General features: G+C 42.1%; 1 protein-coding gene across 2 annotated transcripts; it reads left to right on the forward strand.

Annotated features, from left to right (window-relative positions):
- Positions 1-4,278: 4,278 nt before the first annotated feature.
- On the forward strand, positions 4,279-35,383 carry LOC147457882 (transcription factor EMB1444-like). Of its 2 annotated transcripts, XM_086512661.1 has the most exons (7): positions 4,284-5,241; positions 5,514-5,567; positions 5,752-5,901; positions 5,998-6,109; positions 34,034-34,075; positions 34,163-34,219; positions 34,394-35,383. In XM_086512661.1, the coding sequence occupies exons 1-7, from the start codon at positions 5,087-5,089 to the stop codon at positions 34,997-34,999; spliced, it is 1,176 nt and encodes a 391-aa protein (XP_086368787.1). In that variant the 5' UTR covers positions 4,284-5,086; the 3' UTR covers positions 35,000-35,383. The 2 variants fall into 2 exon arrangements, with proteins under 2 accessions (XP_086368788.1, XP_086368787.1); XM_086512662.1 differs by lacking the exon at positions 5,752-5,901 and having other exon boundaries at positions 4,279-5,241.
- Positions 35,384-72,089: the final 36,706 nt, after the last annotated feature.

Here is a 72,089-nt window from a genome sequence, read left to right on the forward strand (position 1 = left end):
TTTATTCCTTATATAATGCAAGTTCGGCAAGAAGCCTAGGCAAAGGAGTTCTTGCAGGATCTAAATAACTAGAGGCCTATCAAATGTATGGCTTCAATATACAAGAGCTTTGCTCTATCTCTAGCTAGGAGACTTTGCCCTGTTATGGACTCCATCATCCTCAAGAAGAAAAACGGTTTTATGAAGGGATTTTTTTATTATCTTGGATGCAATTTTACTTTGTGGGGGGGAATGGAGCATGCATAAAATAGTGGCCAATAATACATCTTTTTTAAGATAAATTTTGACTAATTTTGACAATACGCATATGTACAAAATAGAATGGGGTTTCATTTTCCACTCCTTACATGATTCTAGCTTTGGAACAAAACTTATCAGATATGTTCATGCCTTGTTTGAAAATGCTAAAGCTATAGTTGCAACAAATGGTAACCTATCCAATGATATTCCTTTGAGAAGACCAACAAGACAGGATTTCCTCTGGCACCTCTACTTTTTTCCATTGCTTACAATGCCCTTGGGTGGCTTGTGCAATACAGTATGGATAAAGGTGTGTGAAAAGGCATTTCCATCCTCGGTGCTACTAAAGAGCCTTTGCTTGCAACAATTTGAAAATGGTATTCCTTTGAGAAGACCAACAAGACAAGATTTCCTCTGGCACCTCTACTTTTTCCCATTGCTGATAATGCCCTTGGGTGGCTTGTGCAATACAGTATGGATAAAGGTGTATTAAAAGGCATTTACATCCTTGGTGCTACTAAAGACCTTTGCTTGCAATAGTTTGAAAATGTTACCATGTTAGCCATGATCGATGATGACGACTCAATTAATACATTATGGGACTGTCTCAAGGACTTTTGACAGGCTAGTGGCTCAAGCATCACTCATTAGAAAAAGGGTTATAGAGCTGCCTCTTGGCTATTCCCACGCAAGTTGTTGGAGCTAGTTGTCAAGTTATGCGAAATGGACAAATAACCAGACTGTTGGGCATGCCAATTGGCTTTCAAGTGATGAACAAGAGAAGATGGGAATGGATACAAGCCAAATTTATTAGTAAGGTCTCTAAATGGCAGGGGATGCAATCAACACTCTCCTCGAGGATTCTTGTACCTAACCAGTATCTTCTACTAGTTTTAATCTTTTACTTATCTTCTTGGTGTCCAATCTGGTATCTTTTTGTGGGAATGTACAAAGAAACTCAAGAAGGGGCCTAAAGGTGCTTACCATTTGTGTGTCCTATCCAAGGAACATGGTGTCCTGAGAGTGCTTGACATAGAGCACATTGCCAACAAAATATCAACCAGATGGATATTTGGAGAAACATAATAAGATGATTTCAATGGCTCTTACTCAAGAAAGACCTTTTTAATTTCTCATTTGTAGGATGCAAGGCTTGGAGGGGATTCAAATTCAGGGACAATTTACTCTCAAGAAGTTCCTTCAAACCTACAGGCACTTATCTTGTTTATAGATTTTATTCTTCATGGATGAGGATCAAGGAAACCGTAGGCCCGAGGCCTCCACTATTAGAAAATGCATGTGCATTCAAGCAACATTTAAATAACCCCTCTTCAAATACATATTTTCATGAGTGGAATGACCCTCGTCCTTTAAAAGCTATAGATTTTTTCCCAAAAGTGATTTTTAAAACCCCCTTTGTCAATGTAAACCTGGTACTTTCTTGAAACTAAAAAACCCTCTTGATGAATTCACATGCTGCAGTTGGACCCCTAAACCCCATAAATATTGTAAGCTTTGATGAAGACTTTATTTTTGCAGATTTCACTTAATATAGATTGCCAACATTACAGTCTCGCTCATAAGTTGTTCAAGAATGGTTTTCATTGTTGTTGAAATGACTTGAGGCAAACTGGGACATGGATCCTTCTAAATATTCTTGGAACTATGCATGGAATCTATGTTAGAGCAATACAACTTCTAATTCAAAGGATGGAGGTCTTCAAATAGGAGCTCCCTCATTAATTCCTTAAAAGAGCTCATCCTATAACAACCAACCTAGCTTCTACAATGTACTACGAGGCATTTGGCAAAGAGAATGATGTTCCTATACTTAGACAAGTGGAACTTTCTCTTTATTAGAAACTATAGAGGGAACTTTAACTTGAAGAAGTTCCAGTGGAGGTAGAGGTTTAAAAGCATATGGGCCTTCTCTCCCACCAACAAGAAGGTTGTCCTTCTTTGAAGAGTGCTTCATAAAGCTATTTAGACTGCTATTAAGGCTAGAAAGTTTGGAATTTGTAAGGTATTTTTTGCAAAGGTAACTTGCATGAAGAGGCTATTACCCACCTACTTTTTCAATGCCCTAAGAATAGAGAAATGATATAATTTTTTCAGACTATCTTCTTGCAGTTTCACCCTCAATCATTCACCTGGAGAGAGGTTTGATTTGGGGAATGTCATGGGCTAGATGTGGTCTTTTGGCACATAGCTAGAGCCCATCTGATATGGACCATATGGTGTCACAAAAATGGAAAGATTCTTGGATCAACTTAGATCAATATGGTAAACTTCTTCATATGTAGCTTTTCTACTTCCATCTATCAACAACTAGGAAGTATAGCCCATCATGAATTTGGTTTAAAGATTTGTAAGTTTACCATTTTGGAGCTACAAAAGTTTGTCAAGTGGCAAAAGTGGAGTGTTTTGTAGGCTAGGAAACAATGCCATATGAGAGAACACCTATTGTGTTCAAATAAACCCTAAGTAAGAAACACATGGGAGATCCCATTTATTCTTTCTTATTTCAACTCAAGAGTCCCTATCCTATCTTTGATCCTAATTTTTATGTGTTTATTACAGTATGCCAATTAAAGGCATCTTTTGCAACCTTTTAGATGGGACTACCTCTCACCCGCCTAGCCACGGCACTAAGGGGCATAGGTAGAAAGAGATGGGATCGGCGGCGCAGGTCGAGAGGGGGAATCTCGAGGGGGATTGAGGGTGGCAAAAAATGGGCACCCATGGAGGGCATGGAGACTCGAACCCTCGTCACAACCATGAGAGCCCAATGCACTAGCCGTTACGCCCGCGACGGGGAAGTTGACATATGGGCAAACCGGCAAATGATAAATAAACGTGGACAGTCCCCCCTGCTTGTCCAAGTTTTCCTTTTGGTGTCCTAGTTTACCCAGGCATCCTACGGCTGCGCGCGTCTTGATCTCTGCGTTCGAACTTCGCTGCCGTGGATCCCACCGCTTGGGCTTCAATAAATCTCCCGTGCCCTTTAGTGATGAGGCCCGCCTAGAGAGGATCTTGTCCTTTTTTCTTTTGGCTAATTAATTCAATCATTGTCCAAAAATTAAAATAAAATTCTTCTAGTTTTAAAGTCAAAATATGAAGCATTTGTTGATAGTTTGTCGATTTTCCTCAAGGTAAGCTCAAAATTTAGCAAGGATTTTGCTAATTAAAGATACACTAAACCCTCATTTTTTACGAACATCGATAGCAGTCTGCGAGGATTTGACGCCCATCTTCCCTTCTTAAGCCATTTTTTTCAAGTGAAGGTCAAAATTTTCATGTGTCTTGGCCTTGTTCTTTAAGCAAAGGGGATGTACCTCCATTGAAAGGGGAGTGCATTATTTAATGTCCATCTAATTTAGACAACAAAGACATTTTGCACCAATTAAATGGGAAAATACTATATAAAATAGTATCTTCTAGCATCCGTGTATTGCCAAAACTCTAAGGAAGATGTACAAAGACTTGTCTTTGCAAATAGTAATCTATACTATATATTAACCAGATAGACATTCAGGGGACCACGTGGCGCAGTTTATCTCATCCGGTAGTGTGGCTCTGTAGCTAATCCGGTAACGTTGAGGACAGTGCACGCTATAGAGAGAGATACGGCCGAAGGCTGCCGGTCACACTAGTTCTTCCAATGTAGTTCAACAACATCTCGTCCAAGACTCCAAGTTATTAAAATTGACTAGAGGAGGTATGTGGCATAGGCTTCATTGAAGTCTCAAGAGAGCATGTGGTAGAGTCTAGACTATTGCCCCTAGTAGTTCAGTCCTAAAGGTAAAGCTAGGGCGGTTGTGAGTCATGATATTTAGACCAACAAATGAACGGTTATATGTTGGTGTGCAGCTGTAAACTGACGGTGCCAAGAAGGTTAAAGGGCTCTAAAAGGAATCCTATAAAGAGGCAGGGTAACTTCAATGGGTTGGAACTTGGGGGTAAAGGGCCAAAAGCTGTGTGTGAGTGAGAGTGTGAGAGAGAGAGAGAGAGAGAGAGAGAGATGTTGCTCCCCGTTTGCTAGACTTGCCGACTAGATCCTTGAACAGACTCTTAAGTTCTCGTGTGCACACTGCATGCTTACGTTATTTTACACTCTAATAATAAAGCACTGCTTGCACGGCGACTTTCGTTTTTTTAACGTGCAGTGTCTCAAGAGTCAAGAGAGAAGATTGCGTTGCGCGTTGCTCGCTCTTGCTCTCCCTGCACTGCATTGCCTGCAATGCGACTGCGTAGTAGACTGTAGCTGTCAATGCTAGCTGCTGCTAATAAATACGACACAAAGCACTAGTGGTGGATCACTCACTCACACTCACAAAGCTAGGGGACAAACAACACCCACAACTCCTCCGCTCACTTTCTAACTCCCTTTCTACACAGGCGCAGCAGGGGCTGTCGTTCCATCATCCATCCCTTCTCTCTCCCTGTCTCTCCGTCTTTTATTTTGTAGCACACCTCTCTCTCTCTCTCTCTCTCTCTCTCTCTCTCTCACATACACACACACACACACACATTGTCATGAACAGTGTCATCCCTAAACTCAATCGGGCCTATTAGCACAAAGAAAGACCCATCTGCTCTTCTCTCTCTCTCTCTCTCTCTCTCTCTCTCTCTCTCTCACACACACACACACACACACACACACACACACACACACACACACACACACACACAGATAGAGGTAGGAGAAAGAGCCAAGCCCTTGTCCCCGATTGGTTAGACACCAAATCCACCTTTATTGGCGCAGGCGAGGAGGTGAAGAGATAGATAGAAAGAGAGAGAGAGAGAGAGAGAGAGTCGAAGAGAGCAGTAGAGGGAGAGAAGAGAGATGAGGAGGGCCGTAGCAGGAGACGCAGGGGGCCTGCCCCTGGTGAACCACTTGCTGCAGCACACGCTGCGCAGCCTCTGTAGTCAGCAGCAGCAGCACTTCTGGGTCTACTCCATCTTCTGGCGCATCCTCCCCCGCAATTACCCTCCCCCCAAGTAATTAATTACCCTCATTCGATTCCATCATCATTTGCATTTGCACTATTCTCGTTTTCTCACACTCTCTTCTCGCTCTCTGAACTTAGCACCCCAATGCAGCTTCTGCTTTTTTTTCCCTGCTTTTAATGCTCTTCTATCTCTTCTCTTTGATAGTCAGTCATTCTACCTCTCGAGTCTCTAGCCCCCAATGTACCTTAATTTTCTTCATTTTGGTGCTTTTGACACTTTCAAAGGATCTCTTTACCTAATTAAGCTGCTCTTGGATGCAGATGGGATAGTGAAGAAGGGCCCTTTGACAGAAGTAAAGGAAATAAGAGGAATTGGTAATTATCCTTTTTTATTAAGTGTTTTTTAAAAAAAAGCAGAGAATACCGCATAGGCACTCCGATTTGCTGGTCTTTTCAGTAAAGCAGAAGATGTTTTCAGAAATAAATTATAGCCAAATGTTGCTTAAACACAGTAATCATCTAGTTTTTTTTTTTTTGTTTTTTTTTTAAAGTGGAGCAGGATTCTGGTATGGGAGGATGGGTATTGTGACTTTGTTGCATGTAGCAAAGAGTGCAAAGAAGAAAGGCAAAAGGATGATAGCTTTAGTGAGCCCTTACAACCTGAGCTCTTTTTCAAAATGTCTCATGATGTGTATAATTATGGAGAGGGGTAATTTTTTATTTTGGTGTTTTTTACAAAGAAATGTATTTGATTTAAATTTGCAATGAATGAAAAGCATTGTTATGTTAATTGGGAATGTGGCAGGCTGATGGGCAAAATTGCAGCAGAAAGGAGCCACAAGTGGATTTTCAGAGACCCATCACCAGAGCAAGAAAATGTGCCCATACTTTCCTCATGGCAAGCCTCTGCAGACTCTGTAAGAGCTCTCTCTCTCTCTCTCTCTCTCTCTCTCTCTCTCTCTCTCTCTTGCATGCAAGTTGGGCAATGGGCATCTCTCTCTCTCTCTCGCCCTCAATGGTACATTCTTCATGAAGAATTGGTTGTTTGAGTGATGAGAATCAAACATTTCGGCCTTGAGTTGTACATGCCACCTGGACAATTAGTTAGAGTGAGAATCAAACATGTCAAAAGGCACACACACACACACACACTCTCTCTCTCTCTATAAAGTTGGTCTCTTTGGATTGTTGCTATGATGTGAAAAGTTTCTCTGCTCATCTCTCTCTTTCTCTCTTTACGCATACTTTAAGGCTGAAAAAGTAGGCATAAAGATATGCGGACAATGCTCATTCATTTGAAAATTAGGCAATCTAGTAGGCATGTGTCACACCCTTCCCTTTAGACATTGGGAGGCTGACTTGTCAAGAAGTTAGTAAGCCTTGTGTCTGCCCCAATTCAGCCAATAAGTTCCATGAACTTGCTCCAAGAGGCTTCAACCTCTATAATCTTACCACTTTTAGCCTGCTCCTTTTCACTTGAAGCTAAATGTTTGTCACACCAAAATGGACCAACTTTCTATAAATAAGCTTGAAATCTTGTCGTGTTACTTTGAAATGAAAACAACTTGAAGGCTCATTTTGGCATTTTAAAACAAGGCGACGAATGGCACTGCCGGAGGGGGAGGGAGAGAGAGAGAGAGAGAGAGAGAGAGAGAGAGAGTACCCGCGGTGTCAGTTACACCTTGGATTGTAACAGAAAAGACCTCCCTGTCTCTTGTACTCTCTATCACATGACCACACAAACGTGGAAAGATTGGAGCTCCTCCTGATAGAAAAATTATTCAAGGCCACTTTTTCTAAGTAAAACATCAAAATGATGCATTAGCAATTGCCTCCGACAGCGCCAACAAAGGTTTTTTTTTTTTTTTCTAAAGGAGATGAGGCCCTTCAACGAAGGAACCATGTACGAACGAAAGAAAAGCTTTGACAACAAAAAGTTCTAAAGAAAGCTATGAGACCCTGAAATGAAGGGACCCCTTTGCAAACCAAAATAGTGCATTCAAGAATTTGTTCTCTTAAGATCGACAAAAGATTGGTGTGTGGATAACTCCATTGGCAGCCTTTGGAGACCTCTTGTTGGAACAAATCTTGCATCCCACGTTTGATAGAGTGAGGCTGATTTTTTTTGGACTACATAAGGAGTCCTTAGTGAATGGTATAATTTTGGGTGCAAATCTCGACCATTGAAAAAAGCTTGTCAATTAATGCCACATGACAAGCTAATGATAATTTTAAATTATTTTTTTTAGGTCCTTGTGAGAGGGTCTTGACCTTTGTGTGCCAATGTCTTTAGAGAGGGGCGTCGAGTTTAATGTCAAATATTATTTTTTATGCCTTTGGAATATATTGTAATGTAAATAGTTCATTGTTACACTTTTTTTCAAAAAAACATAATATTGTATTGTGACTTGCATGCTTGAAAAGAATAGTGTCACTTTCTATTTTTCTCAAAGAAGTTTTTTATTAGAAAATTCTTGTCAATAGCCTTATGTAGGCCATAGTGAATTTTAACCTTGTTGTTAACAGTTTTTCACCTCTGTAGTAGAGCTGCTAGTGGCCTAGCATCTCCTAGGGGCTACTCATACCAAGTGAGGGCTGTTTTGTGGCTACACACTACTTATGTGAGGTAGTTTTCTCATTTTTGGCATGCTTCTGCCGTTGTTTTGCCCACCTTATACTGCCGGAAGTGTCCTATCATTTGCTCCTTGGTGGCCCCAGGTCTAGCATTTATCCTAGATACCCAAGTCTTTTGTTTTCAATTTATCCCCTATGTTTTTGGGTCATGGGATTTTTGCAAAGGTTGAGCAATCTGGTTTACTCTTTGCCTAGGCAATGCCAGGCCAAGGGCAGGGCCAAGGGCCAGGACGGACATGCGGTCAAGGGACGCTATCTTTAGAGGCTAGGAGTCTATAAATAGCACGGTTGGGTGGAGAGTTGCATGGTCCAATCCCCCGCGGTCTCACATTGGTATCAGAGCTCAGGGAGGAGCGGGCTATGGAGGAGGGGGGAAATGCTTTGCAGGGCTTGGCATGTTCTCTCTCTCTCTATCTCTCTCTCCGTTCATGGACACTCAACCTAGGGTTCTCTCGATCTTGCTCTCGAAGCGAGTTTGCATGTCGCATGCAACACACAAGCAAGGCAAAACCGTGTGCTGTAGTCCCAAGTCAGGGAGGAAGGATAGGCCAAAGCTTGGAGGCCGTGGGTAGCCACTCTAAGCCGGGAAGGTTTAGAATTTCGAGCACCACCAAATCGGGTAAGGCCCGGTTCATTGGCAGCGCATAGGCTTTCTGAGGAGCTTTCATTTCTATTGCGACCCCAAAGGCGGCCCATAACGCTCTCAGGCTTCTTCTTCCCCATCTCGCAGGCAGCGGCCTCCTGTGCAGGTATTTCTTTCATTAATTTTTTTATTAAAAAATCTTTTTTAGTGCCCTAAGTTGGGCCACACACCCCACCTAGGGGTGTTGCCCCACGGGCCAGGGGAATCGGCAGTTTGTGGGACGAGCCCCACAGCCGGATGGACATTCATGGTCGCATCCATTGGCTCATGTTACGAATTTATGCACCTGTCATGAGCAACAATTTACAAGTTGAAGGTGTACAAAATCCCCATGTTTGTCACAAAACATCTCTTGGAATCTCTCGAACTCTATCCAGGGCGGGATTGAAACGGGACTCCAAGACATGCATGGACGCAGACACAGATGTGTGATAAGGGATGAAAAGTGTAAGCCATGATTCTACAGAAGCAAGGCTTCTCGTCGCTAAGACATGGATTGGAAATCTAATGCAAGGCATCACTAGGGGACGCCGATCGATTTTGCAAGGCATCCGACGACTCTCAGTCAATGGTTACAAGCAAGGTTGTTTGGCAACCATGGCAAGCCGGGTAGGGCCTATGAACTATCCGATTACGGTATTAGGCAAGGCCGGCTAGTAATTACAATTTCAAGCAACTGTCTACCATAACATACATTCAGGAGCAAGGCTCCCTATAACGACACTCTAATAAACCAACTTGTGTCTTACGTTGGCTGTTAATTTTTATCTCTCCTCGTTGTGCTCTCTCGAGGCGGATGAAAGAAGATTTATGGGAGCATGGCTCCATGCATTGGATGCATAACATGTCCAAGCCATTGCAGCTTGCTAGGGAGCAGGCAATCTGGCTATATAAAGCAGCGTGGAAAAAACATTGACATCCACAACTAGGAGTTGAATGCAATGTTGACCAGCAATATGGCTATATAAAGCAGCGTGGAAAAAACATTGACATCCACAACTAGGAGTTGAATGCAATGTTGACCACCATATGAATTTTCACAATGCCAACTTGTCAAGCAAAGGTTGCTTTGATCAAGTAGTATTGGACAATCGTTGACATTTGATAGTTCAGTTGGAGATGATATCTCTCTCACTATCGGGCAATTTTATGACTCTCAATCAGTAGTAAAATTTGGCAAGGCCGTTTCCCTATGAAATTTTGACAAGGACGATCTTTTCCTGCTCGAACATATGTGTGTCACCAAGAGCATCTGTTAGCTATGAGCACTTATGTTACATTCTTGTCTCATCCATTTGATGAACTTACGTGAAGCAAGGCTTCTATTTATGCATCTTGCATTGAAACTCCCCACGTTCGGCATATGCTATGAGCATACAAACTTGGGAAGCATTTGGCAATATGCTTGCATAACAGCTCCCACCCGTCTAGCAGATATGGCTATGAGCCATTTTTACGCAAGTTTTTGTTTCTTCCACGGAATCTCGGGCCAATTGGTTACAGCAATGACTAGGTTTTCTGTTCTTTTTATTCTTCCATGTTTACACCTTTGATTGGAAACTACTGGTTTTGTGCCAAGCAAAGTGCTTTGATGATTTTACATGAAGCAAGGCTTCTCCCTTGTGCCAAGGAATTGCCCAATGACTTGTCATCAAGGGCCGTGGCACACAAGTTTGAAAAAACTGGTAAAATAAGGAATATCACCTCATAGAATTCCTACCAGTTTAGATTGTGCAAGGCACTTATGGTTTGGGCTCTCACGTTTGAGGCCATCACTTTTGCCAAGGGCTTAAGATTATGTATGCACGACATGCTAGCTAAGTGGAATCAATTCTACCACCTCAGGAAACACGCTTCCGCTATAACACCAGACCTTTTGTCAAGGACAAAATACGTTCTGGATTGTTTTTGGGTTGCTGTCAAACACAACAACACTTAAAAGAACCTAAAACTTGGACTTAATTCAAAGGCAAAGTGCTCTCATTAAGTCACACTGGTGTAGTCACAACCACATACATGGTAGGTGGATCAGTCTGTGACTTGTTTGTGTTTTTTCTGTTACCTCCCTCGATAAGAGCGACGTAGCAGAAACCTGTTGCATGTTTATAGGATAAGTTGCACGTTAGGCATAAGATGCACAAGAGCATGGCAATCAACTATACAAGTCATAGTCGTTTAAGAAAAGTTCCTCAGCCCAGCATGCTCTTCTTCTCTCGTTCTCTCTTTCTCTCTCTTTAAGGGAATAATGAAAATCTTCTAAGAAGCTTTTCATACATCTTTTGCTCGTAACTTAGCTTGAGCCAAGGTGCTCTAACTCTCAGTTAGCATGTGGCTAAGATGCTACTTACATTAGTCTTCATCGGTCCGTCCACTGAACACTAATTTGCATACGGGCTATGAGTCACAAAGGCTAAGAGCCATTGTTAGGCCAAGGGTACGACCCGGCTATTGGCATTCTTTAGGTGATTGTTTTCACAATCAAACAGATCTACCCAAGGAAGTACACATCAACGTTAATGGGCAAGCAAGACTCTTGTCATTACGGATGTTTAGGGTGTCATTTTTGCACTACATGTTTTTAGTGCGACACTCAAGTTCAGTTTTTGATAATCTTCAACTCACATCCGCTGATCTCTACAAGGAAGTATAGATGCAGCAATCAGTTGTGACAGCATGGCTGTCCACCAGAGCTAGGCAGTCCACTTGTGTGGATTCCATGTTCTCTCTATAGCACCACGGAGTGTCTATGGACATATTGTTTTGGGGTACGACCGGGCGGGTGACTGCTACATCACCCCATAAGCTTTGAGGATCATAGTTGATCTGCATTAAGGATCACAGTTGATCTGCATTGAAGATCACAGTTTGATCTCTCTTAGTTAGACTTTCCAGGAAAGAATTCCGCAATCTACCACGCGATAGCGGACAAACTCAACTTTTCAAGTTGATTCCAATCATTATGTACACGGTTAACTATGTTGGTTGCCGTTACTTGTTAGTTGAGCAGTTTCTACAAAGGGTCTTACCAAGGGGTTTGACTACGTCGATTTTAACCACAAGGGTTGAATTGCAAAGGCAACACCCACGGTTCCCAGTGCAATGCTGTTTGTTTTTCAGGTAGGAGATGTGCTCCTCTCCGTTTGAATACTGGTATGTGAACATTACGTTCAAACCTCCAGGTACGCATCTATTAATTTGGTGTTATTCCATTTTTTGTATGCTTTGCTTGTTTTTTTTTTCCAAGACGTATAAGTATGCTTGAATGTTATAGAGCCATGCCAAGGGCATGTCGGCACAAAGTATTTTGGGCCAAGTGTCCAATCTACCTTTTTGCCTTATGCTGTTACGAATCTACTTGTAGGGTTCGATTTGGCACATGTTGTCACATGGGATACAACATGGTCTAGGAACTCAAGGAGTTTGGTTTAGCCAGTGTGGAGCATGATAATGAGGGTCCCTCTCACTCGCGTCGCAGAGTGTTTGTAGTTACCTCCACACACAAGTACAGCTCGTACTTGATGGATGTCACTTTTCCTGGCATCCTTACTTGAGACATATTCCACATGTGGAGAATATGAGTCTCTGGGACTGACACTGGCGTCCAATTCGAAATGATGTGTCGCGACGAAGTCCCTAGGTGCTGGTCGCATCCGTTCATTAGACCAATTGACGCACACAGTATCAGGAACAATTTCAGTGGCCAAAAATTGTCGGGTACTAAGTACAGACTTGTTGTGATTACAAGTGCTGTGACTTGTTGTGATTACAAGTGGCCAAAAATTGTCGGGTACTAAGTACAGACTTGTTGTGAGTACAGACTTGTTGTGAAACCACCTTAACGGAGGGTCGTTTCTACATATAGCAAAGTATGCTACGTTCATGAGAATGTCTCATGGTTGGTTCCTAGGTGTGACCGGGTTGTCACATTCTATTATGGTCCAACTTTTGCTGCAAAGTATGCTACGTTCATGAGAAGGACTCATGGTTGGTTCCTAGGTGTGACCGGGTTGTCACATTCTATTATGGTCCAACTTTGTTGCAAGATTTTCACGTAAGTATCGTGGAAAGTCTCGTCATGAAATTGCGGTTTGGATATGTTTGTGTTAAATGCATGCACACTAGGTGTTATGGGCCCTAGTGTTTAACACAAATTTATTTGGAGCGGCATGCAAATCCATGGACTTCATTCTTTTTGCACCCTTTTGCACTGCTAGTGCAATCTCTCTTGCAGATTTAGTATGAGTTTACACCCTGCCATACAAGGTGATGGCTGAGTATGGATGTTAGTGATTGGTTGCTGGAACCTCCAATCTACCTTCAACCTAGTTGGTTGTCTCCATTCCATATCGAGTATATGGCTGGATACTCAATGGTTGAGTCATAGTTTGTCGTCAGTCGTGGAAGACTGTCTGTAAGTGGTTGGGGAAAGTACCTCACTCTTACTGCTGTTATTCATCCCACGTTGGATGGGCAGCTTACAAGTATTCTATTTAGTACTAAAGGATATGCTAAGCGCATACGTTAGTAAACCGTGCTAAAGGATCTGCTAAGAGCATACGTTAGCACAATGCATTCTGAATAGGTGATTCTCTCCTTATTCTAGAATTTGCTTAGGTTCGGATCAACTTTGAACACCTGTTGTGGTGGGGTTGGATACCGATAGTTTCATAAGTGAAGGACTTAGTAGGTGTGCTGACAGAGTATGTTGGCATGTAACCTTTGTTAGGGGTGAGCATGTGGTTCTGTGTGTTCAAAATGTTCAGAAGTATGACATGAGGACACTCCCTATTCTATCTTTCAGTAGCTATGAGCTTTTCAAGATACTCACATGAGTTATCATGAGTTACCATTAAAATACGGGTGGTTGCAAAAGGACAACAATGTTGAAAATCAAGATGTTGCTCTTGGTTTCATTGAACCTCCTCACTGCACCAGGTATCGGTCATATGGACAATTGGCCCGTGTAGAGGATGCCAATAAGGAAAACATCAGTGTTCTTACGAAGATACTACCACTTATGTTTTCGAGGATGAAAACGCTTCTCCAAGGGGGGAGTAATGTCAGGCCAAGGGCCAGGACGGACATGCCGTCAAGGGGCGCTATCTTTAGAGGCTAGGAGTCTATAAATAGCACGGTTGGGCGGAGAGTTGCATGGTCCAATCCCCCGCGGTCTCACAGGCAAGGTGCCATCTGAGTTGTATGATTTTTGCACCAGCAGAGTTAGCCAGTGTTTTGGGTCTCTCACTCTCTCCAACGTTTTCTCTCTCTAGTGTTTAACCTAGATCACCCTCCCTCTCACTGCATCTCTTGAGTTTTTGCATATCCTCTGCTCTCCTGTCCTAGGAGACTCTTCAATTGTGCCATTATTGCAATCCTAGGAGATCACCATGGCAGGATTGCTCCTAGAGGTTCCACATTCGGAGGTTTCTATTGGTCACCATCGAATACGACAGGTTGTGCACGTGTTACGACTGCTCTAAACCCTATCTGTCCATCTTCCAATGCCACTTCTGACATGGTATTAGAGCTCCAAGGCTAGATCCAACCTTTGAGTGTTTTTGTGGCGAGTTTTGGTGCTTTGTTGGAGAGGAGTTAACTTGTCATTTTTCATATTCATATCTAGTATCAAATTTGGGGTGTGAGTTTTTGAGGATCTTGTGTGAGCTTTGCAAGTACATACTATAGAGAGCTTGTTAATTGGATGTAGTATAGACCCGGATTTGGAGGTGGAGAAGTGGTCCAAAGGAGAGATGGTTGGTTGGCCATCCATTTGTGTCTCTTATTTGGTGTGGAGTTGGAGTTGAGGGGCTGATTGGAGTGGTCTCTTCCGATGTATCGAAGCCTAGCCTCTTCACACGACATTACACTTCTTGTCAACATGTTCGAAGGTGACTCAAATGCAGGTGGTGCTACATCATCGTTAGGTAGGAAGATACCAACCCTTCTAACTTTTTCGGCTAATCTCAGCTAGATAGTACCAATTATAATACATGGAGATGATGTCAGATGACGATGATGATGGGAGTATTAAACTCGTATGATCTCAGGATCTGTTTGTGACCGAGAAGGTGGAGAAGCCATCCTCAACGAGAAGGGTGTACTTTGCAATTGTGTCAATGTTCACATGCAGTCCTTTATTATCTTGAATTGTAACCCACAAATATTGCAGAATGTGAAGGCTTTGAGGAGTGCCATGTACGTTTGGGATCATTTGGAGTCTACCCATAAGCTTGTTATCCATATGGAGCGTGTTGCTTTGCAAGTGCAGTCGACATCCCAATTAAAGTTGTTGTACTTGGTTTTCTATTCTAAATACTATTATGTGGGAGGAGTTAGTGCTGATGATTTTGGACCAGGTGGAGCAATTCAAATCCTTAGTTAGATCTAGATTTTTTAATTCAACCAAGGTTTGGCTAGACATTACATACAAAAAGGGAATATTGGATAGACTGAGCATGTTCTTCAAAGACCAATGCAAAGCAAGAAGTTTCGAAAGCCCAACGATGTTGCAACAATTGTGGAGAGAGTACTGGAGGAAATATCCTTTACAGAGAGTGGAGTCTTCATAAGCGACTGTAGAAAATTACCCTTTTTACTCAAATGGACATCCCTCAAGATCAGATACCCAAGGAGTAGGAGGAAAATTTTACTTCCCTCAATTGTCAAGGTTGGATCATTGATAGCGTTATTGTTAGGCACATGACTTCTTCTCATGATTTGATGTACGATCTGAGGCCATATGAAGGTGCATTTATATTCAGAGACAGATTAGTGGCTCCAGTACACAATGGGGGGGCTATGAAGTTTATTCCATATGGCAAAGGTGGAATATATATCTCATATACTCTATCTATGCCTAGTCTTGGCTACCTCATCTTCTCAATGTATGATCTTTGCAAACTTGGAATGGTACCTGGTTGTATTTAACGATCTGGTGATGTCGATTTGAGACAAGTCTCCAGCTTAGAATTTACAAGGGTTAGAGTGGTGAGTGGGTTGTATCAACTAGATCCTCCTCCTTCAGATGCGGACTCGCACACCCAGAAAGATTAATCTCAGGCAACCAGATGTTACATAATGTGCCACATGAGAGTGGTTACATTTTTGGGGAGCAACAGTGTGCTCGAGTTGATACAGCATTGATGGTGGAGATACCCGAGTGGATATTGGTTATTCTCCAGGATACAAGGGAATTGGATTTACTACCAAATGGGCGAGCTAGTGTCAACACTTGTTCGCAGATTCAAGTTATAGATACATAGTAGAGTTTCTAATGGAGAGAAAATGGGGTGTGCCTTGCCTTGTTGTCTTCTTGGGCCCGGATCGATGAGCTTCTTCATCAAATGTCACTTAGCAGCTAGCTTCACAGTTCAGTCTCACGAGGAGTTGAGAGGGGGTGTTAAGAGTTTGTCACCTAAGCTGCTAGTGTGTCCCAAGGGCTAATCATAGGGAGTGATTCTTGTTTTGTGGATGTACTTGGGCTATGTGAGGTAGTTTTCTCATTTTTAATCTATTTCCACCATTGTTTTGCCCACCTTGTAATGTTGGCGGTGTCTTATAGTTTGCCTCTTGGTGGCTCCAGGTCTAGGGTATACTTCCCAAATACCATGTGACACTCCTTTCCACCTATGAGCAAGGTTTTTATTTTTTCTCAATTTATCATATTTTTATGGGTCATGAGGTTTTTGGGGAGGTTGGGCAATCTTGTTTAATCTACTAACATAATATGGCGGAAGGGAGAGCCCTTTACACGTGTCGCAATCTGCGACGTGAAGGCTAAAGTCCAAAACTAAAAAAAGCCCCTTTGAACGTGATAAAGAGGGAGAGAGAGGGGGAGAGAGAGGCCACTGAAGGCGGCCGGCCGTACTAGTCTCTACATAGGGAGGAGGTGGGGTGCCCACCCACTTGTATCATTCTTGTCTATCAACATAGTTAGTGAGTGTGTTGGATCTCTCTCTCGCCAATGTTTTCTCTCTCTACTAGCATTTTCTCTCTCTCCCTCCCTCCCTCCCTCCCTCAACATTCCTTGCGATTTTGCAGATCCCTCTTCTTCTGTGCTCTCTCCTTGGGCTTGGGCAACTCTCCAATTGCGACATTATTGAAGATCTAGGAGATCACCGCAACGGGGTTGCTCTTGGAGGTTGTTGATGTCCCCCATCTCATATGAGAAGTTGTGCACCTATTATCGTTGTTCTCAGCCATATCGATCTGTCCATCTTTGCTGCCACTTCCGACAGTTTTTGTGACTATGCACAACTTATGTGAGACAGTTTCTCACCTAGGTGTAGCACAAAGACCTTAGGCCATGATGCGATCATATGTTTAAACAAGATGTTCTCATGGCACATTGGGATCTCCTAGGGGCGGGTTTTAAGGAGTGAGGGTTGTTTTTGTGGCTATGCACGAAACAATTTCTCTTCATCCGGTCACCTGTGCCATGTTTCGCGCTGCCTCGATTTTCTTGTACCAGTGCTTGCCAGATTTTTTTTGGTGTAGACCTGATTTGGTCATGGTGGTATTCGTGATTTTCCATGTTTTATCAGGATAGCTAGTCAACCAGTCTACCCCCTATATAGTCGACCCAATCTGGTATTCGTGATTTTCCATGTTTTATCAGGATAGCTAGTCAACCAGCCTACCCCCTATATATTTCTAGACGTCTCTCCCTCAACATTTTCTCGCCCCGTCTCTTTGCATTTTGTGTAGGTGCATCTTGAGATCTTCTCCCGTGTTGCGTACTATCACAGCTCAGTGCCGGCTCTTAGATTCTCTTCCGCAGCCACTTTTAATATGGTATCAGAGCTCCGGTGTTTTGATTTGACTTGGATCAGATCCTGGCCTTTTTGATGGTGATTGGGGAGGCCTGCTTCCGACGAGATAGACGAGCTTCTCCTTCAACTATCACCTAGCAGCTCCACAAACTAGTGACAAGAGCATCTGCCTTCGGTTTGGGGGTGCATAGTCTTCGTCGTTCTTCTTGTATACTTTTTTTGGCGTATGAGGGGAGCGGCCGGGCGTGCCCTACCCGACTCCGAAAACAAAACAAAAAAGCTCCACAAACTCTAAGTTTCATCTAGAAGCTAAGAGGGTGTGCTAGGGGTGGATTTTAGGGAGTAACTGCCTTTTTGTGGTTGAACTAGCCTATGTGAGGCACTCTCTCTCCATTAGTTTACTGCAAAAAATGGCCATATTCAGTCATGGAGACAATTTGGGGATGGTTCCTTACACTTGGACACAATCTCCCATGCTTTTTCACGCCGATCAACCCTTGGTCAACGTTGGTCAAAGATGTTGTAAAATAATCAAATTTTCTCCTTCACTTCTCTCATTCTCAGCTATGGTATACACATCATCAATATTTACTTTTCTGTAGAAATCGCTTGGTTCTTCTATGGTTTGATGTTGTTATCTTCATATGTAGGGTCAGCTGTCACAAAGGGATGACGTGGCAATACTACCTGGACACACACACAGCACATGACGAAAATGCTGACATGGTAGACTGTACGGACACTCCCATAATTCATACTGACAACTGTATGGATTTTCGCTTTTTGCACTGATGCTTTTTTCTAGCAGCTTTTTGAATTAGTTGCTTTAAGAACCAATTGCTTTTGAGTTTAAGCTTTTGGGGCTTTGCTTTTGGCAACCCTTGTAAGAATATAAGGACTCTATGGGCCTCACTTCTGAGAGCATTTGGACGCAGAGTCAGAGAGCAAAGGACCCCTACCCGAGTTGTACTTTGCTCAAGATCTAAAATAAAAAGGAAATACCGAAAGAGGTGCAAGGTTTTGGGGCCAATACCTCTAGGCACGGAATTACACCGGGCCGTGTCGTCTCGAATTGAATTGAAAATTAAAATTGTGAAGTATTTTCAATGAATCTCTCTCTCGTGTCACGACACATTCTAGATTGGGGTGCCCAAGTTTGTTACAGTGGTATCAGAGCATCACGCGTGCTCTTTTCTCAAAGCATACCGGTCCTATCAAAGAGCGGACAGGGCACTTGGCCACTTTGAAATTTGATATTAAAGAATCTTTGGGTCTTGACCTCGGGCTTATTAGTGACTTTCACCCTTACTTCATTGTGCATCGAACGCGCTTCCGTCTTCATCACTCTATCTTACAAGGCATAAGCCATAAAGAATCCCACATTACACATGGGTTCAAACGACGAATCCCGCAAGAATTAGACGAACCCCCCTCATACGTCTAAAACGGGAGGCAGTATTGAAGTCTGAAAATTCGAATGGATTTAGTTGATCATGAATATGGGCCACCTCGGCCTATGCAGCGTCAGCTAATGGAGATGCAACGTCAACAGTAAGTTGATGAATGTGCAAAGCAGATGCTCAAATTTGCAAAGGATCCTCATTATGCCAAATTTTTTATGTCGTGTTGATGACTTGGTTGGGCTGTTTTGGACACCATACTTGGTGTTTTTGTTGTTCCTTATCATGTCTATGGAATTTGATGTTTCCTTTGGGTTTTTGCCATTGAAATCCAGACCAAGGTTGATTTTTTTGTGTCTGGCATAAATCTTTGGCTATCCATACTTGCTTTGTTGATTTGGTTGGTCGATGATTTGGTTGGTGGGTTTATTTGGCCTTGTAGAGGGATTCAACTTGCTACTCTTTGAAATCGAAATAAACACCTATGTTTTTTGAGCTTGAACCAACTTCTTTGGTACCCATATTTTTGTGATGGATGCATAAGTGTTCCATATGGGTATGTGAGATGATACTGAAGTTTTTGCCGGCTTTTGGGTTTTGAGTGATTCTTTTCATCTTTCCTAACCCAAACTTGTCTTGTTTTGAGTTGTTGCTTTGAAGCCATCTCTCTCTTTTGTTTACTGTTTGTTTTGTTGGATTTTTTATTGGTGATGGTGTGGATGGGGCTGATGCCATCTTGAGTTGGTGTGTTGGCTTTTGTGAAGATTTTTTGGGAATCCATTGCATGATTCTTGTAGGCAAGGGTTTTTTACCCTTGTCAGTAGTCGTTTCGATGGCTGGCCTTCGTTCTGTGACTTGGTCAATGGAACCGTTTGCCTCAATGTTTAATTTTAAATTTGTACCAGATTCGACTTCCAATCTATTTGAACATTGTACATCCTTTTCCATGGCTGTTCTAGCAATAGTTTGTGTTGGTTTTGATGGTCTTCTACCACATAAAATTTGTGTGGGTAGACATATTGATTGATTTCAACATATAAGGTCACCAACCCTAATGCTTTGATTTGGTGGTCAGTATAGCTTTGCATCTCGTATGATGTCATTTAAAGCTCTACATCTTGACTAATCTATTGATACAAGCTGAGGAAAATGATATTTCCTTGGGCTCTTGTGTCAAGTAGAGCGGTAGTTTCAACTTGATTGTTGCCAATCTTGACCTTAATCACTGGTTCCACTCTATCTTCTTCAAATTTGTTTATGGAAATAACATTGATCTGCAATGGTCTCCCATGTTGTTGTTGTCGTCGTCGTCGTCGTCGTAGAAGCCTTTGCTTATCTATTTGTTCCTTAGCTTCTGTTTGCGCTTCTTCAAAACTCTGTTGCTTTTCTTTTGTTCATTGTTTTTCATTATGGATTTGATGTACCATTTCCTAGGTTAGTGGTGGATGATACTTCGTGACTCTGCATCCACTAATCCAGTTAGCCATTTCTTCTCCATCTAATGTCCTAAGCTTGATAGCACCACGCATACTCATTGGCAGAAAGCCATCGATTCCCCAATCAAGTTAACCCTCAAGCAACCTCCTGTTCCACGGATGTTTACCGAAGATGAACTCGAGGACGTTGTTGAAAAACGAGTCAACCAACTATTGGGGTCAAGAGAAAAGCAACTGAAGAGAAACGTAACAAGGGAATTGATTTCCCCAATTACTTGGGCCAAAAATCCTCTTTTGAAAACGCCAGAAAACAGAAGAAGTGTATACGCTTTGAAGGATTGCCCAATTCGCCCTCATCTTCTTCTGACAGCTCGGACAACTCATCTTCTTGTGACTCTAGTGATGAGGACAGAAAGGGCGGAAATGACGGAAAGATCATATGTTTTTGCCAAAAGGAAGCGCCCAATCAGTATGATTTCCTCGACGACAAGGACAAAAAGGCCAAAGAAGTTTAAAACCTTTCAGGGTTTCGAGATGCTCCTAAGGCTTTAGCCTTTATCCAACACTTTGATATAGCATTTTTTGAAGATCGATATACCGACCACTTCAAGATCAGACCGGTAGCATCCGTTTTAAAAGGCAATGCACAGACATGGTGGTCCACTCTTTTGTTACAAAAAGAAGCACCGACAGAATGGTTGAAATTCAAGAAACTCTTTATTTCTTCATGGTTCACTCCAAAGTATGGACGAGATGTGAGAATCGAATGGAATCACCTTTGGATGATAACAGGTGACACTTTGGATGATTATTGTGAAAGATTTTGGGAGACTTTCCTGTGACCTATCAGTTTTAAGGAGCAAATTGGAGGTTTTGTTGTGGACTTCCCAAAGAAAATTGAGACTACTGTCTTGAGAAGAAGTCAGAGTCCATTTAACAATTGATGGGACATACTAAGCGGGGATTCGCTATGCATTCAGGTAACTTGACTCACTCACGAGATGAACCTTCGACAAGTCTGAACAGAAACAAACGATAGACAGATACACGAACTCGACTGACAAAAAAACAGAAAGATACACAATCTCGACTGGCAGAAGACCATATAGATGAATATTTCAAAGCAGGAAAGTGTTTTGAATGTGAAGAACAAGGACGTATCGCTCATTCCAGAACAGATTCTAAATAGAACATTATAGATGATTTAGCATTATTTTGCTATATGAATTTATAAAATAAGACTTTTCGGAAGAGGAATTTGAATTTTTGAATAAAACCAATGTTGTATGGAAGAACCTATTATTTGTGAACATATAACACGATTATGAATGAGATGATGATGATGGCTTTGAAGTGGTGATAGCTCCCGGATGAACATGAATTGAAAAAGAGCGAGAAGATACTCGTTCAAGAATAGATACTAGCTTTCCAAGAAAGGAAAGAGAAAGGTAAAGTGAACGGTGGTTCTTAGTTGAGAACCATCCGACATTAAATATGAATTGAATGGAGGAGGAGGACCTAGCAGATACTCCTCAAATTTTGAACTTTACCTCGACGCTTTTGGTCTAGTTGTGGCTATTCCAAGAGTTTTCACAGATCAGCAGGTTGAATTCGGTGCAGGCGGGACTGCACAAGAGGGGAGTTACTCCACTCCTTTGTCACAGATTATCTGGATGGAATAAAGTCATTGATTTCCCTTTGGGTTTCAGGGATACTGCTGTGCTGACTGTATTCTGTTGAATGACTTTATGAGAGAAGTACTTCGGCATGGGATCCTCGTAAAAGATTACTCGCACACGATAATGCTTGAATGGAATGGTTGACCAAACGACTGCAGCATTTCGGTCTCAAAATCCATGGAAGTGATCGCGATATGGGATTTTAGTTAATTGACATCAGTGAGGTCCGGTGCGGATCTAGATGCGACTGCTAAATACGTCGCCAAGAATCACGGTTCTCGATACTATGTGATATAATCTGACTGTGATGTGATGTGACTGTCGTCTTTGTACAAGTGCTGGATTTGGGTCGTTTAGTGCATCAATACTTAGAGTCAGTGTCTATTGAATTGGCTTATGGCTTTTGTCTATTTTTGCAAGCATATCGAGGGCGACTACAATTCTTTCAAGAGGGAGGTATGTCACAAAAGGATGACGTGGCAATACTACCCGGACACACACACAACAAATGACAGAAATGCTGACGTGGCAGCTACAGACGGAAACGTCGCGGGCCCTGCAAAATAGCAAAAACAATATACTACAAGCCGTGAAACGAACAAATCTGCATACCTCGAATCACATAACGCATAATCCAAGTTGTACACGAGCAGAGAGAGAAAGAGAGCGTGATAGAACGAGAGAGCACGTGCAAGCGCACCTCCTAGAGCGGAGTGCTACGCCGGCACGGCGAGAGAGAAGAGGGGAGAGGAGAGAAGAAGTACACAGACATTGGATGCAATCTCCCCCCGTGTAAGAGTGACCATTTCCCTCTTGCACGTATTTCATTTATAGATTTCTCGAATGGTCAAATTGAGTACAAACTGGCCGGCCGGTCATAAGTGGCCGAAGCTCATAAAGAGCACTTGAATAATACATGAAATATATTTCCGTACGCATAGGCCTATCTCAGTCAAGCCTTTTCCACTTGTCACAGCTGCAGTAAATAATAAAATATCAATTCCATAACATACCTCTCCGTTGGAAAGCAACTGTCCTCAGTTGCAAAGATAAAAATCTGCAAACAGTACTTGTCAAAAACAATGATTAGAAATCTGTATCAAGTAAAAAAAATCCATAAAACTAGACACAATTGCTTATGCCTGCCGTCATCCACATACTACCTATTCTAGTGTCCCATACCACTAGAATAAGCAGTATATGTCATACCCTGATGAATCAGGATATCATTGGTCATGCTCATCATCAATCTCATAATGTCAAGTCTCATCACATAAACACTGCTAAATAATCACCAGATACCAAATCCCAATCCAATTCCACAATATAAGTTCAAATCCAAATCACTTTCATTATTTACCCGGGTAACAAAATCACACCAGTTACAGTGGTGGCCAGCCACTGTAGCATGAATTTGTGATTGGTGTTGCCTCATCCGGCAAGTCTACACCAATAAAGTGTGCTGCCTAAATCGGCGAATCTACACTAATGCTGCCTAAATCGGTGAATCTGCATTTGGTATTGTTTAAAAAATCATGAATCTATAATTTTCAATGTGCTGCCTAAATCGGCGAATCTGCACCAAGATGAGTAATTACACACTGCCTAAATCGGCGAATCTGTGTGTCCGTGACCAATGGACTAGATAAGACATAAAAGGGAAAAGTTTTTACTATGTGTGTGACACCATTTTGGAGTATAGCAAGGTGCTTACAAAGTGTTGGTCACTATCCAGAGCACCGTAGCTCGCATGAGTAGCTGCATAGCTTATTCACAAATTATCTGAATAAAGAATTCTTTCAATACAATCAGAAGCCATGTCCTTAGTAGTGTTGTTTGAGTATTCAGCGTAGAACACAATGGAGAGAAATGAGATAAGAAAAGAGGAATGACGTATTTGATGTACATACCAGGAGGGTAAACTGTATTTGAATATATAGACCATTGTTGGTATATGGATGAGGTACAAGTGCTGTGTGCTTTCTGTAAACCATTTGACCTTGGCTGATGTACTACATCTGAATATATGTACTAGTTTGTGGGTGGGGAGAGAGATACAAGTAGGATAGAACTGTAATTAGCAGAAGTCATTTACAATGATGAGTCTCGGATTAATTCGAAAGTGAGATGGAATCAATATATTGTAGATTGTTTTTGTTTGAATAAATGGAGTAGTCCCCTTGATATCGCAAATTGTTGTCTCTAAAGTGCTTTTGTTGTAAAATTTATTATTTATAATTGTTAAAGGGCATTGACTAATCTTTAATTATGATATCACGAGCATACTAGCGTCTAGTCATGATATCATGAGCATACATCATGTAAAGGCCATACTATAAAGAGTAGATTGGTCCAACAAAGAAAGAAAACAATGCAAAATTAATTTGACCTTAGAGATATTGCCAGTCAGACGTCAAACTATGTATAGAATATGCATCAAGAAAATGCCTGGCAAGACCAAAAACTTAAGCTTCTCTTTTAAACTTGTACTAGATATTGTAGTATGAGAGTTTGCAGCTTATACAAAGTACCTATAAGATCAAATTAATACAATCCTTATGGATCTAATCTAGTGCCTAGGTATTAAAATGAAGTGTAGTGAAAGACTGAAGTAGTCAGTTTAAATACATCATGATCACTGCCAGTGCATGTGGATGCCTAAAAGCGAGTGTTGTTTGAGAAAGTATTGCATTGGTCATCGAAGAAATATGTTGATGTTCGATGCTTCCATGACATCGACCATTGACCAAAAGGAAAGGGGAAGTGGGGGGGGGGGGGAAAGAGAGAGAGAGAGAGAGAGAGAGAGAGAGAGAGAGAGAGAGAGAGAGAGAGAGAGAGAGAGAGAGAGAGAGAGAGAGAGAGATGAAATGAAATGTTAGATTAGACTTTGTCCAATGGTCTAGGGGACGAAATTGACTAAAACTAAAAGTCTGAAAGGCGTGATTACAATCATCATCACGATCATGGTATGTTGAAGGATACGCGGCAAATGGCATCATGCGAGAAAGTGTTTCACTAGGCGCGGAAAAGTTGCGTGAACGTTTGCCTCTGTAGGGAGTCATAGGGGGAAAGGGAGAGAGAGATAAATGAAATGAAATGCTATATTAACAATGCACATATGATGCCAAATTGATACAATTCGTGTGAATCTGATCCAACGCATGGGTACAAATTAAAATGAAGCAAAGTTAAAAAATACAAAATTCATCATCAGCATTGTTAATGTTCTGACGGCGTCTGAGAAAATATTGCAACAGTCGTTGTAGAGCATCGCCCATGTCCGCTATTGTAAGCAATCGACGTCTTGGGGGAGAGAGAGAGAGAGAGAGAGAGAGAGAGAGAGAGAGAGAGAGAGAGAGAGAGAGAGAGAGAGAGAGAGAGAGAGAGAGAGAGAGAGAGAGAGAGAGAGAGAGAGAGAGAGAGAGAGAGAGAGAGAGAGAGAGAGAGAGAGAGAGAAAGGGTCTGCTTGCATGACACGGAAAGGTGGGCTAGTGCAGTAGAAGGTGGAGACTGCAACTTCTACTAGCGTCATCATTTGCAAGTGCCTGCCTACCTCAAAAATGCATCACCCTACGTGGCACTAGGTATAAGGCTGGGAGGTGATCACGGCATGCAAGCATGCAGGTAGCTGTGAGGAGTGACGAGATTGAGAAAGAAAAACTTTGATAGCTGCTCTTAGCTTTAGTGATGGCGCATGTGAGCCAGCTCGAGGAGGCCGCCAGACGGCTTGGCCAAAATAGCTGGGTTGGTGATGATTCAAGGAAAGTGAACTGCGGCCACCGGTGCACTTTTGAACAGTTTTTTTTTTGTTTACTGTGCTGGCTATTGGTGTTCCCAAAAAAAAAAAACTACCGTGGGATGGCCAGTGTTCTCCTAACGTTGCTATTGCTGCCGTTGCGGCTGCCACTGCTGCTGCTATCCTCAACTTTAACACATTCCGTTCTCTTTTTATGAACCAGCTCCACTATGCCCCCTCTTGTCGTCTTACCACCTGTGTAACTACTCGCATCTTCACTAGTCCGATAATCGCTTGTGCGACACAACTGTTGTCCTTCGACATCGGCATCACCCCCAATACTCATTTTCATTTGAGGCTTTGTGTTAATTAGGATCCCCCCATAATTTATTGAGCATCTTCATTTAATTTCCATAATTAATTCCATATACAGTAAGAGCATGGAAAGATTTTCCTCCATGCACAGATGCTTGCTGGAAGTATGATTATAACTCTCAATTTATATATTAAGATGGATAAAACTTGATGACCCTATTCCATAACATCCCATTGGGGTTAACAGATCTCATAAACTTGCTATGTAATTAAACTTCAAATCTTTACTTAGCTTTGCATGCATAGTATCCTACGGGTTGCGTGTCTACTCGTCATGTCGCATGTCTCCTTGTCGTCATGCCCAACAAGGCTTCTCTTCTTCATGTTAGTCACGACGTTCGTGATTAACACTATCATAATCATAATTGAGAGTGTTTTAATATGGTTACTTGCGAATTAATCACAATTAGTCAAGCTAATTGTAAATGATAATGATGCATAGAATACACTTATCTTTGTGTATGTAAACTTCTCGGTGTGAGGTTGATTGGAGCGTATCCAAGGCTCTGAGACCACTGCTACAGACGAAAACGTCGCGGGCCCTGCAAAATAGCAAAAACAATATACTACAAGCCGTGAAACGAACAAATCTGCATACCTCGAATCACATAACGCATAATCCAAGCTGTACACGAGCAGAGAGAGAAAGAGAGCGTGATAGAACGAGAGAGCACGTGCAAGCGCACCTCCTAGAGCGGAGTGCTACGCCAGCACGGCGAGAGAGAAGAGGGGAGAGGAGAGAAGAAGTACACAGACATTGGGTGCAATCTCCCCCCGTGCAAGAGTGACCATTTCCCTCTTGCACGGATTTCATTTATAGATTTCTTGAATGGTCAAATTGAGTACAAACTGGCCGGCCGGTCATAAGTGGCCGAAGCTCATAAAGAGCACTTGAATAATACATGAAATATATTTTCGTACGCATAGGCCTATCTCAGTCAAGCCTTTTCCACCTGTCACAGCTGCAGTAAATAATAAAATATCAATTCCATAACAGTGGCAGACTGTACAGACAGTCCCGTAATTCGCGCTGAGTCTTTTGTGAAAGGAGACTGTGTTGCTGATGTTGATGTAGAATGGGCTTTTAGTACAGAGTGCACTTACAATCCCGTTGTCCATGATGCATGCATGTTAGTTGTTGAAGATTCATATGTGTGGTATTTTGACAGTGGTGCTACAAAGCACATTCCCTCACATCGTGAATTGTTCACCTCTCTAGAATCTGTCCCTCATGGGAATTCAGTCACTTGTGCCAACAATGCCTCTTATCTGGTTTAGGAAGTTGGAAAGATTGTGCTTATCGCTGCAAATGGCAGTTCCTTCACACTTGTTGATGCACTTTATGCACTTTTGTCTGTATCTGCACTTGCTAGACTTGGACTTGTCGTCAAATTTGTGGATGACAGATGTACAGTTCATGATCTTAGTTTGGGTGATGAAATTGTTGCATCTGGCCTTTTGTTTTTCTTGGCAGCTTTTGGAATTAGGAACCAATTGCTATTGAGTTTAAGCTTTTGGGGCTCTGCTTTTGGCAACCCTTGTAAGAATATAAGGACCCTAGGGGCCTCACTTCTCAGAGCATCTGGACGCACAGTCTGAAAGTAGAGGACCCCTATGGAAGTTGTACTTTGCTCAAGATCTAATATAATAAAAAAATATCGAAAGAAACGCCAGGTTTTGGCACCAATACCTCTGGGCAATAACTACGCCGGGCCATGTCATTTGGAATTGAAACGCAAATTAAAGAATCTCTCTCTCTCTCTCTCGTATCGCGACAGATTCTAGACTTGGGGTACCCAAGTTTATTACATCAGCATGGGTTGGCCAGTAACCATCGTGGACATCCATGTTTGCATATCCAGAGCATCCATCCGGCTTGCACACCAATCGAGTTGAGGCAGCAAAGGTTATTGTTTGCCAATAACCAACAAGGGCATCGTTGATCCAAGAGGCAGTCCATTGTTTGCGAGTAGATGCATCATCACCATCCTTGTATTTTGGACATTTCCACATCACTCGGGGGATCCTCTCTCTCAAAAGTCGCCATGGAGAACATCATCTAGAAGGAACTTCATCCCAAACCATCTTATGGCGTGCATGGAGTTCGGTACCAGTACTCCCCCTTAAGCAGGAGGGGATGTCACATGCACATGGCTCTATGCGCCAAATGGACTTGCTTCATCAACTTCTAGAGCCAAAACTAGAAGTGTTTTCTACAAGCGTTTTGACAGATGTAATGACTCTACGGTGGGCATCTAGCATGACGTGCATATAGTCCATCATTGCCGTCCTCGAGATCTGTGTTTTCAGCCCTTCATTCCTTACACATCGGGAGTGCAAATCAGCCCCAAATCTTTCCCTTGGTAGCCATCAGCAATCCCACATCGAGAAAGATCCAAAGGTGCATCAAACCAGCCTTGGAGGTGCCTCGTCTTAAGGAGTTACCACAGCGACATTGACCATTCGAGTCGGTAGAGTCTGCACTTGAGGCATTGCATGTGTGCACCGTGTACATTCCATTTACGCAATCTAAAGCAAATACCACATCGGCAACGGTGTGGGGGGGCCTTGAGAGGGTTGGTTGCAACCCCATCGCGTCTCTCTCTCTCTCTCTCTCTCTCTCTCTCTCTCTCTCTCTCTCTCTCTCTCTCTCTCTCTCTCTCTCTCTCTCTCTCTCTCTCTCTCTCTCTCTCCACAGGGCCGCCCTAGCCTCGTTTCTGCTCGTCGAAGCTCACCGAAATTCTATGTGTCCCCCTGGGCGAGGGCGGCCTGTGGAGGGCGTTAGCACACAAGCCATGCCCCCATGCCCAGCCGGACTCTGCTGCAACCTTCGACCTGCTACGACTGTGCGACATGCTACGACTGCTGCGATTTTGCTGCAACCTCCTGCTGCCTGCTCGTCAGCACACAAAGGGCTCTAGTTCAAGAGACTTTCTCTCTCCCCATCTCTCTCAGCTCGTCGAAAAGCTCCCTTCTCTGCTATCCCGCCTACATAGAGCTTGGATTAATGCTTCTATTTCAAAAAATTAAACCCAAGTAAGCCCTCGATCTCACACAGTTTCAAACAGAAATCCCCTTTTGTAGCTCGATGTCGTCCTTTGGTACCCCTATTGCACGCAAGAGATTTCTTACGGTGGCAATGGCACCAAGGAAGGACCCCGCCGCCCACCAGGAAGCACGAGTCACAGCCCTTGAGGCTCATATTCAAGAACTCGTCGAGGAGAATGAGAGACCTAAAGAATCATTACAGAAGCTTGAACATGCGAAGGAAGTAGAGAGCCAAGCTCTTCTTGAAAAAGCACACGCATTCGAAGCCTCACTCGTCGAAACTGTCATGGCAGTGCAGAAAGAATCACATGAAGCAACACATAAGAAGATTGACACCAAGATACAGGCGGCCCTACTAGAATGCCGGCTACAAGAATCTCTTGGCCTCAAGGTCAGGATTGGGGGGGCTACACTCACCGTGTACCATGAAGGACACCCTTGAGAAAGCAATCACCCAACCTGTCTACATCAAGCCCGAAACTGTTGCTTGGATCAACGATACACATAGACATGTGCAACCCGAGCATTGCATACTCACTTTCAAGGACACAGATAAGCATATGAAGCTAAGCATATGAAGCTAAGCATATGAAGCTGTTATGTCAATCTCGACTTCTCAAGAGAAAAAAGCTTTGGATTGCTGAAGAACTGACCATGAATCAACTCAAGAGTAAAGCGAGCGAGCTCAAGAAGATGCATGAAGCACGTAAGCAAGGCAAATGGGGAGTCTACCAAGGTGGCAAAGCGATCATCCAGGAGTTTCGAAATCCCAAACCGACCTTAGGTTCTTGTTCTCCCTTTTCCCCTACTCTACCCTCTTGATGGACCCTCAGTCCCTAACTGATATGTATCATCCCGCACTGAGAAGGAATTGTTGTAATGTTGTGCTTTTTGGTCCCATGGGTCATATAGGACCTCCGTGGACTCTCTCTCTCTCTCTCTCTCTCACACACACACACACACACACACACACACACACACACACACACACACACACACACACACACACACACACACACACACACACACACACACATTCATTTCCTCTCATCAAGGAAACAATAAAAGGAATCACCATTCAAGCTAAAGGGAATCACTAACGTAAGGAAAGAAAGAAATGGATTCGTGGAACTGTAAAACCTAAATCTTTACCATTTCAATTCCACACAGACACCAACTCTATTGGAAAAACGTTGGTTCAAGGAAGCTTTTCGTGATGATAACGCAGCCATCGCAATCAGCGTTCTCCAATGTTTCGGATCCACTACGCATCATCAGGCCTAGGCTCTCATACCATGTCAAAGTGGAGTGGAAAATTTGGTGACAAGGGAACGAGAGAGAGAGAGAGAGAGAGAGAGAGAGAGAGAGAGAGAGAGAGAGAGAGAGAGAGAGAGAGAGAGAGAGAGAGAGAGAGAGAGAGCTTTGTAAATTGACTTTTCGATGGGTGAATGAGTGTGTGTATATAGGTGGGTGCATGGGTGTGGATGAAGTTTGATTGTAGAGAATGATTTTTCGTTGGATTTCGTTGGTTTCTTTATTGTTTGTCTTCTTGATTTTGTTCCTTGTCTTTCTGGATTTCTTGTGTTCTACATAGTGGGTTGTTTGGGTTTGTTGTTGACTTGGTGCTCCGCTCTCTGCTGGCTCTACTAGATTTGTTCATTAGAGCTTCCTCCACTACCTTTTTGGAGTTCCCTCCTCAGCCCTAGTCCTCAAGAGCCACCTTCGACAAGTGCACTTGTTTCTAGTTTGACCTAGTGGGTTGTCTTCGCATTGGGTTTGTTGTTGTTGACTTGCTGCTCTACTCTCTATTGGCTCTACTAGATTTCTTCATTAGGTGCCCAAAAGGTTGTTCAAAGCCTCCTCAACTTGGAGTTCCCTCTCCAGCCCCAGGTTCAACAAGTGGACTGGTTTCTATCTTGGTTGATAGCTTCTTGTTAGCTGGAGTGAAGTGCTTTGTTTCTCATCTTGTGGCATCCTCCTACAGTTTCTTGGCGTCGTCATCAACTGCTCTCTCCCTCCATTGCCTTCCGCTCCCAAATCTTCCCAGTTGGTGGGCAACGTTAGAACTCTTGCAGATGGTCCTTGTCCTTTTCATCGCTAGTGGCTTTTGGTGGTTCATTTTTTTGGTATACAGTAGTGTAGTAGGCTTTTCGTCAAAGTGCCTATCTTTCAGGGATTGTTGTCATTCTCTCTCCATTTAGCTTGCCAAGTCACTTTCGGCTCTCTTTAGGAGAGGTTTTTACCTTGGCTTTGAATTTTCTATATGTGGCTAGTTGTAACCAGTTTTTACAGTTTCCAAATTGGCGCATTTGGGCCTACTTCGTAATTAGGGATGTACTTGCCCTCTGAATCGGCACCATTTGGGCAATATGAGGAAATTTTCAGGTAGAAATCAGCCTCTTTCTTTGCACAAAAAAAAAATTAAAAATTATATATATATATATATATTAAAGAGAGAGAGAGAGAGAGAGAGAGAGAGAGAGAGAGAGAGAGAGAGAGAGAGAGAGAGAGAGAGATCCTAGAGAGAGAGACCATATAGAAATCAAATGGTTGCAGCATGTTCCTAAAATCTCCCCCGATCAGAATAGAGGACTTTGTAGGTTGTCGAAAAAAGACCCTTTGTGATTTTTGGTGTCGGAGGAGGAGGAACAATCTGAGGCAATAGAGGCAGCAACGTGTAGTTCAAAAACTGTTGAAAGTTGTGCAAAATCGGGAGGTTCCATTGAGGATGCCTCAACGAGAGTATGTCACGGAGTTCGTCTTGAGGAGGAACTAAAGGTACTTTGTAGAATCGAGATGCCATCTTACTCTTCTTTGTTCTTGAGGGATCGGTGTGCTTTCAAAAAACAGACGCCTGAAACTCAACAAGAGGGCACCACGCGCCAATTGAAAAAGAACATGCTTTTAGCACTTCAAAACAACTGAACAAAAAGAGGGAGAGATAGAATGCACATGAGAGACACGTAGTGGTGTTCCACTCCTAGAGTGCAGTGGCTCCAAAACCCTGTCGCCCCTTATCGGTATGCCTTTATATTGCTTCAACTAGTTACAAGTTCGGGGACGACAACTCTGCTTCTTGCACCTTGGAATGCCAGAGAGTGACCCCCCTTGTATCCACATTAGCATACAAACCAATCTCTCTCAAATCTTGAAAGATAGCAAATAAATGTGGTTCATGGTTTTGTAGATTTTTGCTTTGAACAAGCACATCATCAGTAAAATAAAAAATAAAATGACCCAGGAATGGTCTTAAAACGTCATTCATTAACATTGTAAAAATTGTTGGAGCATTGAGGAACCTAAAGGCATTACTAAATACTCATAATGATCAAACCTTGTCCTGAAAGTTTCTTTGAAGATCATTTATTCTTGGCAATAAGTTGGCATAGGATATTTGTACTTTATTGTGAGTTTTTTAAAGGCTCTATAATCGAGATTCTACACATGTTCCAAAAGAGACTCTTTCTTCTTTATGAGCAAAACTAGAGAAGCCAAGGGTGAAAAACTGGGTCGGATCAAGCCCTTGTCTAAATATTTTTCGATCACTATCTTTCTTGAGTTCATTCTCCTCTTTCAGACTCATCCTAAAAGGAGGCCTATTGACTGAAGATGCTTTTGGTAAAAGCTCTATCTTGCACTCCACTTTCCTGTGCAGAGGTAAAGCAGAAGACAATTCAGATTCAGAAACATCAGAAAACTTTGCTCCCACCTATCCAAAAAGAGCTTGAGCAGATGAAACTTTACTTCACCTTTGGAGATGCACCAATAGCAATAAAACAAAGGCAAATGTACTTACATTCTAGCTTTAGAAGCTTTGTGGCCTTGAGTAGATTCGTTTGTGGAAAATCCGGCTCTCCATGAATCAAAACTTGCTTGCTTTCATTATCAAACTGATAGCCGAATAGTTGATAAGCTGCTTGTTTCCTCTTTGCCACTGCTTGCTAAACACTAAATCAAACCGAGCTACAAAATAATGTTAAAATCTAGCATATCATCAGAGGATTGGATCTTGAGAGGAAGATCAAATACTTGGCAATTAGCTACCAGTTGATATTGTGCTAATTCTTTCTATCTTTTGTGGTGCGTATGCCCCTATCAACTACCTCATTTTTGTCGTAATTTTTCCGATTTAATGCTTCTTCTAATGTTGGGCTTCATTATGGCTGAGTATGCCCTTGATCTCTGGAGTCATGACAGAAACTCAGTACGCTGAACTTTGTGTTGATGTATGCTCATGTATGTGTGTGTGTGTGTGGTATGTTTTGTGTTGGGGAGCGTATGTTAGTATTTAGTTCTACACCCACTATTGGGCACTGACGACTTTAGTGGGTATGTCGTGGTATTTAGTCAATACTATGCATGGTGGAGCTGATGGTTATATTGTCATGTGGGTGACTACCATGGGTCTATACCTTGCACTTTCCTTCGAGGGTGAATCTAGGCTTATCTTGGATTCATCCAGGTATACTTGGCAATTAGCTACCTCACAATATATTTATATTCAGATTGTTGCATCTGGGGCTTTAACGTAATAATAAGCTTGCATGTGGGTAAAAAATTTACCTTGTTTTTCTTCCTCAAACTCATTCATAAAAATGAGTTCAGTATCTGGAACTAATATTCCTTCTATGCACCCAGAGATAACTAAACATCTGACAAACTTGGCAATTTCTTAGTGACCGAGGGAACAAAATGGCAAGCAAAAGTGGACACCACCTAGGCACACGACCCTGTAACAGTGTAGCCAGTCTGCTCCATGAGCTCATTACATGAACTCTGTACTCGTCCCTGGTGACCGACTTCTGTTAGGATCCCATGTGATCTACTTGTGAAGCTTGATTGGATTGGATGAAAGGGAAACAGCACATTGCTTGTCAAAGACAGTCCTTGTGAAATGACATATGATGGCATACCAAAAGCCAAGTACTGCAAAAACACAGTCCCTTGTTGTCTCAGTTCCATGAAATGGTGCTGCAAGTGGAGACACACGAAGTCTCTTGTTGTTGTTGTTGTTGTGTGTGTGTGTGTGTGAGAGAGAGAGAGAGAGAGAGAGAGGGAGAGAGAGAGTAGTGTATCTACCTATCCTTGAGAATTCAATGCGCTCTAATCTTTTGTTTAGTACCCGCGGACCTGGGAAGCTCAATTCAAAGCTGGAATTCAGGTTGGCACCTCTTTTTTTGCTGTCAAAATTTGAGCATTTATTGTCAGGCAATTGGCTAATATGCTACTCTTTTTCTTAATCAAGCAGACCATAGCCATAATAGCAGTTGGAGAAGGCCTTCTTCAGCTAGGCTCCACAAAGAAGGTAGAATGAGCTTATAAGGATCAAAGTCGTGCTTTTCCGTTTTCTTTGTGCCTTGATCTGCTGCTGTTGTGAGTGCATGTGTAAATGAATTGGTTCAGATAGGAGCTTCTTGTTGATGCATATGTGTGCACCTTTGATTAAACCCATGTATTGAGTGGGCGGATATGATGGCAGGTGCTTCAAGATGTGGACTTTGTGCTCATGCTACAGCGTAAATTCAATTACTTGCAAAGCATACCAGGGGTGTTTGCACAGACCAAAATGACGAGAGCTGCGAGCGCCAACAACATGAGCACCCACCAAAACATGCATGCGATGAGCCCTAATCTAAAACTTAAGCCCTTGACGGGTCTGAAGCGGGCAGCCCAGCCAGACAACAATGAGGATGATGAGGCATGCAGCACTTTTCCAATGCTCCCACGAAATTTGGCAGCACCGCTAAACTTAGTAGTACCTCCAAATGTGGCTGCAGATGTGCCATCCATGTACAACAGCTTGCAGGTGCTGCTCTCAAAATTACCAGCAGTGACACCCAATGTAGGAATGGGGATGGTAGCAACAGCAATGAATGCATCAGGCAAGGTGATGTCTCCGACGAGAAATCCGTTGGCAATTGGGTGTTCTGGTGTTAGCAGTCTGCCGTTGCCGTCAAGCAACTTCTGGCCAGAATCCCACCAATCTCTCCTCCTTCCGCCAGCTTACCCGCCGCCCTCGACCAACCCTAGTCCCTCGGATGAATTTGAGTCTTACCACTGCCTCTTTGGCCAGCCTATAAGCTAACTAGAGCAGTTGCCTTCTCTTGTAAGTACCTGGCTATGCATGTGTTAATATATAGTCAGTATATAGTGTAGAGATGTCTATCATTGTACGAATAGGACACCACGGTATATTTACTTACTATGTCACTATTATAACAGCACTGGCCAAAATTTATCACTAATGACCATTCCAGTGAGTAAACCCTACATCTTCACATAAGCTGAGATTTGTAAAAGGAAGGGTAAAAGTTGCCTTTCTAGCACAATAAAACTCTGGCACTGTCTCAAGGTCTACTCAAGTCCAATGCTTCATACCCTTCCATATGAGAAGTTTGTGTCCCCGCCCCGTCCTTGAACTTCATAACTCTTTTCGTCCAACTATAACGTGGTATCCCCTTTTTTTCCCCATTTGCCCCCCCCCCCCCCCCCCCCCCCCCTCTTCCATTCATATGAAGTTAAATGTGGTAAGCTTCTTCAGTTAGTTTTCTATCTCCATAAATATGGTGAAATTCTCTTAGATGGCAAATAATTAACACAAATACGACCATTCTAATTTAAAATAACAAACCCAGCAGAGAAGCAGTAGAAGAGGTTTGCTGAAATTTGTCATGTTATGGTGCAAGGCATTGCCCTCATCTGCCCACTCTTTGTGAGATTTACATTGTTCTCAATTCACAGCTCTTCAACAAATTTGACATGGGGACCCTGGCAGTAGGGAGAGTTCGCAGTCCTGACATCTCTGGATGAAGTTCGTTCGAGAGAATCCTGGAAGGCCATGGTCCACATAATCGGTTCAAAACTCCATGATTTGAGAGGTGAAGCAGAACATTTTGATATTCCATGTTGCATAAACAAATTCACTCTCACTCCTTGCGAAATTCTTGACATCGGTCAATAGCCCAACATGAGCTTCTAGCATCAGTTGCTTTCCTAGGCTCTAGAGAGAGCACGCAAAAATGGTGTACTATCCACATCAGAAAAAAATTCTTTCTAGGGTGGAGGGGGTTCAGATATTATCAAACTTGTAGTTCCATTGTCTTCTATTTAGTCTCTTGTTAAGGCAATATGCTAAGGAAGCGACGAAGGTAGAATGGGAGAGAGGATAAAGTTCAGCAGGAATCCTCCTTTCCAAATGATCCCTCTAATGTTGATGGTGCCTGCAGAGGAGAGGATCCAAGGAATCTCAGAGGGAAAGGCAGCTATGTGGGTGTGAAGGATATTATAAACTCCAAGGTCTCAAATTAGTCTAAGTAGCCTTATGTTTAGGCATATCCATCTCCCAGTAGGTCTTAAGTTCAATACTTGTCGGATAGATATTCTAGGTCTCTGGTGATTGATGCTACAAATCAGCAAATACCCCTCTAGGGCTACATGTTCTTCTCGTTTTTGGACGATGTGATCAGCTTGGATCATGATAAGAGTCTCTAAGTCTCTATTCTAGCCCAACAAGGATAAAAGGATACGGAGGATCCTTTATGGTGGCCTTTCCTCCCAATTCCTGGCAGAATGATATTGTGTTGTCTAGGCCACACAAGGTGGGACAATAAAGAGCTACCACTATCAATCTGCAAGCCTGTTTGTTCACCATATCTAAGATACCCAGACCACCTTTGAGAGCAGATTGTGCCTTGGTGCTATGATCCACTGAGATTCAGCACGTCGTTGTGATGATTTCCCCCTTCCACATTTCACGGTGGGGTACACCCCCACCCCCACCCCCACCCCCACCCCCCACAACTTTGGCTTTTTTTTTTTGGTTCAGATCATCGAACAAGAGAGAATTGAGGGAATTTTCTATATCTCAGATACATCAAAAGCAAGATGGTCATCTCCAACAAGAATGATAATAGATGATCTATGGGAAGAGGAAGTGGTCAATCATCATCACACTTCCCTGCTGTCGATTCCTTGCCAAAAAGCTTAGCTTGTTTCGATTCTATTACAAACCCATAAATAACTATGTCTACTCAACGTTCACAGAAAACCTGTAAATAGAGGCAGGCCCTTGCTGCATTGCATTGTATATTTTGCTTGTCCAATGAAAGTCTACATTTCAAGAAATTTGTGTACCACCCAGTCTAGATCTCCATGGGGCTTGGTCCTGACAAAGTTTTCCTAGACATGGTGCTCAAAATTCGATTCTTTCTACAACAATAGGCCCTAGGGAACTCCTGAAACATTAAGAGCAATTGTCCACCATTTTTTTAGATTAAGATGGGTTGATTAGTGGCACATGCCACATAGCAAAGTTGATTAAGGTAAATATTGTTTAGATTAAGCTAGTTAGCTAGTGCCACATGGAAAAGTTAGCTATAGAAAATAATTTTTCTCTCGTATTTATGATGCACATTTTAAGAGCCAGGTCTCATAGGGGAATTTTTTGCAAGATTAATAACATTAATGTGTGAAGTAGTCATAAAGATTAGTAGCATCAATAATTGAAGTAGTCACACCAAAAAGAATAGCAAGGAAAGTGTGAAGTGTTAAGTATGGAGCCTAATTTATAGTGTTAAGTATGAAGCCTGATTTACCCTTTGTAATTTTTCGTAGTTAAAGCGCACATTTATAAGGCCCTCCATCATGTGTAAGAAAAATCACTCACTGGAATATTCCCTTTCGCCAGAATATTCTGGCCGAATGGCGACCGAAAAGTGGTTGGAAAACGGCCGATCGGTTGGCCGGTTGGATGATAGCCAGTGGTCAATGGGGTGGGCGAAAGTCAATGGTCGGTGGGGCTGGTGGACGAATTCAATGGCTAGTGGCCGATTTCTAAGAGGACTTGTCTTCTCAAGGGCGGCCTCACATAGGCGCATCGGAGAGTCCTACTTGGACTTGTCTACTTAAGAGCGGCTAGACACAGTTGCCTCTCATGAGAGAGGGCAGCTCTTTTGGCCTATAAAAGGAGGCCTTTTCTACACACATTTTGTATTCTGAATTTGATGAAACAAGGTGTATGTGAGGTGGTGAGAGTGAAGCAAGGCGGGAGGTACATTAAGGGTATAATCCCTTTGTAACCTACTTCTAGTTTGAAGGAAAACAAATTTTGAGTGGCTACTTTCCCGTGGATGTAGCCCACATTGGGTGAAACACGTATCTCTCTCTCTCTCTCTCTCTCTCTCTCTCTCTCTCTCTCTCTCTCTCTCTCTCTCTCTCTCTCTCTCCATTAAGTAGACTACTATAATATCTAAGTAGTTACGCCCTATTTCCTAACATACAGCCTTGTCTTATCCCCACCCCCCATAACTTTGGCTTTGTTTTCAGTTCAAATCATTGAACGAGAGAGAATTAAGGAATTTTTTGATACTTTAACTGTTTTGGAATCCAAATAAACTCCTGACCTCTTTGGGATTGAATCATCTTGTTTAAAACCTAAATCTAATTTGCAAAAGCTTGTGAATTTGTGATTTTCTTAGCCGTTCTTGCATGCTTCGACTATTTTCCTTCTAGCGTTAGATCTTGTGATTTTTCATCAGAGATCTTCATCTTCTTGATCTATACCTGCTTTTGGCCGAGTTGGCTCTTTGGTATCCAGATTTATCGAACTTTTTGGTTTTTATTTGTTCTTTTCTTTTGGCTTTCTTTGGTTGTTATTGAAGCTGCTAGTGATAGTGATGACCTAAGTTTTCGGTTCGGGATGTCATAAGAATCATCACTGTCACTACTATCTTCAACAAGGTTGCATTCTAGCACTTTCCCTTTGTGGTTTGGCTGGTTATGGAAAGTTACTATCTATTTGCTCTTGGATTGTTGTTTCTGAGAGGACTTTTCTAGCCAATTGATTAGCGTGTTGTTAGCACGTTGACATCGCTATCTTTTTCTTGGCTGAGTCTTCTTGTCATGTACAAGAGCCACATATGAGGATGCTTGTTGCAGACGTGTTTTCATTGGAGATTTTGGAATTCACTTTTGATGCACTTTATGCGTATAGCGGTGACATTGGTTCCTGGGTTTTCGATCTCGGCAATCAAAAAATTGTGCATTAGTTAAAGTGTCGTCCGTGTCACCTATTGGGCTGTCTAGATTTCCATTGTCAGTATCTTCTTGAAGCTCCAAATGTTCTACAGAGTCATAGAACTCATCTTCTTGATCGTCTTTATTTCCTGGAATTCACTTTTGATGCACTTTATGCGTATAGCGGTGACATTGGTTCCTGGGTTTTCGATCTGGGCAATCAAAAAATTGTGCATTAGTTAAAGTGTCGTCCGTGTCACCTACTGGGTTGTCTAGATTTCCATTTTCAGTATCTTCTTGAAGCTCCAAATGTTCTACAGAGTCATAGAACTCATCTTCTTGATCGTCTTTGTTTCCTGGATCACACTCACTACAAAGTAAGGAACGACATCATAGCCATCTTTATCACAAAACTTCGTTGTTGGACCGTCTTGAATAGCACAAAGATCGAGAGTAGCCAAGATATGTTCCCATTCAAGTGGCTCTAAAGCTTCCTCAGGAAAGGGTTCTAGTATATTATCTTTATCTTCGATTGCCCTTGCAGTTTCATCCTGGTAGCCCTCAATGTTGGTTTTCCTCATTTTTTCCAGATCTCTTTTGTTGTGATGGAAACACCATCTCCATTGTCTAGGATTTTCATGGTTTTCACACCTTGGAATTGCATAGGAAGAGTGGTGTTCCCATCTTCTCCCTCATAGTACTCGCCTACCTTGTTTAATGGCAATGGCCTAGTGTTTAGCTGAGGCATTTCAAGATCTTTGATCCCTAATTAGTAAAGGTAATTAATTTTGATTGTATCAGCTCATAGCTCGATATAATGTGTTCTTAGCAAGCGATTTTCTCTAAGGTACATTTTTTCTCTTGCTAGCTCAGCGTGAAACGCCATGGATTTGGATATCAATATGCAACATACGTTTGATTTTGAAAATTCTCCATCAGTTCCACCTACTACTACCCCATGGTTGGATACTCTCACAGAGGGTACCCACGTGGAAATGGAGTTGAATGAGCTATGAGTTGCTTAATATCCAAGAATTTAGAGCACTACAAATACGCATGACTGTTTTAGAATCTAGTTTTGCACAATTGAATGTGAATGTCACCAAGATGTCCAATATTCTTGTGCAATTCATGCAACGGTCGGCCAAGGGCCAAGTTAATGAGAAAACTCAGGTTTCTGCAACCCCATATCTGGCAGAAGCACACCTGGTCTACATGAGCAAGGCTCCAATATGGAGGGGTTGCACCTTCTCTCTCAAAAAGAGGTGGATGACTTATTAAAGAATACCACCATTGATTTTTAGAGGAGAGGAAACGGATGCAGCAAAGATACTGGGAATATATTCTTGAGAAAATGAAATGGGATACGCAATCTTAGACACACTCCAGATGCAATCAAGGCACTACAAATGGGACCGACACTAGAAAGCAAGGCCTACAAAATGGTGGATGTCGCTCAAGGAGAAGGGCATCATACCATATACTTGGACAGCCTTCAAGAATGTTTTTAAAAAGAATTTTTCCCCACAAATGAAGCATAGAAAAATTGTTATGCATGGGATAAGTATTATATGCATCATCGTTAGACACTATTGGAGTATATTTCACACTATCGTGATGTAATTCTCAAGCTGGAGGGTTTAGATACCTTTCAGCAAGTGCGTGGTTTATTTGTGGGTTGACACCAAAGCTTAAGAAGCATGTCAAAACCCAAGACCCCAAGACACTTGAGGAGGCTATAGTACAAGCACATTTTTACAACGATCCTGATGAGAAAGCATTGCATAACACTCACATGTCTGACACTGCACATGAAAATGCACACACATAGCATGGGCTTAATAAGAGAAAACTTATAGTAGCTACAGCTGATGCATCCAAGAAGCCCAAGGGGCCATCTGTCTAGTGAAGAGTTTGAGAAGGCTAAGAAGGAAAAGTTATGTTTTACATGTTTAGGGAGTGGACACGGCAAATAGAATTGTCCCAAGGGAAAATTTGTTGCCCAAGGTAAGGAAAAAGCTATGCATATGGTACAATTTGTTGCCCAAGGTAAGGAGAAAGCTATGCATATGGTACAATTGTTGCCTCTCAAGTCCTCCTCTCATTTCTCCAATGTGGAAGTAACACACACCGAAGTAGTGCACACGTGCTATATCGCGGCCTCAATGTGGCAGCCGACCTTTGGTCCACATGAGTTGGTGCATATGCATGGGTCTATCCAAGGTCACAAGGTGAGAACCTTGTGGACAATGGTGCTTTGCAAAATTTCATTAACTATAAGTTACAGAAACGGCTCAAGTTACCCCAAACTCTGAGTTCCCGCTGTTGTAAGGTAGAGATGATTAACAACTATGACGCCAAGGTGTGGGACACTCAAGTCAAAGATGTACAACTGGAGATTCAAGGGTATCATATATCCTTAAATTTTCAAGTCATGAATATGTATCAAAAAGATGTGGTCCTTAGTTGAAAGTGGTTTTATAGTTTAGGATCATCATTAAAATGTAGCTATGAGCACAGTATTTTGATGCTCGAGTCTAATGACGTGCTGCTATTGGAGGAGAAGTATGTTCCTTCCTTGCCACTTATTTGTACAACCAAACTTATGAAGCTCTCTTTGTTAGGAAATAAGACGTAGCTAAATAGATAATTGAGTAGATTACTTAATGGAGAGAGATAGATTTATATACACGAGATTATAGAGTAGAGAGAGAGAGAGAGAGAGAGAGAGAGAGAGAGAGAGAGAGAGAGAGAGAGAGAGAGAGTACACACGATATACGTGGTTCACCCAATGTGGGCTACGTCCATGGGAAAGCAGCCACTCAATGGCTTTAGTACTTCAAAACAAGAAGTAGTTCACAAAGGGATTATATCCTTAATGGAGATCCCGCCTTGCTTCACTCTCACCACCTCACACTCACCTTGTTGCATCAACTTCACACTATGAAATGTGTGTAAAAATGGCCTCCTTTTATAGGCCAAAAGGGTTGCCCTCTCTTATGAGAGACAGCCATGTGTAGCCGCCCTTGTGCGAATAAGTCCAAATCGGACCCTCCAATCCGCCCATGTGTGGCCGCCCTTGAGAAGACAAGTCCGCTTTTGAATTCGGCCACCGGCCATTGAATTCGGCCATCGGCCACCGGCCATTGACTTCCGACCACCGGCCACCGGTCATTGACTTCCGACCACCGGCCATCGGCCATTGACTACCGGCCACCGGCCAACCGACCGGTTGTTTTCCGACCACTTTCCGGCCGCCGTCCGGCCATAATATTCCGGCGAAAAAAAAAGTCTCGGGGGCCTCCGCCCCCGAGGCCTTTAAAGTTGCCGCTGATTCTTGTCCGTGAAAATTTTGGTTTCCGGTGAGTGATTTTCCTTCACGCACGATGGCTTCTTCTCATAATGGGGGCCTTACAAATGTGCGCTTTTACCACAGAAAATTACAAGGGTAAATCAGGCTCCATACTTAACACTCTTTTCAAGATGAAATAGAAATCTCTTTTCTTGTTACTCAATGTACCATTTTTGGTCAAATGTTGGTAATGTTTTGAATGACAATTCCTCAATGCCGTATGCTTCTCTCTCTTCTCTTCTAACTTTGGCTACTTCTCTCTCTCCATAACAAGCAAATTTTCTAATAAGCTAAAAGAACTATTAATGGAATACAAAGATATATTCCCAAATGATTTGCCGCAAGGGTTACTGCCGACACATGATGTACAACATGGCATACACGTGGTTGCAGGTAGTAAGCCCGTAAGTAAAACACCTACAAAATGAGCCATTCTGGGGCTACTAAGGTGGAATGTCATCTTGTTGACCATCTTATTAGAGGTTTATACAACCTAGTTGTTCAACATGGGCCTCTCCCATCTTGTTGGTGAAGAAAAAAGATGGTAGTATGTACAAATGTGTATATTACCGTGGACTGAATGCGGTTATCATTAAGAACAAGTCTTCATTGTTGAGAGTGGATGAGTTATTCGATAAGCTCACCCATGCTTGTATCTTCATGAAGATAGACTTGCAGTCAGGGTATCACCACAGGTACGTATTAGTCTTGCTGATATACCTAAAACTACATTCCAAGCAAGATTTGGATAAAATGAGTTTTTGGTTATGCCCTTTGGGCTGACCAATGCACCTGCAACTTTCATGACACTTAGTAATAGTGTCTTGAAACCATGTTCTAGCAAGTTTGTCATCGTTTTCCTTGATGAAATTCTTGTGTATAGTGCCTCTAAGGAAGAGCACTAACAACATCTCAAGCAGGTATTTAAATTGTTACAAAAAAATAAGTTATATGCCAAGAAATCAAAGTGCAATTTTCTCAAGGAGGAAATTCACTATTTAGAGCATGTGATTTCAACTAATGGGGTACATATAGATAAATCCAAAGTGGATGCCATTAGGAGGTAGCCTTCTCCAAAAAAACTAGAGGAGTTACATATGTTATTGGGATTTGCAGAGTTTTATCAAAGGTTCGTTAAAACCTATTCTTATATTGTTGTTTCGATGATGGACCAACTAAAAGCCAACAGGTGAACTTTTCAGTGGGGAGAAGCTCAACGTCCAATTTTTATGCTATCAAGGATGCATTAGCTACAACTCCTATTTTAGCTATTGTGGATCCTTTAAAATGGTTTGTATTAGAAACAGATGCTAGCAAATGTGCTATTGAAGCAGGCCTTCTATAGAAGGGAAGGACAATTGCATTTGAAAGCAAATATCTTGATTCTGCATGCAAAATTGCTCTTATTACGAAGGAGAACTCTATGCAATAGTGTTCGCTTTGAAGACGTGGCAACATTATTTGTATGTATAAGTATAAAATGGTTTACACAATAAACAGATTTGAAGGTTCAAAAGACCAAGTGGGCTGAGATTCTTCATGAGTATGATGCAAAGCTTCAGTATCCTAAAGGATGATACAACGTGGTAGTTAATGGTCTTAGTTGTATGCCTAAGGTTAACTCTCTTCCTTTCACTAAACTTTGAAATGAGTTTTTGAAATCTCTCAAGGGCATACTCCAAAGTGTGGATCCATGTGAAAATGAGGGATCTTTCTCACTCCAATGTTGGTAGTATATCTTTAGTCTCCACACCCAAGTCTCATCTTTTGAGTGATGAGTTGCAGGGATGGAAGAATTTTTCCATAGATGATGGGTACCTACTCCACAAGGGGAGAGTTTATGTATTGACAAATGTGGACATTCAATGAAAAATTGTTTATGAATGTCATGATAGGCACCCATGCATAGAAAAGGCTTATACAGTCATACAATGAAAGTTTTACTAGCCAAGTTTCCATCGCTATGCTCAAGACTATGCCTTGCATTGCCAAAAATGTCAAGTAAATAAAGTTGAGCAGCTGAAAGCATGAGATCTATTTGAAAGGAATGGAGCAATGAAGTGTGCTAGTCTCCACCCAACCATGCTATCTTATAGCCTCCCCCTAGCGTTCACACTATCTGGCCGTGCTGGTGGCCTTGCCCGTAGGACATGTGTCCTTACATTACCCCCTCCTTGGAGAATTTTTTTTGTCCTCAAAAACAAATCTAAAAACATGTTTCTTAAGTACGAAGATATTTTCCTATGTAGAACCTTCTTCAGGTCTATCTTACCATTTTACCAACACCTGTCGTCTGACATGATGTTTTGTGTGAATCTCATGAGAATCCAAAATCTTTTTGGGTTCATGAGGGATGCTTGGCGGTTGTATAGTGTCAACTAACACACCTGTGTCAATGACATTATCATTCTGTCCTAGCTATTTTTGTAAACGGCTAACATGAAAAACAGGATGAACTTGTGAGTGCTCGGGAAGAGCTAACTTATATGCCACTTAACCTATATGTTTGAGAATGGTAAACGTTCCACAATATTGTAGTGAAAGTTTATCAACTTTTTTCGGCTTTAGACTTTCTAGATGCTCCGGAACCTTGAGGAAAACTTTGTCTCCTTCTTAGAAAGTAGCAAGACGGCGATGCTCATCTGCATACTTCTTATATCGATCTTGAGCTTGCTTAACATTCTGTTGAGCAACTCAAAGCATATCAAAATGTTCTTGGAGAAAATCCTTCACTGTTTGTATCTTCTCTGTAGACAACCCCATCGTAATGGGTGATCTAGCATGAAAACCATATAAAAACATACATGGACTTTATAAACCTTGTAGTCGCATGCTTTGAACTACTATAATCAAATTCCAATATAGGCAAGTAGTCTTTCCAATTGGTTTGCCTCTTGCTAATGTACACTCGTAGCATATCCTCTAGCACTTGATTAATCCTTTCGGTTTGACAATATGTTTGTGGATGATCAGTTGTACTAAGATTAAGTGTAGTTTTCGAATTTTGAAACACAACTCTCCAGAAGTGATTATCAAACTTTCGATCTCTGTCACTAATGGTACTAGGTGGAAGACCATAAAGTCTATATATATGCTCTATAAATAGCCGTGCTAATTTCGGTGTCTTAATAGTAGTCTTAATGGGAATGAACATATGGCATCATGGCCACAATTTGTATTAGGTAGTCCTACAACAAAATCCATAGAGATACTCTCCCACTTACCTTGTGGAATCTCTAAAGGATGTAAAAGGCCACCTACCTTGAGGCTCTCTCTGCCTTATTAACTTGGCATTGTTGGCAGTTTAGTGCGTACTCTTGAACATCATGATTTAAGCCTGGCCAATAAAATTTCCGTCGAGCTAAGACATGCGTCTTACAAATAGCTGGATGACTAGCACTCAGACTATGGTGACACTCAAATAATATTTGGTGTGTAGTCCCTGAGTCCTTTGGCACACATACTCTACCCTTGTGGAGTAAGTAGCCATCATCAATGGAAAAATTCCTCCATCACTTAAGCCGTCCTGAGTAGTGGTGGAGCTCTATGTGCTGGAGTTTTTATCTGCGCGTGCAAAAACATGTTGATCTAGTCATGCAAAGACATGTGAGTGTGAGGGATTCCTTCTTAAGACAGCACTCCACACTTTAGCACATGATTGATCTTGTGCACACTTACCACGTAATGACTCCAAAAATTCACTCTTTATTTTCATGAAAGCAAGTGAATTAATCTAAGGCATACGACTTAGTGCATCCGCTACTACATTATATCGTCCCTTGTGATATCGTAGCTTACAATTATAATCTTGAAGGATCTCTGCCCATCTAGCTTTACGACGCTTCAAGTCTGTTTGAGTACCAAACCATTTTATACTCTCATAATAAAAAATCAATTCAAATTCAACACCATATAAATAGTATCGCCACTTTCATAAATCATGAACTATATGGCATAGAGCTCCCTCTCATCGACATATTAATTTTGTTGAGCTCTATCCAACTTTTTACTTTCAAAGGCTATAGGTCTTCCCTAGAGAATACCGCACCAATTGCGTTATCACTAGCATCAGTCTCTACCACAAACGTCTTAAGTGGTTCAACGATTGCTAGGATGGGAGCAGTGGCTAGAGCTACCTTGAGTTGTTCAAAACCGCGTTGTTGGGCTTCTTCCCAAGAAAAGGTCTTACCTTTTGCTTTAAGTTGATCCCTCATAGGAACAAAGATTTTGGTATAATCACGGATATATTGTCAATAAAATCCAATCATGCCTAAGAAGATTTGAAGCTCCTTAATCGTGTTGGGATGTGGCCATTGAAGAATGGCAGCGACCTTGTCAGTGTCCATCTTGATGCCAAAATAAGAGATCACATGACCGAGGTAATGTATCGTTGTTTTAAAGAAATTGCAGTTGCTTGGCTTAGCATACATGGAGTGAGTTCGTAGCTGTTTGAACACTAATCGTAAGTGTTCTATGTGTTTATCTTCAGTCTTACCGTAAATAAGAATGTCATCAAGAGAAACCACATCAAATTTTCCAAGATAGGGACATAAGACACCATCCACGAGTGTCATAAAAGTAGCTGGAGCATTGGTTAGACCAAAATGCATAATCAAAATCTCATAATGCCAGAATCATGTTCTAAAGGTAGTCTTAGAGATATCTTTCAAAAGGATACGCACCTAGTGGTATCCTGAACAAAGATCTATCTTTGTATAGTATCTTAACCCATGGAGTTGATCAAACAACTCATCCACTCTAGGCAAAGGATACTTGTTCTTGATGGTTATGGCATTTAATCTGCGATAATCTACGCACATGCGCATAGTACCATCTTTCTTTTTTACCAATATAATTGTGATGCCCAAGGCGAAGTGCTAGGTCTAATGAAACCACGGGCGAGGTAGTCAACCAGCTCATGCTCAATCTCCTTGGCCTCACTAGCACTCATACAATAAGGTGGTTTACTCATTGGTTTAGTGTCCAACAGGACATCTATGCCATGATGCACATCACGTGTAGGGGTTAAACCCGGCGGTAAATCACTTGTAGGGGTTAAACTCGACGGTAAATCACTTGAGAATACATCACTATACTCCGTGAGTAAGTGAGTCAGCTTTTGTTGTGCAAAAGGAGAAAGTAAACTAGAGTTATGTTGGGATGGAGAATCTTGTTTTTCCTTTAATGTTTATTTTACAACAATTGCACGTTGCTCAACCTAATTAGAATTAAGAGCACTTTGCTCTTTAGAATTTTTAGTACTTTTCTTTTCATTAAAATTCATTGCACTTTGCATACCATAACTAGAATCCACAGCACTTTTCTCTTGAGAATTCACAAGACTTGGAGACAAGCAATAACACAAAAAGCCTTCATCTATTAAATCTGATTTCTATAAAATAGAAAGCTCAGTTGTTCATACAAGAGGTGCATATGGTATATTTTTCTCACCAAGTAAGAGCACATGTTTACCATTGGCCATGAAGGATAAGGAGTTGTGTTTGTAACTAGTGTGCAATGTGTTTCCTAAACCATGCAACCACTCTTGTCCTAAAACTACATCAGTATGGTCCATGTTCATAACTTGAAAGTCAAGGGTGATCGTACGATCTTGAACAATAAGTTCAACCCCTTGAACTACCGTGTCCCATACTTCTTTATCATTTCCAGACACTTGTTCTACCACATATTTGTGGGAGCAGGGAGTCTGTGTAAGCTTCAATTTCTTGACTAGCTTATAGTTCAAGAAGTTATGAGTTGCACCATCATTATTAAAATACGAACACGTTGTCCGTTAATAATGCCATGCATGCGAATCAAGCCATGAGGGCCAAAGGTGGGCTGCCACATTGAAGCGGGCAAACAATACTTGTGCTTTTCTTCCATATGAAGAACCTCTATAGCATAATATTTAGGAGATGAATCTAATGTGAGGTGTTGCACCGTGTGCATGGCCTTTTCTTTGCCTTGGAAAAGAGGACAATACTTCTTGTTATGTTGGTCCAAAAGACATTTGAAACATTAGTTGTGTTTCTTTGTACGCTCAAAATTGGTAGTGCTGAGAGACCCACATGGAGTATCTTGTGATTTCTTAGGCTTCTTAGCCTCTTGAGGGCGCAGAGAGGTAGATTGTCTCTTATTCCTCTTGGAATGTGTGGGAGATATACCCTGCCATTGGCTCTTACCCGAATTGCTCTTAGAAAAAGTATTCTTAGAGTAGGGAACATTTCCCTTCCTCTCTTGGTCATCATCATACGTTTGGGCATGAGCGATGGCTTTGGCTTCTTCCAAAAAATTTGGATGTTTGGTCTTGACATGAAGACAATAATCTTTGTCAAGACCCCTATTGAAACCCCGTATCTTTCGGAATTCATCGAGACCTTCTAGTTTTAATATGATTTCTTGATACTTAGAAAGATACTGAGTGAGAGAGAGGCCAGACATGCGGCATCATCCCATGCTATCCAATTCTTATCTTCTTCATTAGAGTCCAAAACCTCTTTGGAGAAAGAAGCTTTAAACGCAGTCGAATACTAAGGACAAGCATCCATTGGAAATGTCATCCGCCACTTGTAGACCTTGCCTTTAAGAGATAGACTTCTTTCCACAGTTGTCTTAATACCTGGGGTGTGTTTCAGTCTATGAATATCACTCCATTTGTGTAAGAACGTATTGACCGTATCCTTGTTGCGATCACGCTCTTTACCGTGAAATGCACGAATGGTGATATTCTTAAGTAATGCATTGCTACCTTCTGCATCTTTTGAGGCATTTTCCTCATGGACTCCTTGAGTCGTGCGAGCTTGGGTTCCTTGAACTATGCTAGCTTGGGCTCCTTCAGTCGTCTGTGAATTCATAAGTTTCACAATTAGCTCAGTAAGGTTTGTAACAATTGCATTTAGTGCAGAGAGGTTGCGTTCAAGTACGCTTTCTCAATTTTCCAAAGACTTAAAAGCAGCTATATCTACAAAGCCATGATCTACTAGACCATCATCATTATGCATATTAGTGTCGGCAGTGTCCGTGGTTGCCGAATTTTGATGTGCATGCTCAAAATCAAAAGTATGTGTATATGGGATATCCTCGCTAGCCATGATAAACACACCCTAATGTAGAGAGAGAAAAAAAAACGTCAACTTGTACCTTGTAAAGCTTAAAGTTGTTGCATTTTGTTTATGCTCGACGACTTTGTGTTCCATGCGATCCTTGCCTTGCAGAATTTGTAGTGCTTCACTTCTTGTTCTTCATAAGAACACCTTCGTTGATTCTTCACAAAAACTTGTCGTTTTTTTAAGGCTTTTGTTCGCTTGTGAAGCTTCTTTCTTGAAGAAAAAGGGATTTTGGAAGAAAACTTGTCTTTCTCTAAGGAGTAAAAAGGAAGGGTGAAACTACTTCCTTGAAGTTTGTAGCTCTCCTTTCCTTTTAGCTTTCTTTGTTAACTCAAGTATGCTATCTTTCTTTGTTGTATACAACAAGTCTCAATAGCTTGGATGGTAGGGTGTTGGCCTCTTACCCTCATGCGGTGGGTTCAACCCTCCTTCATGTAAGGGTTTAGAGGGTCTTTCTTCGTGTGTAGCCAACAGTGCCAATAGAGCCTCGGTGTCGTAAAGTTGTCGATCGAGTTTGCCTTGGTCGCATGTCTTAGGCGGTGATCATGGGCGGTTGTTGTTGCTCATTTTTGGTTGTCCCATGAACATGTGGTTCTGACTCGGATCTTCTTGAAAATGGTAAAATCCCAATGACATTCATTGTCGCCTGTCCCTTGTTGTTTGGGTTCTTAGCATAATGTTGGATGAGGGGATCTATTGAACATTTATCACAGAATCCAAATATCTTTGTTCATTGGCCCTTGTTTGGACAATCTTAAGCCCAATGGTCACCTCCATATTCATAATATGGACCTTCTGATTGGGCAGTTGGTGGTGCCTCCATTGGCTGTTCTGTCCTAGGAGGATTTTCTCTAGGCTTGTAATTTTGATTTTCTATGAACATGAGCGTATTTTTTTTCATCATAGAATGGTTTCTCGCTATTGGAGCCACATATGAAGGTTTCGTAGCTTCATCTATGCTTGCCCAAAATGGACTACCTTTAGTGGCATATACTACACCCTCAAGCTCTCTGACATGAGTTTCTACAGGCTCCTCATAATAAATTGTTGGTGGAATCATTGACAAACTCATGAGTGGCTCCACCGGCTATGTGTATTGAACAATGGCCCGATTGTCTTGAGGTAAAGGTAGCTATTGGCCCAACATAGGTTGCAGTTTGTCTCCTCCTTGTACTGCGTTGTTGGGTCCAATCTGGTATCTCAAAGGTGGTGGCAATTGTTGCACCATTGGAGTCCCATACGGTCTTCTCTCACATAATTCCAATTGTAAAAGCACTCATTCGTATCGTGGTTGGTATATTTCTACTCAATGGCACACCACTTCAATACTCTTGGAGCATTTACTTCTTGTGGCAATGTTTGTCATAGATTGGGATTATGTCTATACGTTTGGTTCATTCTTCGGATAACTTTATCGACTACTTGATCAACATTTTGTGTGATCAAAGTAGGAGCACTACGTTTCGTAGTTGACTCACTAATGGTAGAAGAGGTACTACTAGTATTTGGTTCTACATCTTTCCTCACCTCCCCATAAGTAGTCAAATTAAGATAGAAAATATTTTTAGAAGATTAGAAATTAATTTTAGAACATTACCTCTCCCTTGAAATCATAGTCATCCTTGACTATGGGGTAGGGCAATAAAGTCATAGCTAGTCATGTTGCTTTGGGTAGAGGATCCCTTTCTACCCGTCGTCGACATTTTTCCACAGTGGTGACTAACTCCACTTGGTGCTTGAAAGGCTTAGTTGTCACGAGCATTTCTTTACTTAGCCCTAATCATCTTTCATTGTGGATTGGCAAGGTCTACTAGGTTCTTGAGAGACTAAGCTATCATAAGCATGATCATGGTATGCATACACTTAAAACATATAGACATTTAAAAGAAATCTTAAAGTCAACACAAAAGACAAGATTCTTTATAAAGAATACGTGTTCATGCCTGGTTCTTACGTTTGATAGGAATCATTGTAAGTATTTACAAGGTTTACATTATACTTTAGTTGGATGTCTTTCATCCACCTTGCATCTTTAAAAGGTTAGTCCTTAAATTTGACAAGATATGATCGAATAGTCTTACCGCTTCTTCAAAACTTATCTTCATGTTGTACATTTGTTGGACGGATACGCCGCGACAGACGAGAACTCACCTAACATGTAATGTCAGCTAAGGACGAAGCTCGACCGGCAGGCGCGTGGAAGCAAGCATAAGGTGTCAACCTACACTCGACCAACTCCTAACTAATTCCTACAGAGGTCTCTACCAATTGTCTAAGTCACAGCCTTCAAGAGTGCATAAGAGGAAACTTCCTACAACGCTTTCTAGAGCCGAACACCCATCAAACACTCTCGAAACACCATAGAACATGAAGGAGACCCTACTAATACCACTAGGTCACTCTCCCTAAGGTCTATGAACCAAAATCTCGACCCAAAACACCTGGTGAAGAAACACGTAGGATGTCTGGCCGAAATTTGCAGGTCTTCGTTTCTGAAATCTAAAGTGCATAATGTGTAGTTCTACTCAATGTGAACGCGTGGATATGCTAAAATGCAAAATCGGACAACGTATGCTCACCCAAACATCCAGTAAGGCTCGTAAAAGGAGCTCGCAAAACCGGACCGTACGCGTGCAATGTAGGTATCGGCGCATAGCTCTCGTCGGGGGCAACATGCTGCACTTCTCCACACTCGATTCTGACCACCGGAGCACATGTAGCGTCAAGATGAAGCTCACACTCTCTCTCGTACACAGTACGCTCACTCACAGACTTCAAAACTTGTTTTTAAAATGACAAAAGGTTTTTCATTAAGGTCAAAAAGTGGTATATATACCTTACAATTTCTCAAAACCTAAAGTTCCAAAATCAACCATCTACTCAATCTAACTATCAAAACTGGGATACAATCTGGAAACTTCTATAAGTCCCAATAATTACAAGGTGAAAAATCAGGTTTTCCTCAATGAATGAATAATTACAAAAAGAATAATTTTCTGAATAGTTAGATGCCGTGGGGTGTGTCCAGCTTCTAACATTCCCCCCCTCCTTGCTCATGTCGTCCCCGACATAGCCTCGATCTGCTGCTTCATCGTATCGTTTCCCGCATCTTTAGCAGTGATTCGTACCTGGCATGCAGGTTCAGCATTGTTGGACCAAAAATGTCAGTATTTATGGTGAAGAAACCTATATAGAATGCTTCTTCAAAAGCCTGAAGGTGATAGGATGGTAGAAACATTATCCTTTGATATAGCGCATGTATCACCTCCTTGGAAGGCTGACCTGGCAGATCATAAGCGCATCTGTATGTATCTTGGAAGAAAAAGATGTTGTTAGTCACCTGGCCTGGCTTGAAGGTCTCGAACACTGCTAAGATGGTTCTACAGATTTTCCTCATCATAATGCATGTAAGGTCAGGTGAGCCAGTGAACAACTTTATGGCGCCTGTTAGGGTTTTCACCATGTATTGGACACTTATTCTCTCACCTGCCTTCAAGCCCGGCAGCTTGGGGTAGTTCAGCCAAGTGGATTGGCTTCTTTGCAAAATTTCCTGCACCTTCTACGTCCTAATCCTTGGTAGAGGACAGAAGCTGAGGTTGTCTCTGATATTTTTAGGTGTCTCTACCAAGTGGATTAGGTATTGTGGATACTTTGTAAGCCAGGCCTTCCTCCACTTTGGCTGAGAATCCACAATAAGCTTGACCCCTTCTGGTTTTGAGGTATCTGCATTGTAGAGAGGTACAAGTGGCTCTTCTCTGATCCGCTTGTTTATGGTAGTTGCCTCATATTTCAACAATGGATATGGGAGAGAGGGTTGAAGCCACTCGCGCCTAAGGTTGCTGGCGTCGATCTTCTGAATGGTCATAGATTTGAAGACCCTTTGCTCCCACTCCAAGGATTCCTTTGTGGTTTCCCTGAGCTCCACCTCTATTGCTTTACGCAATTTTTCTTCCTCTTCTTGTGTTAGATCCTGTGGCTCTTGAGAGGATCCTGGTAGGATTTCCTCTTGCATAGGCGTGTCCACAGGATCTGCCACATTTTCTAGGTCAATGCCCTCATTGGCGGCTGGCCCTGTGCTCTCTGCCTCTCCTCCTTGCTGGCCTTTCAACTCCTCAATTTGCCTAAGGAGTTTTTGCTTTTCCGTTTCAGCTTCTTCGCCCATATTCACGAGGAGGTCATTAAGTTCGGCGTTTATTCTTTCCGCCTCCTCGAGCTTTCTCTTCATGCTTTTTGGCCCTCTTCCATTCTCGTTTGCATGACTATAGAACCTTCTGCCATCATCAATCTCTGCTTTTTCTCTAGAGTTAGATCTTTCTGAAGTTCTTGCATTTGCTTCTCATAGAGTTGACTCTCAGTCATGATTTGAGTCGAGCTAGTAGCTCTGACTCTAGCAGGTGATGCTCGCAGCCTCTGGATGGTCTGATCTTTGACCTTGAGTTGGTCTTTGAGCTCTAAGACCTCATCCTGGTTTGCTTCTTGATCTATCTCTGCTCTTTCCTTGGCGTTCCTCATGGCTTCTACTTCTTTCGATTCTTCTACTAGCTGTAGTGTCAGATTATCTCTTTCTTTCTCGGTATCTAGTAGTGACTTGTTGAGCTGCTGACACTCTTCTTCAGCTGCTTGCATTCTTTTTGCTGCTGCCTGATTTGCTTCTTCCATTGCTTGGCAGTTTTGTAGTGCCCTTGTCAAGCTAGCCTGTAGGTCAGCTTCTCTCTCCTTTTGCCTTTGGCTTTGTGCCTGCAGAGAATCTACTTCCATTTTGATCTTTTCTTCAGTGGCCTTGAGAGTTGTCATCTCTTTCTCTGAAGCCATGGATTGTGTTCTCAATCCGGCTAGCTTTGTCATCACCACGTCCCAGTCATTGGAGGACGGGTGCAGGTCCACTGTGTCTGTAGCAATTTCTTTTAACTCCACTAGCCAGATGCCTTGCATCTCTTCTTTAGGCCCTGTCCTCGCCAAGTCGAATGCGACTATGGCGGCTTCTTCCTTCGTATAGCCTGCAGCTAGCAGGTCCAAAAATGCATAGTAAGAATCATCTAATTCTTTTTGCTCGGTTTGAGGTTTGGCCTCTTCTTTTGGATCAGGATCTTGTTTATGCTCTTGCTCTTCTGCTTGCCTTTCTTCTTGTTTGTCCTCAGCCTCCTTATCTTCTTGTGGAGGGCTGCTAGGAGGTGGTGAGGGTGGTGGTGATGGCTGTGGGCTGGGTTTAGGGCTGTCTGGTAAAGATGCAGGTTTGCCCTTTAAGTCCCTGTCTGCTTTTGTGTTTCTTTCTCTTTCTTGGCTCTCTTGCTCATCCAGCAGTTTCTTCCGTATTTGTTGTACTTCTTCCTCTGTGAAAGGGACATGTGGAATGTTCTCAGCTATGCAACATCAAGAATCTCAAAATTCTTGATATAATCTTCAAATCGGTCCCTTTGCACTCTTCTTGACAATCCGGACATAGACTCTAGAGATGGCTTCCAGAGTTCGCTTAAATCACCCTTGAGGGCTCTCTCCACTCGAAAACTCTCCATCAACCTCTCTAGTCTTGCCGCTTTCTATGACCTCGTTTCTTTGGCCGGCACTTGAGCAAACTCTTTTGCTTGGGCTGCTTCTCTTGGACTAGCTCTAGCCGTCTTTTCAGTCTTGTTGCCACCTTTGGTGCTCTTTGTGGCTCATCTTCCTTGTCTTCTTTTACTCTCAGCCAATCATTCTGAGACGGGGGGTCAGGCCACCTTCCTTTTGCGTGTAGTGCCCCATCAATCACCTTGGTGATCAGTTCTCCTGGCACTATATAGGTTGGCTTCTTGTTGCCCATCTTTACTAGGTTGTCATGTACATATGCCGCATAGTTGATTATCTTTGGGGTGCCTTTCGTCATTGCCCACGTGAATGTCGTGGCAATTGCACCTGGCGGCATCTTGTACTTCTGTGGCCTCTTCGTGCACATGTGGAAGTACTGGTTGTATAACTGGCTCATTATTGCCACTCTTGGGTTGGCAATGTCTTCAAAGGTGTAATTCCCCTTCTTCTCTTTGTACACCTTGACCTCATCCCTTCTTTTTGTTACACTATCCCCCTCGTTGGAGAGGTCTAGTGCATCGGCTACAACCCGCTCAGTGATTATTATCTCTGTTTCTGGTCTGCCTTGTAAATCTGTTACCTTGGCCACTCCATCCTCTTTGATGCTTGTCACAAACTCCCAGACTCTTTTGATGTCCACCCCTGCCGGTATTGCTTCAAAGTAGTTGTGGAGATCAATCTTCTCCAAGTAGCCGGCCATCTTGCTTCGTACAAACTCATTGAGTTCTCTTGGCAGCATTGGTAGCTCTATAACATTGCCTTCAGTGTCTTTGAACACTCCTTGGTAGATCTTTAGGTCATTGGACTCTAACAGATCCTCTTGTATCCATGTGCTGTGGGCTTTAGTGTTCCTTTTGGAATGACGAAGGGTTCCACTTCTTCCAGGTAATTCTTGATGGTCATTCTCTTCTTCTTTGCCTATGACTTCGAGGCTGCCATAGATCCTGTTGCACTCAGTAGTCCAAAGTTAGCATTTTTTTCCATATTAGCTTTGAAACTGAGTTTTACTTATCCAAATGACTTGAAAATTGAAAATAAAGCTTAAAAGGAACTTGTGAAGCTGTGCATGTGCTCACAGTGCAAATCTGGCCAAAAAATTTCATCTAGACATCCTACGCGTAGGATGTCTTTTTCATCAGAATTGGTTCATACTTGACATGCAGGTAGTGTAAGGCTCATGGAACATGGCTATATGCTTGGATTTGAATTTGGATATCAAAAAGTGGATTTTTGGGCTGATTCAGGCTTTACATCACAATTTGGATAGAATGTCCATCATAGGTAGCAATTGATGTCCAAATGGGTTGAAAATTGGTATATAGGCTTATTGCACCATGGTATTGGCTCCCATGATGTCATTCTTTGCACATAAGGCTAAATTTATGCTAGAGACATCCTACGCGTAGGATGTCTTTTTCATCAAAATGACATGAAACTTGTTCTGTGGGTTGTCCTTGGCCTATGGAACATGGCCATGTTCTTGGATTTGAATTTGGACAAGATTTGATGCTTGTAAGGCTCTGTGTGGTGTTTTTTGTCTCAAAAAGTGTATCTTGAAGGTGTTGGGGATCAAAAGTGATTAGAATGGCTTCAAACTTGATATATGGGCTCCTGATGATGAGGTGATTGGATCTGGAATGATAAACTTCCCTTGCATGTCAAAAAAGTCAAATAGACATCCTACGCGTAGGATGTCTATTTCATCATTTTTTGCTTCTGACCACACAGATTGGTTGTTGATGTGTTGGTGAATGTGTTGTGCAAGTTCCATTGGATTTGGACAATATTTGGTAGGTCTATGGCCCATTATTGCCTTTATGCCCTAACTTTGCGTTTTTCCATGCATATGAGGTCAAACTTGGTCCAAATGTGATGAATCTTGGTGGATAGCTTGTAAATGTCATTCAGAACATGTGCATGATGAAAAATGTGGGAGTTTGTGCCCAAAAGTGCCCTTGAGATATCCTACACGTAGGATGTCTCCTGGTGATTTTTTCATTGCTGGTGCTCCCAGTGCTTGCCCTTGGCCCCCTAAGTCCCTTTTGAGCGTAATTTCAACAAAAAAGTCAAATGGATAGAGAATAACTCCTTGTGTGGACTTCAGAGCCTCCGAGCCGTTTTCTGACTTTTGGAGTGCTTTTTGGCGATGAAATTTCTTGATGTTGGTCTCCATAGCTTCCCGATCCCTTGGGGATCCTTGCCGTATGGGTTTTGTCGACTTTGGCTTCACCGGAGCTCCATTTGACAATTTGTCGCTCTAAAAGCACCCGTGGTTGCGTTTACATACCTTTGATGATTTGTGGTGGTCTACCACCATAGGACTTGGTTGTTGATGGTCTAGGAAAGCCGCTCGTGAAGTTTGGTGGCAAACGGGCTTGCGGTTTGGTCGCAAGAGCAATTTGACACTTTGTGTGTCTGATGCCGTTTCTGAATTTTAGTGCCGCTTCGGGTCACTTTTTGGTCATGCGGGTCATATAGACTTGTCAAGCATGTCGAGATGCTCCTACCCATGAATTTTGGTAGCATTTGGTCGCCGTTTTGCCGATTTCCCATTTGGTGGCCTCTTGCGGGTTTCTGGGAATTAGGGTTTTTCCCGATGGTTTTCTACTGCCTTTGGACATCCAGGACTAGTCTCCTAGACTAGGGTAAGCTTCCGATGAAGTCTTGTTACTTTCGGGTTAGCCATTAGGCCGCCATCTCTACTTGTAGGTCTGTACCGCCCGCTTTGTGTGTGACCCCTATGCTAGTTTTCGCGACATAATGACAAACATGTGCGAAAAGCTCAAGGTGGTGAGCCTACCTCTCATGTCTAGAGCTCGTCGAGTAGTCGTGCGTGTCGTAGGAGCTGCTGGAAGGTCGATCCGCTCTAGGTGGCAGAAGCTCTCTCCACAAAGTCAATAGTGAGAATGAGCTAAAAATGAGGTGAAAATTTCTTATAACGGAGGTCCCCAAACCACTTTTCATGAAATTTGACATGTGCTCCTATCTTCTTGCGAGATGCGGTTTAGGCTCAAAAATTTCTTGATTTGGACTCCATTTGCTCTGTTTACCAGAAATGTAGCATTTCGGTCAAAACCTGGCCAAAACACGCTTTCCGCTCCAGTCTCATAATTGCACCCCCACTGTACCATAGGTTGTCCTATAGTCATCGATCATCCCCATATTTTTTGTTTTTCATTACGACTGTTTTTCACCTGCTTTTTGTATTTTTGAAGTTTTTCTGCCGAAAATTAGCAAAATTAAAAGGAAAATAGCAAATCAAACCCAGAAAATCCCCAAAAATCATAATAAATCACAACATCACCGCAAAACATTATATTCACTCTCATGCAATTTTTATGGCCGGATTTCTCTGTTTTATCAATATTTTGCCCGAAAAAATGGCTATTTCTACTTATATACACACACCTAGAGGCTTGATTTGGCGTTTGGCCCCATATACCTGTAGATACATGCTGTATAAGGGCATCTATACTTGGGTTTCTCCAAGAAAATTCGCAATTAACAACCCTTAAAATAGTCGAAAATCATGCCCTTTTTTGCTGTTTCTGTTATTGGTTCCGCATTTGAGAATGCTTCCCCCCCTCCTAGCCGGAGTCCTCCCGGACGACAAGGTATCGCCTTGGAGTATGTGCCGTGCAGAGGTTGAAAAAGTTGTGCTAATGCCTGGCCGATTAATATGGCCCTACTTTATGCATACTCGGTCAATGCATGGAAAAATTAATGCTATGCAAGAGAAGGGAATAAGCAAGATGCTTATTGGCATTCGCTGTCGAGGTTTCCTGTTTTCTTTGCAAGTAACAATTGTAACTCTACTGCTCTCTGTTTAATTGTCTTCTTTGCAAAAGGCACTTGCTTTGCCGACACTGTTGATAGAGCCGTGGCTGTGAGGACTAAGGAGAGAATTGGCTGGGCCATAATGATTATGGGCCGTATTGCGTTTGCTTTCCATTGGTATTTAGTTGCTGCCAGATTTTGTCGATGGTTTGGCACTTTCTTGTTTGCCATTGGTTTGTTGTTGATTGGCATCCACATAAAGCGGTTTTCCATTTTGAAATGCAGTTGTCCGCCTTCCGTTGGTGCTTGTACTGAAGGGAGTTCCTTTTGCTTTTGCTTTGGTATCCAGATGTGAGTGACATTTGGGTTATTGCTAAGCATTTTCTTCGGGATCCATATCTGTTTTATGCCCTTGGTTTGTGGTTGAACCATTTGCTTTGTTGGAATTTTGTTGGTGCATTGTTGTTTGTCCGCCATGGCATTTCTATCCTTCCGCATCCATACTTGTTTTCTTTGTTTTGCTAACGTAGATCTTTGCATTGCGGCCGGTGACTGCATATGTCTGTAATTAGCATGGTTGGCTTTTACCTGATTGTTGGTCTTGGTTATCAGGTCGTTCTTTGATGGCATTTTTGCTTTTGGCTTCTGTTCCAGTGATTGCATGGCTTGCAGCTGATCATTCTGGTATTGCTGAGCAAAGGCTGTCACCTGTTGTTCATGTGCATGCTGAATTATGACTGCCTTTGCTTTCCAATCTATTTGCACATTGTACTCTTTTTGCCAAGGTTGCCCCAACATCATTGGGTGTTGTGTACTTTCATCCGCCACCACATAGAATTTGTGTGGGTAAATATGTTGATGTATCTGTACATGCAATATAGTCCATCCCAATGTTTCCAACGGGTGTGATGTGCTACTTTCCAGCACTTGAGGAGTAGGATGAAGTTGACCTGTGACTTTGAGCTGTTGGTATAATCCGTAAGAGATCAAATTTGCTTGAACCCTAGAATCAAGCAAGGCTATTGATTCAACTTGATTGCTGCCCACTTTGACCGCAATTATTGGCTCCATTGTTTCTTCATCCAACTTCGTCAGTCGAATGGCATTGATTCGCAATGGTGGTCCAATTTGTTGTTGTTGTCGCAGAAGTCTTCTTTTTGCAATGCGTTCTTGTGCAACACTCTTCTTTTAGGCCAAACACCATGTTGTACGGTGTTGTTCCGATTGATGTTTTGTAAGCTACCCTGTATGCCCATAGTGTTGAGTGTAGCTGCTGATCCCAATCTGTTCTTGATTCGGACACTATTTTAGTGAGAACCATGCATAGTGTTTTATTAGTGGCCTCAGCTTGCCCATTGGCCTGTGAATGGTATGGTGCAGATTTCCTATATACGACCATGAATTCCTCTAGCAGATATTCAATGACTTCATTGAGAAAATGTGTTCCGCGGTCACTGACAATTTCTATTGGTAACCCATAACGTACAAAAACATTCTCATACAAAAATTGAGCAGTGGTGTGTGCATCAGCTTTTTGTGTTGCTTTGGCTTTGACCCATTCTGTGAGATAGTCCGTAGCCACTATGATATATTGGGTATGGGTGCGATATGCAGGGGCTGATATAGGTCCCACAAAATCAATGCCCCATTTTGCAAATGCTCTTGCTTCCATCATTGGCCGTAATGGCATCTCATCTCTTTTTATTGGCACCTTGGTGCGTTGACATGCGTCACAACGCTTTACAAACTCTTCAGCATCCATGTGCAATGTAGGCCACCAAATTCCTGCCGTTAAGACAATTTTTGCAGTCTTATCGCCCGAAGAATGGCCTCCACTTATTCCACTATGTACATGTTCTAGAATCAGTAGGTATTCGCTTTCACTTGCACAGATTCTAAGTTGATTGTCCTTTCCCCGCTTATAGAGTTGGTTCCCAATTAACTGAAAGTCATGAGCTTCCAGCTCTATAGATTTTTTTCATGCTCTTGTGATATTCTCAAGGAACGTCCTGGTGGTTAAGAAGTCAATGATATATTGACTCCATGCAGGTGCTATGTTTACCTGAAACAAAGTTGCGTGATCCACTGGTTGTTTGGCACTACATATAGTACAATTGGTAACATAAGAATGTGTGTCCGCATACATAGTTGGCCAATAAACCCCTAACTGTTTCAGTCTCTGGTGTGTTTTCACTGTTGAACAATGAAATGCACAACCCTGGACGTGTGCCTCTTCAAGGTAGCACTCGAATTCTTCCGGATTTATACATAATCGTAGGATTAGGTCCGATCCAAGATGATACAGCCGTCTTGCTATCAACTGGAAGTTTTTTGTTTGTCGCATTATTTGCTGTTTGGATCTGTATTCTGTATTATCAAACTTACTTCCAAAGAAAAGAATGCTCACAATTTCCTGAGACCATTTGGGTACCATTTCAATGTTGAAGAGATACGCATCTGGTATGTCATCATCTACTCCTTCAAGAGCTTCCCCGTTGTGTATCCTTGAAAGATGATATGCTCGTAGATGGGTTTTTCCCTTTTTGACCACCACTGTGAAGTCAACTTCTAGCAATATAATAAACCAACGTACGATTCTCCCTGTGTTGCAAGATTTATTTACCAGATACAAAAGAGCTTGATGATCTCTGAAGAACACAAATTTATTTGCGAGCAAATAATGCCGAAATTTCTTTACAGCATAAATCATTCCTAACCCTTCCCGCTCAGTGGTGGTGTAGTTCTTTTCTGCACTGTTTAACTGTCGGCTCACATAGCAAACCGGAAAATCCATTGTTATGTCTCCAGGTTGAGCCAGAATACTTCCAATGGCATATGCTGAAGCATCAATGTGCACATGGAATATCTTTTCCAAATCTGGTGCCTTTAGTACAAGTGCTGATATAAGGTTTTCCTTCATCTTTTGGAATGAAGTTTCACATTCCTCAGTCCACTCGAAATTGACTAGCAAACGATACAGAGGTTGTGCGATAACCGCATACATGTATAGGAATCTTCGATAATATCCGCAGTGTCCCATGAAGGATTGCACTTGTTTCATATTAGTAGTCCTGGGTAGGTCTACAATGACTTTGACTTTGTCTAGGTCAGTGGTTATGCCATTTCTTGAGACAATGTATCCTAAGATTCGTCCTTGCTTAACCATGAATACACACTTTTCCGGGTTAAGACAAATTTGATATGCCCTGCACTTTTCAAAGACCTTTTGCAAATGGTCAATATGTTCCTCTCGTAGAAGAGAGTGTACACACAGGTCATCCATGTAAATTTCTAAGAATATTCTTAGGTATTCCTTGAATGCGTGAGTCATTAACCTTTGGAAAGTGGCTAGGGCATTAGTTAAGCCAAACGGCATAACTCGATACGCATAAATCCCCCATTCTGTGGCAAACGCTATTTTGTGTTGATTCTCCCTTGCTATTGCTAGTTGTTTGTATCCTGAAAACCCATCCAGAAAGGAATAAGCCCGTTTTCCGGCCACTCGCTCAAGTACATGTTTTGTGATTGGTAAGGGATAATTATCCCTTATGGTGGCCGCATTTACCTTTTTGAGGTTTACACACACTCGCAGTTTTCCATTCTTTTTGGGAACTACCACAATGGGTGACACCCAATCTATGTGTTCGATTTCATAGATGAATTCAACTTCCATCAGTTTATCAATCTCTTCTTTGATTCGTTTAGCAAATGTGTCATTATATGTATAAGGACGTTGTTTGCTAGGTTTTGCATCCGATTTCAAAGGAATTGTATGTTGGCATATCGGTGGATCAACATCTTTGAGGTCTTCATAGGACCACGCAAATACATCTTTATACTTCTTGAGAAGTTGTGTTAGTTGTTCTTCCTCTTCAGGCTCTAAATCGTTAGCTATATAGACCGGCTGAGGCTTTTCACCTAGTTCTACGAGGTCTATCTTTTTTGAATTTTCAGGCCCATCGTAAGATTCTTGGTTGGTTCTTTCCTTGACTGGTGGTGTCATGATGATTTTTCTGTCCTGAATAATAAATTTCCGATAGTGTGATGGTACATTCATGTTCTCCTTTTTTGACTCCCCTTTACCATCACTATCTTCTTCAGTAGTCCATATCTCTCATAAAGACCGTTTCAGTTCTTGGTATTTCTGTTTACGCTCCAATTTGGTCCACTCTTGGTCTTTTGTTGTGTCTTTTTTTTATTTTTGAGATTTTGTTTTGGTTTTAGCTTTTCGTAACTATTTTATTTCCTCTCGCGTTCTTTCTTTTCGAATTTTTGATAATCTTCCTGATATTTGATCTTTTACACAATCCTCTGCTTTTACAAGCATCAAATAGTGAGTTTTACCTTTAATCTTGGGCATCAGGCTCTCTCTCGCTTTGTTTTCTGCACATTTCCTCCTATAGCGTTCCTGGCGTCTAGGGTGTTGATTAGCAAAATCATAAAACTTGATATTCTCGGTTTCATTTCCACGCTCACTTGAGGTGTCTGAACACTCATTATCTGCATCATCATTTACTTCCAAATGTTCAGAGGAGTTGTAAAACTCTTCTTGTTCTGGTGGTTCTACCGTCTCTTTTTCTCCTGGTATAACGCTTACCATGTAATAGGGTAATACATCATAGCCATCCTTATCGCAAGATTTTGTTGTTGGACTGTCGGTAATGGCACAGTCATCCAATGTTGCTAGTATGTGTTCCCATTCTAGAGGTTCCAAGGCATCTTCAGGGAAAGGTTCTGGAATATACTCCTTGTCCTCAATTGCTCTTTCTAAGACGCATTCCTCTCTTCTTAAGCTTCCACAATGTGAAGCTCCGCACATCCATAGCTCTTTTGGTTGCCCTAACCATGCTGGTAGTTCTGATCCTTCTGTAGCCGAATCAAACTCTTCCACAGGTGTTTGGTTCACATCTTTGTAACTATGGTCTTTCAGGTGTATTTTAGTTGTTGTCTCGCCATGTCTGAGGTATATGTGGTCATAACCCCAATCTTGGACCATCTTCAATTGTCGCATGAATGGTCGTCCCAAGATGATCTCATAATTGTTCTTTTTGTCAAAATCGACTATTGCAAATGTATGCTCATATTTGATTCCGCACGAAGTGACAATCACTTTTTCTAAGAGTCCTAGAGGCTTCTCCATGAACCCATCTGCCAATTGCAGTTTCATTCTGGTAGCCCTCAAAGCTGGTTTTCTCCATTTTTTCCAGATTTTCTTGGTGGCGATAGCAACTCCCGCTCCACTGTCAAGAATAGCTTTGGAAACTACTCCTTGGAATTCTACTGGTAGCGTGGTGTTTCCATCTTCTCCCTTGCAATATTCTCCCACCTTATTCAATGGTACTGGCTTAGTGTTTAGTTGAGGCCTGTCCAACTCTCTGATCCCTTCTTGTAGCTTCAAGGTGGGGTCTTTCACTCCAAATTTTTCTAGGAATTTACCTATTGTGGTCCACATGTTTGGCTTTAACCTTAGGAGTTCTGCTAACGTGATTGTGCATGCCACCGGAGTGGACAACAACTGAATCAATCCTTGCGAATCCATCACCTTGCTAGAAGAAAGTCTTTGAGATAGGATTGCTCTCACTTCCGACTTAGCTTCATACTCTCCTAGGTAAGACGGTAAATTTCTCAGCGAGTTTGGTTGGCTATTCCCTGAACTAATTGATCCTTGGTCTCCCCCTTGTGAATGTATCTCAAAGTTCATTTGCGACCTTGCCTCAAATTCTTCAATAGGAGGTAAGGTTACATTCTTTTCTTTTCTCGTGCTATTCATGTGGTTACTCATCCTATTAGCCTCGTTGGCCTCATGGATTTGCTTCCATAGATCGTTTAGACCATTACAGTCCTTACCCATTTCTGCCAATATTTTAGGCTGGAACCCGTCACTTGTCCCATCGGTGGTATTTGGCACTATGATAGGCTCTCCTCTGGACTCATAGGCATTAGTGAGTCTTTCCTTTGTTTCCACATGTTTCTCTAAAGTTGGTTGGAAAGGGGTTGGAGCTGGTGCCATGCCAATTTGCAGGTTTACCCAGTGGGTCTTCCATTAATGATTGAGCCGTCTCGATCATCTTTTTACACATATCCAACCTATGTTTTTCTATTTCTGCGTATGGATAAGTCATCCACCTTTGCTCCTGGGTTTGGTTCTTTTTAAGTCGAGCTTCATAAGCTTTTAGAAGCGCATCCAACTGCTCATTTACCTTGTCTGCCAGTACAGATCCTCATGATCCTGCACTTTTGGGCTTTGCTATTTCCTTAGATGCTATGGTTACTGTGGTGTGTGAGCTTAAGCTAGCTAGATCCTCTAACCGCTCCAATATGTCCTTTGTATGTTTCAACTCCTCGGATAGGGTTGTTTGCTCTCGTTCTTTCCTGGCTTTCCTACACGCCTTTCTAGCTTTCCAAGTGCTTTTATGATTTCTCGTTTCTGAACTTTGGGCATTGGTTTTTGGCTCTTCAACTATGGGTTCGTTTGTCCTTCTTTGAGCTTGGGCTTGTGTTACCGCCTGGATAGGTATGATTGTTTCATTTTCCGATCCTCCACTGGAAGATACTATTTCTAACATGTTCAAGGTGGTTTTTGCTCCTTTGCTCGGGTTTTTAGGGCAATCGGGAATCAAATGAGTAATTCCACATTCTGGGCAATACGCATTGACTCTAATGATTTCATCATGAGGACAATCTCTCAGCCAATGGTCTCCACCACACTTGTAGCAGGGTCCCTTGGGTTGTTGAGGTGCTCCTTGAGTTCCTCTTTGTTGGTAAGCATGTCTCTGTCCGCCCATGCCTCCATTGGCTATGAACAACAATGTTCGTTCATCTAAGCTATATCTTCCTTATCATGCTGCTTGTGCAGCAGTTGGTGGTCCTGTTTTTGCTATCATGCTCCATGGTTCTGGTGTTGAGGGTTCTTCCAGTGGATAATAGACAAGATTTGCCGCATATCCATTGGGATCTTCATAATATGCATGCATTGGCACCAAAGCCTTATCCTCTGATTCAGTTAGCTGTTGGCGTGTATCTTATACCAATTGGTCGTAACCCTGAGGGGTGGTTGTTGCCCCAACACCAATTGTGGTCTTTCTACACCTACAGGTCCTGGTAGGTTTCCTGCTTGATATCTAGGCATCGGTGGAACTTTAGGGGAAGTTACCGGAGCTTGGGGAGCGTAAGGTCTCTCTCTCACATATCCCTTGTTATAATAACATTCCTCGGTCCCATGGTTTGTCCATTTTTGTTCAATAGCACACCACTTGGGCTGTTTAGCCTGGGGTTTGGCGTACAAGTTAATCTTTTTTAGCACTTCATCTACAAGCTGCTCCTGGTTTACCGCTACTTCTCCTTTTGGTGCTGTCTTAGAAGACTTGCTTCCACTTTGTTGTGAAGACGAATCGTCATCAAGGTCCTTGAACTCTCCCTCTTTGTAGACCGCACAATTGTCCACAAGGTAAAGATCTTCCTTGCTCAACTCATTCAACGCAGTGCTCCTCTTCATATGTAAGTCTTTCTGGAAATCTGCATTCCTTAGTCCTTGGATGAATATTAGCATAAGTCTGGACTGAGTTGGCAGTTCTTCAATAGGACAGAACTTAACATATCTTTTTAGTCTTAGGGCTGCCTTTCGTACAGATTCTCCATCTTTCTGTTTGAATTTATGGATCTGTGAGATGGTATTATGAGCTATTCCCCTTTGAGAGAATTCCTCGATAAACTCGTCAAACACTTCCTCCATAGACTCAAAGTCTCTACGCTCTACAGAGTCAAACCAAGTGGCAGCATCATCCTCTAGGGTTAGTCCAAACCCTGCAAATTGGGTAGGAAAATCTAATACCTCTTCGGCTCTAATTACACGCACAAAGGCTGCTACATGATCTCTTGGGTCTCTGCTTCCTGTGTATTTCTTGTTTACCCATTTTTGCACTTGGGAAGGTCTAATTCTTCGATGGTCTACAAACCTCATCATTGGATCTCCCCGTCCTAATCGATATAACTCATCAGGCCTTCTGTAATAGGCTGGTTCCTCTCCCAATGGTGCTCCTAAGCAATAATTTCGAACGGTTCTCGCTGGAGGTGGTTCTTCTCTTCGAACTCGTTCTATGGGTGGTCCTCCAGGCTCTGTCGACCCTTGAGTCTTTGGCTTACTCTCTGTCTGATACCTTGAATAGAGTGGTGGTTATTGCAAATCCCTTAGCCCTCGTGCGGCTTGATAACCATCTCCGTTTCGGTCTTGTTCCAATGTTGCACTCTGTCGAAGCCATGCCTGCAATGATGGCTGGTTTGCTGATTGGTCTTGGCTAATGAATGCTTGCGGTCGGGTGGAATGTGAGGTAGCGTCATACTCATCTGTAAAAGGATTCGTTGACTTGCTTGGGGTGTAGGTGGCTCTTGTCACTTCCTCAGGGGCATATGCTGATGCTCATGGACCTGTTGCTCTCTCTACCTCCTCTGGAAAAATACGCTGGTATTCTTGCCCGTATTTATCAACAAAAACTATACCCTTCCCCATAGCAGTTTCATAAGAGAATAAGTAAAGAACCTTGTCTTTGCTTAATTCGTTTACGTATGGTTCTTTGCTGCGAAAGTAAGAGACTATACCCTCACTCTCATGTTTGTAGATTACCACGTTCTCGTTATAAGTTGGAACCCTGGTTGTTTTCTTATCATACATAAAAATAGCTCCAGGCCGATCAATGTTTGGTGGCAATTCTTGAGTTTCTAAAACCATTTTCCCTTTCGCCACGTTATCTCCATATTTGTTGTAATCTTCAGGGTTACTAACTATTAGATAGTGGTTCCCCTTTTCGTCTCGGAATCTATCTCCATCATCATATACTCGGATTATCTCCAATCTCTGAGCTGGTCTCTCTTCGATACAAATGCACTTGCGTCCTCGATAGTCATAATAGACTAGGGCTCCCCTCGAGTTTGTTCCCTCTAAGAAGATCACAGTGAGCTTGGAATCATTCAAAGGATTTTGGGAGGTGCTTCCTCTTCGCATAGGTCCATCATAGGTGAAACCTCCTGGCTGTTGACTACCCATCATGAAGAAAGATTTGTCTGACGAAGTGTCAGTATCACTACCTTCCTCAATAATCGGTGCTAGCGGATCTAGCCTTGCCTGAGTTACACTCTCTTCGGTGGACACTAAGCTACCTTGGTCACCTGCCACCTTCTGGTCTCTAACAATGTATCTTCCTGATCTTAAATTCATCAAACTTATCAATGTAATTTATCACAAATCCAACCACTCACCTGGCAAAGGGTCAGTTTCTGCACAACATCTTGCTTTGTTGCTGAATATACCTATACACAAGCGTTTTAATTTCGGCAATTGAATCAAAGCATTTATCTGCTAGAGGTTATATTAGTAATGATTGGTATAACTGGAGAGTTAATCTCAACCACTACTGTATTTTATACATTGCTGATGTCTGGATTAGGTTTGCTAATCTGAAATTGTACTTCCCTCGAATGTTGGTCAATTTGCGCGAAAAGGTCTGAATTCAGTCTTTGCTTCGTCAAATGGGCAAACAAGGTCTAAATTCACTTCTGAAAGAAGTTCTGGAACCCTTGAGCCAAATGGAATCTCACTGTCTATGCCAGGTCAATTTTTTTTTGCAGTATGCCCCAATAGACATCCTACGCATAGGATGTCTCCTGTTGTGTTTTGCCTGGATTTTTGCACTGTGGTTTTCCCTTGTTGTGCTAAGCCTACAGCTGTTTTTACTTTTTGATTTGGACACCTATTAGCTGGTCAATGAGTCAGAAATCTGTTTCGACAGCCTGTTGTTGATATTGATCAGTCTAATCAACACCAATTTGGACCAAAATTGACTAGGAGGCTTGCCTTAGACTATACAACACTTGGCTATGCTCACTGTCAAAGTCTGGCTTCAATTTCTTGCTTTAGACATCCTACGCGTAGGATGTCTTCTTCATCAGAATGGCTTCAAACTCAAAGCCCAGGCTCCCCTTGAGTTGTTGATCACTTTGGTATACTCAAAATTGGGTTTGGAGTCCAAAATCACTCAGAAGACATCATACGCATAGGATGTCTTTTTGGCTTGTTTGACCCCAGACTTGTCCCACAGCTTCCCCTTGATGTCAGTAACCCAGTGGTATGCTTAGATTTTGGTTTGGATGTCAAAAGTCCCAAATTTCACTTGTTCTTGCCTTTTTCAGTCAAAAGTGCTAAAGTCCGCTTTGAACCCAATTTTCTCACCCAAATGAGGTGAAACCCCTTTCAGTCACTCAATATATCATGCAAGACATGCTCATGCAGCCATCTTATGGTTTTGGTCTCAAAATAATGTTTTGGCACTATTTGGGTAGGATGTCTGGCAATTTCAGTCTATCTGGCCTTATCCTGTCAAGATATGGCTAAATTTCCTCTTTCCAGTTGAAATTGGAGTAAACCCTACCTTCTGAACACACTGGTAAACTCAAAATCCCAAAATTCCTCCCATACTAGCCTGTAGACATCCTACGCGTAGGATGTCTCCTGACTTAAAATTAATTTTTTTTTGGACAGAAATGCTTCTGATGCTCTGTAGATCTACCAGAAACACTCACAGTAACTTTTGGACTTCAATTAGGCTTTCAAACACACTTTTGCGTCTTCTACAAACTTGTGATGACTTTACCAAGCAAGTGTACATGCATGAAATGCTTTAGATCCCGAATCATGATGTCCTACTTACTCTACTCCTACTTATCATGTGAAATGGTGTTAATGGTGTTTTTAGTTGCTTTTTGGCCTCTCCGGACTCTCAAGCTCTCCTCTCACCGCTTCTACCACTCCAACTCCTACTCTAGAACTCGACTACTACCTAAAACTACCTGGTCTACCTAATCTACCTAAGTCGAAGGATCTAGGCCAGACACACACTTCCTAGACTCCCTCTAAGACCTAGAGAGTCCTCCACCCTCTGATCCTATCTAGATGTAAAGAAAGACTCTTGGCAAGCCAAAAATCCCAATCCTCAAGGATTAGTCTCGGTCACCTACCTAAGGTTTTCGTCCCTAGCAGCGGCGTCAATGTTGGACGGATACGCCGCGACGGACGTCAGCACAGCGAGAACTCACCTAACATGTAATGTCAGCTAAGGACGAAGATCGACCCGCAGACGCGTGGAAGCAAGCATAAGATGTCAACCTACACTCGACTGAATCCTAACTAATTCCTATAGAGGTCTCTACCAATTGTCTAAGTCACAGCCTTCAAAAGTGCATAAGAGGAAACTTCCTACAACGCTTTCTAGAGCCGAACACCCATCAAACACTCTCGAAACACCATAGAATTTGAAGGAGACCCTACTAATACCACTAGGTCACTCTCCCTAAGGTCTATGAACCAAAATCCCAACCCAAAACACCTGGTGCAGAAACACGTAGGATGTCTGGCCGAAATTTGCAGGTCTTCGTTTCTGAAATCTAAAGTGCCTAATGTGTAGTTCTACTCAATGTGAACGCATGGATATGCTGTAATGCAAAATCGGACAACGTATGCTCACCCAAACACCCAGTAAGGATCGTAGAAGGAGCTCGCAAAACCGGACCGTACGCGCGCAATGTAGGTATCGGCGCGTAGCTCTCGTCAGGGGCAACATACTGCACTTCTCCACACTCGATTCTGACCACCGGAGCACACGTAGCGTCAAGATGAAGCTCAAGTACGCTCACTCACAGACTTCAAAACTTGTTTTTAAAATGACAAAAGGTTTTTCATTAAGGTCAAAAAGTGGTATATATACCTTACAATTTCTCAAACCCTAAAGTTCCAAAATCAACCATCTACTCAATCTAACTATCAAAACTGGGATACAATCTGGAAACTTCTGTAAGTCCCAATAATTACAAGGTGAAAAATCAGGTTTTCCTCAATGAATGAATAATTACAAAAAGAATAATCTTCTGATTAGTTAGATGTCGTGGGGTGTGTCCAGCTTCTAACAACATTACTCTTTGGCTACAGGATCTCTTCTTGACCGTTAAACTTGGGTGGTTCTTCAATTATTGGCTCTTTGGCTAGCTTGCTCTTATAAGGTTTCAAGAGGCTCACATGAAAGGCATCACAAATGAGCCAAGTGCTAGATAATTGGCTCTTGTAAGTTGTTTCATTGATAGGCTTAAGAATTTGAAATGGGCCATAATATCTTTTTGCTAACTTAGCATAGTAGTTTCGGTGACCCGTTAGGCATCCTTGTGTCCCTTTGCATGTAGTATGGGTTAAGCGTGCTTTGAGAAACTTGAGCAATATCCAATCATTCTCTTTGAAGGTCAAGGCTTGTCTATGCTTATCAGCAACATTATTTTGCTTCTGTTGCGTAATGGATATAGTTTTCTTAATCTTCTGAAAAGATTCTTTACGATCTTCACTATACTCATCAGTGGTAAATATCTTCCCAAGTGTCTTGACTATCAATGGGAGTTTGGGTCTTCTTTTGAGTACTTCAAAGGGTGCCTTTTTTGTAGAAGTATGGACATTATTATATTAAGGGTAAATAAATTTTCCATTGATCTCTTTGATCTACTTTCATAACATAGCATTTAAATAGATCAATAGTAGTCGAATTTAGTGTCTCAATTTGGTCATCCGTTTGTGGGTGATAGACCAATGAGAAATTCAACTTAGTACCTTGATTCTCATAAGTGACCCTTCCAAAAATTGCTAGTCATTCTTGGATCTCTATTGGATACATAGATTTTGGTAAGCCATGGTACTTAAAGACCTAGGAGATAAAGAGGGTTGCCATATGGTATGCTTTGATAGTCTTTTTGACTGGTGTTAAATGTGTTTGCTTGCTAAACCGGTCTACTATCGTCCATATCGTCGTATTACCATGAATGGTTCTTGGTAATCCAAAGATGAAATCCATGACACTTTCCCATGGAAAATCAATTATAAGAAATGGTTGAAGTAAGCAAGGTTTCTTCCCTATATCATACTTTTTTCTTTTGACATTGTTAGCAGCAAGCTAACACGGACATCATTTTTCGGAGTTCTCTTTGTAAAACATTTATTATTTTGATAAATCAGAAATATTGTAACTCCTATTTTCTCGGATAAACTTTGTAATTAATGAGCCGGGGCTACAAGCTTCCAGATTGTATCAGCCAGTCAATTCCCAGCTTTGGTAGAACTCTAAATTATTAGTTTTGACCACCCAAAAACCTTGGTTAAGATATAAAAGCCAATTTTTGTAAGTTTTTGGATAAGAAATACACAGTGTGAGCTAATGGCGCTCACTTCTCTCCTTCTCGTGCTTCCTACTCCCTCTCCGGTTGTCACATTACAATTGTGTTTGTTGCATTGCAACCGCAGGTAAGAGCTCTACGCATTAACGTAATCCATTCACAGT

The sequence above is a fragment of the Adiantum capillus-veneris genome, chromosome 5 (genome assembly GCF_014529385.1).
Source record: "Adiantum capillus-veneris isolate H3 chromosome 5, ASM1452938v2, whole genome shotgun sequence".
NCBI classification, from domain to species: domain Eukaryota; kingdom Viridiplantae; phylum Streptophyta; class Polypodiopsida; order Polypodiales; family Pteridaceae; genus Adiantum; species Adiantum capillus-veneris.

What these genes read in the sequence shown, in the direction of transcription:
- LOC147457882 (XM_086512661.1), top strand. Translation starts at nt 5,087, where the DNA reads ATGAGGAGGGCCGTAGCAGGAGACGCAGGGGGCCTGCCCCTGGTGAAC. An exon ending in GTGTATAATTATGGAGAGGG is followed by an intron (nt 5,902 to 5,997) that starts GTAATTTTTTAT and finishes GGAATGTGGCAG; the next exon opens with GCTGATGGGCAAAATTGCAG. An exon ending in GGCAAGCCTCTGCAGACTCT is followed by an intron (nt 6,110 to 34,033) that starts GTAAGAGCTCTC and finishes TCTTTTGTTTAG; the next exon opens with TACCCGCGGACCTGGGAAGC.